We start from the raw sequence: 60817 nt of genomic DNA on the forward strand, positions 1-60817 counted from the left end.
CACTCAGCTGTTTGCCAGGGGAGGATGTCAAGAGTGTCCTTGAAACAGTCCCAGGAAAAGGTCCATACGGAATGGAAGAAGACATTTATGCCAAACTGCAGCAGACAGTGGGTGGGCAATGGACCGGAAACCAGAGTGCAACACGGAAACTGGTGATTCCCTCATTGAATGTGGTGTGACCGCTTTCTGAAAAGTGTTTTGGATAAAATAAATGGGCGTATTCTTTGTGAACCAGCAGCTCTGACAATTGGGGAACATCTGGATGTAGAAATAAAGAATACTTTATTTGTATTAAAAGTTTTCATGCATTTGAAATTCTATTTTCAAAACATCATACCAGGAGTTGGAGTGATAGCACAGTGGGGAGGAGGGCGATTGCACGTGGTCAACCTGGGTTCGATCCCTGGCACCCCATACGGTTATCAAGCCCCTCCAGAGGTGATCCCTGAGCACAGAGCCAAGAGCAAGTTCTGAGTATTGCTGGGTGTGGCCCCAATACAAAGCAAAATTACCCCCTCCCCTTCCAAAAAAAAAAAAACCCTGCTAAAATATGCAAATTCAGTTGAGTGATAGGATACAAAATAAATCTTCAAATATAAACTGTGTTTTTCTTTACAAGGAGTAATCCAGCTGAGAGAAATAATGGAAACATTCCTATTTGCAATTGCACTGAAATGGAAAAAAAAATCAGGAACTCATTTAACCAAAATATAGCTAAAACAAACTGAACATGGGTTGGAACAATAGTGTAATGGGAGAAGGCACTTGCCCTGCACACTGTGGACCAGATTTGATCCCCAGCATCCCGTAGGGTTCCTCGAGTCCCACCAGGAGTGATCCTTGAGCACAGAGCCAGGAGTCAGCACTGAGCATGGCTGGGTGTGGCCCCCAAACAAAACAAACAAAAACACAACAACAACAGAACAAAAAAGGAAAAGAAAAGAGAAGAAAATAAATGCTCATGAGTAGGGGAATTTACTATTAACACCTCTGTAAATCATGGGATGGTAAAATCAATACCCATCCTGTGTGTTTAGAAAGTGTGTGGGTGTTCTCCATGTGCGTTTGGTGGCCAAGCACTGCTTCCCCATCCTGGTGGCCACCAACAGTCAAATGAAGAGAGGGAACAGGGCCACCAAGCTGATTGGTGATCAGTCTCTGTTTATTCTAATCTCCCCATTCACCTAATCCAGTCTTTCTGCAGGTCTCATTCTTTTCCCCTGCCCCTCATTCCTATCTCCTATGGTTCCTTCGTGCTCAGTCTCTCCCACAGCTCTCACAGCCTTGGAGATCAATCACTGAGGGTTGGGGGTAGCTATTACACTCAGGTGAAGTAGCACACTCAACATATTGAAAGTCCTTCCTTGGGTGGGGGAAGAAGCTCTTCTTAGATAAAGATCTCATCCTGCTTGGGAGAACCACTGAAGGACAGAATTTCATTTAAGGGCATACTTCTCCTTTCCTTAGTCCATAAACAATCATTTAAAATTTACTTCTTAAAAAACAAAACAAAACCATATAAACTTAGGGGCCAGAGTGATGGTTATAGCAGATAGGGCGTGTGCCTTGTATGAAGCCAACCCGGGTTCGATCCCTGACATCCTATATGGTCTCTCAAGCACCGCCTTGAGTGATTCCTGAGTGCAGGGCCAGGAGCAACCCCTTAGCATCGCAAGGTGTGACCCAAAAAGCCAAAAAAAAATTACTTCTTAATAATCTTTCTAGTCATTTTGTATGGACACAGTAAGAGATAATTAAGTTTATAGGGTGGTTCTCCTGGGGACATCTCACTATAGATCCCAGACTACAGTCCTCAGGTCAGGTTAGTCCTTCCTGATCCCAGTAGGGTTCTTGTCCAGTCACTTCTCTTTGGGTCATGACAGAGTTTGTCCATGACCATGCTCTTAACTTCTTTTGTTTTATGGTGCTTGGCTTGTCCTGTTTTGATGCCAGGATGATTTAAAACTTACGATGGGTCCATCCAATCCCTTTGTTGTGACCCTGCTTTAGGGGTGCTAGGAATTTAGGGCAACTGAGGCTTAAATCGAGTAAATATGACAGATGCCCAGGAGAAAATATTATTCAGAGTCAGTTAACTACGAAGTTACAAAAGCATAGACTTCTTGTGTCTATACAAAAAGGACATTGCTCTAAAGTAAACTTTGGCCCGAGAACAGATGACTGGTTAAGGAAACTTTGGTATATCTACACAATGGAGTACTATATAGCTGTTAGAAAAAATGAAGTCATAAAATTTATATACAAGTGGTACTACATGGAAAATATCATGCTAAGTGAAATGAGCCAGAAAGAGAGGAATAGACATAGAAAGATTGCATTCATCTGGGTAACATAAAGTAACAAAATAAGAGACTAACACCTAAGAACAGCTGTGATAAATACCAGGAGGTTCCCTCCAAGGCTTCGAGGCCAGTCACACACTCTAGGGGTAAAGGCAGCTCAGATAGAGAAGGGAGCACCAAATAAAGGGTGCTGGGAAGATCCGCCCAGGATGGGAGATGCATGCTGAAAGTGGACTATAGACCGAACATGATTGCCACCCAATGCCTCTTCTGCAAACCACAGCACCCAAAAGGAGAGAGAGAACAAAAGGGAGTGCCCTGCCACAGAGGCAGGGTGGGATGGGGGGATGGGGGGCGGGAGGGATACTGGGATTGGTGGGGGTGGAGAATGGGCACTGGTGGTGGGATGGGTACTTGATCATTGTATAACTGAAACCCAAGCACAAAAACTTGTAAGTCTACAACTGTACCTCATGGTGTTTCACTAAAAAAAAAAAAAAAAAAAAGAATCACCAGGAGATAAACTTACAAACTTAAAAAAAAAGTAAACTTTGCAGGGTTGGAGCCATAGCACAGTGGGTAGGGAGTTTTGCCTTGCACGCGGCCGACCTGGGTTCAATTCCCATCATCCCAAATGGTCCCCAAGCACCGTCAGAAGTAATTCTGAGTGCAGAGCCAGGAGTAACCCCATGAGCATCGCCAGGTGTGACCCAAAAAAGATAAAAAAAATAAAGTAAACTTTGCAAAGGACATAAAGGAAAGAGAAAAGCAATATTTCACTTACAAATATAAAGTCCAGAGATCTCTGAAGAATCTGACTTTAAGCATCTGAAGGCTATGTGAGAACGATGCATTGATTTTCTCTTATTTCCTCTGTATCCCTGTTTCACTGATAAGAATGTACATAGATTGTAGCCCACCTTTAGTGGATAAAAGAGAGAACCTCTCAGCAAATGGGGCTCCAAGTCTCTTTCTCGTCTCTGACTTGGGGGCATCAGTACTGAGCTTCTAATAAACTCCCCATCCTATCATGAGCTGTTCATTTACAGCTAGTGTCAATGCAATGTAAGTCACTGATCCTGATAAGGGGAAATGAGTGATTAACAGATAGGGGAAGCAGAGCACAAAGGAGAAGTTAAAGATGAGTGGGAGTGCCTCAGGAGCACTGTGATGGGTGTAACTCAATAAACCTAAGCTCCCTGCAGCGAGGGAGAAAGGATGGAGGAGAAAGATGAACCAATGTTATCCTACGCCATCCCAGCAAAATCTCCACAACACAGATAGAGAAAAAAGAAATCCTCAAATCGCTTTTGCTCAGCTGCATTCTGTTTAGAGATTAGTGCAAATGCTGAGAAAGCAGCGCCTGTCAGCCAGGTTGGCGGGGATCGAACCCCGGGCACTCAACGTACGCGAGGCAAAAAGCCCAGTTGGTGAGTTCTGACGCTCAGCACCTGATTTTAAGGAGTCTGCACCTAGGTGAGTTTGCGCACCACCTGCTGGCCAGGAATGGGAAGTGCAGCCGCCAGCACTTAACGATTTCCTCTCCTGGCTTTTCTATGAAATGCAGTCCAGTTTAGAGATTCAAATGCAAAGGGACACGATTTTGGGGGGAAAAAAAGTGTTTATTCGCTTTTTCAGCATGTCTGATTTGGGGGGGGTCGTAAACTCTAAATAGTAATGGTGCATCTTTTATCGAAACAATGAATCTAGTCCAAGTAGATAGAGTGTTAACTAGAACTCATCTGCCTCACAGGAATTGGGAGGGGTGGGAGGTGGGGGTCTATTGGGGTTCGCGGTTAAAAATAAGTATTGGTAAAGGGAAATGTGTTTGATATTTACATGACTGAGACCTAAACCTGAAAGCTCTGTAACTTTTCCCATAGTGATTCAATAAATAAATAAATTATTAAAAAAAAGTGTTTATTTTCTATCTTCTGACCTTGGTGGAGGGTGTGGTTCGATAGTGTAGGCTTGAAGCTTAAATACGGTGATGTTGCAAAAATAAAAAATATAGACGAAATTTGAGTTGGAGAGATAGTATTCTAGGGAAGGTATTGGCCTTGCGTGTGGCTGATCTAGGTTTGATTCCCGGTACCCCATATGGTCTCCCAGGTATGCCCGGAGTGCTCCTTGAGTACAGGGATAACACCTGAGTTACCTCAGGAGTAACACCTGAGCATTGCCAGGTGTGGCGCCTGCAACAAACAAAAAAATAGAGGAAAATGAGCTGGAAAGTCATAGGAATAAAATGAACACAACACAACTTTTTTACAAATTAACGTCCAAGTCCATACAGATCTGTACACAATCCAGAAATAAGTCACTGTCACTGTCCTCCCGTTGTTCATCGATTTTCTCGAGTGGGCCCAGTAACGTCTCCATTGGAGACTTTGTTGTTACTGTGTTTGGCATATCAAATATGTCATGGGGAGCTTGCCAGGCTTTGCCGTGCAGGCGAGATACTCTCGGTAGCTTGCCGGGCTCTCCGAGAGGGTTGGAGGAATTGAATTCGGGTGGGCCATGTTGGCTGCGTGCAAGGCAAACGCCCTACCCGCTGTGCTATCGCTCCAGCCCTCCAGAAACAAGTACAAAATAAAAAAAAAAAGTAGAGATGAAAACTTAGAAAAAAGTAGAAAAATTATCACAACTTTGAATTTTTTTTTATGATTTTTTTTGGGGGGGACTACCAAGTGCCAGGAGCACAGAGCCAGGAATGGACCCTATGCACTGCTGGGTGTGGCCCAGAACCTCTCTCCAGCAATAAAATAAAGCAACCAGAGGCACTTGCTGGGCAAATAAGTGTGGTGTGGTAGGCTGGGAGGTGGGTGAGACCCAGGGTCTCTTCTCCAGAGAGATGTGAGGGCAATAGGGAGACATAACATGTTCTTTAGGGAGGTCAGGACCACCAGGGGCCAGAGAGATAGTACAGTGGGTAGGGTTTTTGTCTTGAACACGGATGACCCAGATTTGATCCCCAGCATCCCATATGGTTCCCCTGAGAACCATCAGGAACAATTCCTGGGTGCAGAACCAGGAGTAACCCCTGAACATCACTGGGTGTGACCTGCTTCAAAAAAAATGATCCAAATCCCCCCAAACCAGAATATTCTAGAAACATATATTTTTATCTATGCATTTGTCATTTTATTTATTGTAGTAGATTGATATCAGTAAATGATTGTCATTTAATACCTTGGTTTAGTGTTTGATTCCTTATTCAATTTTGCTTCTAATAATGGTTTTGAAGGGCTTGAGCGATAGTAGAGTGGGTAGGGCCTTTGCCTTGCATGTGGCCAACTCAAGTTTGATCCCAGAACTCTATATGGTCCCTGAGCACTTCCAGGAGTAGTTCCTGAGTGCAAAGCTAGGAGTAACCCCTGAGCATTTCTGGGTATGACCCCCCCCAAAAAAGAATAATTTTGAAGCTACACTTAAAAAAACAACAACCCTGGTTTTATTATCAAATATTAGGATTATATATAAATAATATAATATATATTTGCCACACCCAGCAGAGCTCAGGGGTTACTCCTGACTCTGCACTCAGAAATTACCCCTGGCAGTGCTTGGATAATCCTATGGGATGCTGGGGAATGAATCTGGGTCAGTCATGTGCAAGGCAAATGCCCTCCCCATTGTACTAGCTCTCTGGTTCCCATGTTGGGGTCGGGAGTTCCCTAGCCCTGGGAGGCATGGAGAGACCAGACAGACAACATTCCTGCAGGAATTCAAGCGGGGTTATATTCAGACCAGCATGCTGGGGCTCCACAGCCTACCCAAGAACGGGCAGAGGCTGGGAGCCTCGAACTCAGAAACAGGTCATCTTTTATACAGTTTGAAAACAAAGACCACATATTTTGCACATATTTTGCACATATTTTGCCAATACGTGTTTTGCTGGGTTCTTTGTGGTTTTTCTTGGAGTATCTCGACCTGAACATCTTGACCCGGTCACATAGTTTCAGTTTCCAGGATGGTCAAAACACTCTATCTATCTTTAAATAAAGTAAAAGTAGCGGCCCTCCCGTTGATCATCGATTTGCTCGAGCGGGTCCAGTAACGTCTCCATTGGAGACTTTGTTGTTACTGTGTTTGGCATATCGAATACGTCACGGGGAGCTTGCCAGGCTCTGCCGTGCGGGCGAGATACTCCGGGGCTGGAGCGATAGCACAGCGGTAGGGCGTTTGCCTTGTACGCAGCCAACATGGCCGACCCGAGTTCGATTCCTCTGCCCTTCTCGGAGAGCCCGGCAAGCTACCGAGAGTATCTCGCCCTATCTTTAAATAGTTATGTCTTATTCTAGCCCATACCTTACACATCTACTGGGTTCAATCCAATTTTGTAACCCCAAGGCTGCTGAACTGTTTACAGAAAGCAATTTTGCAAGTTAATTCAAGCAAGCAAGGATTTTAACTCCTTCCTAACCTTCCTAGCTCCTTTCACCAAGGATTTTTATAAATTTTTATCTTAGATTTGATTCTATATTGGTGCACAGTTAGTCAGCAGACATCTATGTAGGTTATACTACAGTGAACACAGACTATAAAGAGATTTCTCTCTTGAATCATCCTTGATCACGACAAGGACTAGAGTACATTGGAATGAGCGTGTGCCACAGGGTTCGACCCGATGAAGAGGGATTATCAGGATAAGAAGATGGAAACAGGGACCAGAGCTGGGTGGGTGTTTGCCTTGCAGGCGGCCAACCAGGGTTTGTTCTCTGGCATCCCATATGGTTCTCCGAGCACTGTCAGGAGTGATCCCTGAGTGCAGAACTAGGAGTAAGCTGAGTATCACAAATAAAACAAAACCAAAACCAAACTAAAAAAGAAGAATTTTCATGGCATGTTCGGGATTCAAAGATCACCTCATACAGTCTTGTGAGCCCTGCCAGGAGTGACCCCTGAGAGCAGAAACAGGAATAATCCCTGAGTACCCCTGGGTGTGGCCCCAAAACCAAAACCAAAAATTCAGTGATTATGAAAGATGGTTACTCATGGAATACAAATAACCAAGGCAAAGAAAGTGGGAACAGCAAATACCAACTAATCTAATTTAGTGAAAACTCTGTGCTATGGCTTCGGCCCCTGAGATTTGCTATTTTCATCTTAAAAAAAAAAAAACTAAGATCAGAGATGTGATAATGTGGCAAGAGATTTAGAGACTTGGAAGGGAGACAAATACACCAAGCAGGAAAAGGAAACAAGATTGCATCATTAGATTTGCAACCTGGTCTGTTGGGAACAGACAATGGCCAAGAAAATCCTGCCTGTTGCCCAGACCAGAGTCCCACAGGGAAATCAGGTGCTTTAAGGTTGGAAAGAGGAAAGCATCTCCTGTGCCGATGCAAGGAGCTTTAAATGTTTCCGTCTGATTGTTGGGACCTTGTCCTGGAAGAGACACAATTTCCTTTCTTGTTTGAAAATGCTGATTCTGCCTGGGGAAATGAGGTTCCATTTGCTGTCCAGGGAGGAGTTCTGAATTCTACGGAGACCCTCGACTCCAGGTTCCCATCCAGGTGAGTGTGGTAGACCAGTTGTCTCTGAGGTAGACCAGTTGACTCTAAGGTAGACCCTTTGAGAGACTGGAAGCTCAGTACCTGGAATTGTGGTCACTCAGAGTCAGTGCAACTCAACCCAGAGGGAAGGAATCACTCTGAGTTTTTCTGAGTTGTTTGTTCAACGGGCTGGAGCTATAGCACAGAGGTAGGGCATTTGCCTGGCTAGCGGCCAACATGGCCGACCCGAGTTCGATTCCTCCGCCCCTCTCGGAGAGCCCGGCAAGCTCTCAAGAGTATCTCGCCCACACAGCAAAGCCTGGCAAGCTACTCGTGATGTATTTGATATGCCAAACACAGTGACAAGTGTCACTATGGAGAAGTTACTGGACCTGCTCGAGCAAATCGATGAACAAAGGGAGGACAGTGACAGTGACAGTTTGTTTAACGAGTGTATTTATTTTAGCAGCTACATAAAAGCTCACAGGACCACTGTGGTACCCACACGTTTGTTGCTCTTTCATGCTCACGATCATTACACGGCTCTTATAGCAAAACTGAGGTAGTCAGGTCTAAGTTGTGATCTAAGTGGAGAGGTTTTGTCTAACAGGAGCACGGGACAATTAATTTCCAAAGATATTTCTGACTGTCTCCATGGAGAGAGAGTACATGCGACCATGCACATTTCATCACCCTACACTGCTTGGTCCTGACCCTGCCACATAGGATTTTGTTTCAGAATGTCAATGATTTCAAGACTGAGAATTACTGAGATGCCACAAATTATATTTTGGGACTTGTAGTCATCACTCCAGAGCCCGCATAGCAGAGCCTGGCAAGCTCCCCGTGATGTATTCGATATGCCAAGCACAGTAACAACAAAGTCTCCAATGGAGACGTTACTGGGCCCTCTCGAGCAAATCGATGAACAACGGGAGGACCGTAACCGTGATTTAGTCATCACTGCTGTGATCAGGGCTTACTCCGGGTCTGAGCTCAAGGATCACTCCTGGTGGGGCTTGAGGTGTGGGTGGGTTCCCTGTGGTGGTGTGTTAGGGATTGAACACAGTTCAGCTGCCTGTGAAGCAAGCACCCTCCCCCTGTATTACTTTTCTGGTCCAAGAAAAAAAATATTTTGGTCATACTTATGACTTTTCTTGGTTATTTCCCAACACTTGCAGCATTTTGCTTTTCTGCCCCCCTCAAGAAAGAGTACTCCCTTTGCTGTATGTACTTTGGAAAGTTCTTCAGATTAACAACAGGGTTCTTTTTTTCCCCTCCTAGCCTGATATTTGTGAATGGTGTTGCTTGCTTTCCTAACTGGCATTCTCTTTCAGCTTAAAGTAAAGTAAAGGCCCTCCCGTTGATCATCGATTTGCTCGAGCGGGCCCAGTAACATCTCCATTGGAGACTTTGTTGTTACTGTGTCTGGCATATCGAATACTCTCGGTAGCTTACCGGGCTCTCCGAGAGGGGTGGAGGAATCGAACTCGGGTCGGCCATGTTGGCTGCATGCAAGGCAAACGCCCTACCGCTGTGCTATCGCTTCAGCTTGGTGCACACAATTCATCACTATTATGACTTGCCTTCCATTGTCTGCTCACATATTTTTCCATTTCTCCAGTCACCAGATTTTAAATGTTTCTGTAGATGTCCATTTCCTTATGGAGTTTGGAGGATATATATATAATATAAATAATAACATATATAATTATGTTTTATATTTTTATTTATTATATATTATAGTCATACACTATTGAATCACCATGAGATATACAGTTACAAAGTTGTTTATGGTTGAGTTTCAGTCATACAATGTTCTAACATCCATTCCTTCCCCAGTGCACTTTGCTCACCATCAATACCCCCGGTTTCCCTCCTGCCCAGCACCCCCTTCCTGCAACCCCCACTCTGTCCTGACAGCCTGCCTCTATGGCAGACATTTCTTCTTCTTCTCTTTCTCTCTTATTTTCCTTTCAGGCACTGTGGTTTGCAATAATGTTACTGGGAGGGGATCATGCATATCACTTTCCTTCCTTTCAGCATTCAGTTCCTGTTCAGAGAGATCCTTTCCAACTCTCATTGTCATAGTGGTCCCTTCTCTCTCCTAACCTCACTCCCCCTCTCCTTTGGTGGCAAGTTTATGCTTCCTACCATGGATCATGCTTCCTCTCGGCCCTTGTTTCCTACTGTCTTTGGGTATTATTCATATCACTTTTTAAAATCTTGCAAATGAGTGCAGTTATTCTATTTTTCTCTTTTCCTCGGACTGATTTCACTCAGCATGATATTCTCCATGTCCATTCATTTTTGAAGGTAAAATTTCTGGTTTATTGAACTGTTTAACTCTCTTCATCCCTCCAAGTTTCTCTCTATATTTAAGAAGTTTTTACCACTAGCCCATTTCCTGGGTCTTTCTCTTGTCATTCATCTAAAATGTGGTGATTTCTCTTAAGCAGAGGGCACAATTCCTCTGATTGTAGCATGTTTAAGGAGTGTAAAAATTTCAATTCTTTTTTTGGTTACACCTGGCATTGCACAAGAGTCACTCCTGGCTCATGCACTTCGGAATTACCCCTGGTGGTGCTCAGGGGACCGTATGGGGTGCTGGGAATTGAACCTGGGTCGGCTGCATGCAAGGCAAACACCCTAACTGCTGTGCTATCACTCCAGACCCTACACTATTCCTTTTTTTCATGAGGTGCAGTTGTAGACTTACAAACTCTCATGCTTGGGTTTCAGTTATACAATGATTGAGTACCCATCCCTTCACCAGTGCTCATTCTCTACCACCATGATCCCAGTAGCCCCCCATCTCCCATCCCACCCATCCCACCCTTCCTCTGTGGCAGGACATTCCCGTTTGCTCTCTCTTTCCTTTAGGGTGTTGTGGTTTGCAATAGAGGTATTGAGTGGCCATCGTGTTCAGTCTGTAATCTACTTTCAGCACACAGACGCATCCTGAGCTAATCCTCCAAACACCCTTTACTTGGCCTACATTATTCCTTCTAATTTTTTTAAATTTAATTTTTAATTGAGGGAGTGTAAAATTCCATATTTTTTAGCTAAATAGCATTTACACTATTCCCTTTAATTTTTCTATTTAATTTTTAATCGAATCACAGTGAGTTACACAGTTACAAAGTTATTCATTATTGGTTTCAGTCATATAATGTTCCACAACCTGTCCTTTTACCAGTGTACTTTTCCTACCATCAATGACCCCAGTTTCCCTCCCCCAACCAGGCTGCCTCTATGGAAAACATGTTCCTTCTTTCTCTCTCCCTCCTTTTGAGCATTATGGTTTGTTATACAGGTACTGAGAGGTAATCGTGTTTGCTCCTTTATCTGCTTCCAGCACACAGATCTTATCCAGGGCGATCATTTACAACTATAATTGTCAGTGGTCCCTTCTCTATCCCAGCTGCCTTCTCCCTCAGCACTGAGGCAGGCTTCCAAATGTGGACCAATAAATTGTTGTATCTCATGATGGAGACATTACATCCTTGTATGAGAGATTAGTAAGATGTCATTACAGGTGAAGCCTCTGTGTTCATCTTGTTAATCAAGATTGGTTGCCTTCTCCCATTTGATGTGTAACTACTGGTTTGTTGGGGAACAGATTTTCCCCAAGGTACCTGGACAGGTTGGGCACCAGGTTGAGGCAGGCATGGGGCGAAGGGTGATGGGTGCGAGGAGAAATACCCTCCGGGAGCAGCTGATGGCTATTCACTTTATTGCCAAATACATACATTTTTATAGATGTTCTTGTCTTACAGGAAGGTCCAATCACATAAAGTTCAGCATTATTGGTCTATCACCTTTCCTCTTCTGCTTTGCAATCTCATTCAAGGCTAGATGCTATGGTTAGGATGACGCGCTAAGCCTACGTGACAGTTTCTGTGTCTTTGGCACATGTGACTAGGAGGTTGAGTGAGGCTCAGGGCTGAACACTGTGTGCTGACACCCTGTTCTCGCCAACTTTTGCCCGATACTCCTTCCTCTGGAGTCTCGCTTCAGGACCGCTTTGCAAGGTCAGGTCTTATCTGCGCCAGTGCCCGTTGCCAGGCTCCACACTGGCTTATCAATGTTGTTTCATTGAAGACCCAACAACGTTCTTGACTAGAGCTTGCAGCTTCTGTGGCACTGTTTCCACTTATCATGATGTTCCAGAATAGCGTTATGCCACTTGTGCCAAACTTGTGTGCAATTTTTTTTGGGTCACACCTGATGATGCACAGGGGTTACTCCTGGCTCTGCACTCAGGAATTACTCCTGGTGGTGCTTGGGGGACCATATGGGATGCTGGGAATTGAACCCGGGCTGGCCGCGTGCAAGGCAAATGCCTTCCCCGCTATGCTATTGCTCCAGCCCCCTTGTGTGCAAATTAATCTATGCCGTCACCCTTCCTGCCAGCTGTCTCCGCACATGGAACCAGGGAATGCCACAAGAGTTTCACAATATCATTTGCTGGGATTTTCCGTGGAGCCGGAGCTGCAGCCCCTCATCTCTGGACTTTTCCTGTCCATGTATCTGATCAACGTGTTTGGGAACCTGCTCCTCATCCTGGCCGTCAGCTCGGACCCCCACCTCCACACGCCCATGTACTTCTTCCTGGCCAACCTGTCCTTTGTGGACATCTGTATCACCTCCACCATCATCCCCAAGATGCTACAGAATATTCAGACACACAGCAAGGCCATCAGCTATGAGGGCTGCATCATGCAGATTTACTTCTTCATACTTTTCGGAGGCCTGGACATCTTCCTCCTGACGGTCATGGCCTATGACCGCTACGTGGCCATCTGCCACCCCCTGCACTACACGGTCATCATGAACCCCCGACTGTGTGGGCTGCTGGTCCTGGTGTGCTGGGTCATCAGTGCCCTGCAGTCTCTGTTACAAAGCTTAATGTTGTTACGTCTGTCCTTTGGTGCCGATGTGGAAATCCCTCACTTCTTCTGTGAGCTCCATCAAATCCTCCAGCTTGCCTGTTCTGATACTTTCCTTAATACCTTGGTCATGTATTTGGCAGCTGTCCCACTGGGTGCCGGGTCCTTTGCTTGTATCATTTACTCCTACTCAAAGATCGTTTCATCCGTGCAGAGAATCTCCTCAGCTCAGGGGAAGTACAAAGCGTTTTCCACCTGCGTGTCTCACCTCTCCGTGGTCTCTGTGTTTTATTCGACGCTCCTAGGCGTGTACCTGAGCTCAGCCGTGACCCAGAGATCTCACTCCAGTGCCGTCGCCTCGGTGATGTACACAGTGGTCACTCCCATGCTGAACCCCTTCATCTACAGCCTCAGGAACAAGGACATCAAGAGGGCTGTGGTGGAGTTATTTTTCAAGAAATCTATAAAAGGCTCAATTGTCCTGGGGTTGAAAAAATGCCCTAATCGTGTTATTGAGAACCTCAAAGCATGACGTTTTATTAATTTGACCACTTACATGGATGAATTAAGCACATCTGTAATTGTGCTAGAAATGATACCAACTGTGTAGAAATGATACCAACACTCTACTTTTGAAAGTCTATATTATTATTATTATTTTAATTAAACAGACATAGGTTTAATTTTTGGGTCTCTCACCTACTACTTCTATGTCTCTATATAATTTTCTACATAAACATCCTTCTTTTTAAAAATTTTTTTATTAGTGAGACATCATGAGGTACAGTTGTAGACTTACAAATCTTTGTGCTTGGGTTTCAATTATATAATGATCAAATACCCATCCCTCCATCAGTGCCCATTTCCCACCATCACGGATCCCAGTATCCCTCCCACTCCCCATCTCCCCCATTCCACCCTGCCTCTGTGGCAGGGCATTCCCTTTTGTTCTCTCTCTCTTATTAGTTGTTGTGGATAAACATCCTTCTTAAAAATTTTATTTATTTATGTATTTATTTACTTCTTTATTGAATCACTGTGAGATAGACCCTTACAAAACTGTTAATGATTGGATTTCAGTCATACAGTGTTCCAACACCCATCCCTCCACCAGTGAACATTTCGCAGTACCAGTGTCCTCAGGTTCCTTTCCATCACCCCCCACCCCCAACCCCCTGCCTGCCTCTATAGCAGGCACTTTTCTTCTCTCTCTCCCTCTGTCTCTCTCTGTCCCTCTTTCTCTGTCTCTCTGTCTCTGTCTCTCTGTCTCTGTCTCTCTCTCTCTCTTTCTCTGTCTCTCTCTCTCTCTCTCTCCTGAAAGTCTATATTCTTGTCGAGTCTTCAGAAATCTGGCATGAAGTTGACACAGCTCAATGGACATCCAATTTTTATTTGGTTTGAATTTGGATTTTGTTTCAGTTAAGAAAGGGAGGTTCCCATAGCTTAGAGGCCAGCCGGGAATTCTAGGGGAAAGGGCAGCTCAGATAGAGAAGGGAGCACCAAATAAAGGGTGTTTGGAGGATCCTCCCAGGAGGGGAGATGCATGTTGAAAGTAGACTATGGACTGAACATGTTTGCCACTCAAAGCCTCTTTTGCGGACCACGACACCCCAAAGGAGAGAGAGAACACAGGGAATTGCCCTGCCACAGAGGCAGGGTGAGATGGGAGGGATGGGGGTGGGAGGGATATTATCCATGGTGGTGGAAAATGGGCACTGGTGGAGGGATGGGTATTTGATCATTGTATCGAAACCCAAGCACAAAAAATTGTAAATCTACAACTGTACCTCATGGTGTTTCACTAAAAATAATAAAAAAAAAAGAAAAAAAAAGAAAGGGAGATTCAACTGGGTGTTTGCCCAAATGTCTGAGTTGCCTAAATAAGAAATCAAATGGATTTTTTTTTGTTTATTGCAAAGATTTTCAAGGCAAGGATATAACTATGTTAACTGAATTCTTTTGACTATAAAGGTAAAAAAATCATTGGACTTTAAGGCTTAATACTCAGGACCTTCCTTAATGTGGACTACATAAAGCCAAGGCAGCAAACTAATTCTGGTTTCTTGAGGGGAAGGGGGAAGGAATCTGAAGATTGGGTGCAAAGTCATAATGAGTGACATCAGACTTATGGGATAGGTTTAGATTGACGTATACACACAGAGGTGTGAAGCACTTGTGACAATCCATGTATAGTAAACTAACAGGAAATCAGTAAACTTTGCTTTTCCCCTTTTTTCTTTTGTGGGATGGGTCACACCAGGTTATGCTTAAGGGTTATTCCTGGCTCTGCACTCAGATTACTCCTGGCTGTGCTCAGGGACCATATGGGATGCCGGGGATTGAACCCAGGTTGGCTGCATGCAAGGCAAACACCCCACCCGCTGTACTATCACTCTGGCCTGAAATCAGTAAATTTGATTAAAAATCAATGGAGAAATAAATAGCAGTACTCCTATGTTTAAAAAAAGAATCAATGGAGAGACTACTGTGAGCAGTATAACTGATACCCCTATTAATCAAAAACTCACCTCCTTCCTAATACGTAAAAATGCTCAATGGAAAATAGTACAGTTGATGAAAATGGCTTTCATTTCTTGGGTCAAAGAATGCAGCAAAAAGAATAAAAACTTACAAAAACCACAAATGCAGCCATTATGGAGGTGCCTTTTCATAGAGAACAAAACAAAAGCAGAACTTGTGTAGATGTATTACAACAGAGAGCGAACAAATAAAGCAAATAAACATTTAACTTTAAGGGCAATGCAGAAGTGCAAGGTAAAGTCCCTCACACACTACTTAGATTTATCAACTACAATTTCTTCATGTGACCATCTAGAGTTGAAACAGGATTTAAAAAAAAATTTATTAGTGAAACACCATGAGGTACAACAGCTGTAGACTTACAAATTTTTGTGCTTGGGTTTCAGTTATACAATGATCGAGTACCCATCCCTCCACCAGTGCCCACTCTCCACCACCACTGATCCCAGTATCCCTCCCACCCCCCAACCCCCCATCCTACCCTGCCTCTGTGGCAGGGCATTCCCTTTTGTTCGCTCTCTCCTTTTGGGTGTTGTGGTTTTCAAAAGAGGCATTGAGTGGCATTCATATTCGGTGTATAGTCTACTTTCAGCATGCATCTCCCATCCTGGGAGGATCCTCCCAACACCCTTTACTTGGTGCTCCCTTCTCTATCTGAGCTGCCTTTCTCCTAGCGTGTGCAGCTGGCCTCCAAGCCATGGAGTAAACCTCCTGGTACCTATCTCGGCTATACTTGGGTGTTAGTCTCCTATTTTGTTACTTTATGTTACCCAGATGAATGAAATCTTTCTATGTCTGTCCCTTTCTTTTTGACTCATTTCACTGAGCATGATACTTTCCATGTAGTACCACTTGTATGTAAATTTCATGACTTCATCTTTTCTAACAGCTACATAGTACTCCATTGTGTAGATGTACCAAAGTTTCTTTAACCAGTCATCTGTTCTTGGGCATTCAGGTTTCTTCCAGTTTCTGGCTATTGTAAAGAGTGCTGCAATGAACAAACAAGTGCAGATGTCACTTCGACTATACATTTTTGCCTCTCTGGGATATATTCCCAGGAGAAACAGGATTTGTTGAGGGGACTGCTCCCTGGATATTTTTTTTTTCGATGAATTTTCTTTTATTAGTGAAACACCATGAGGTACAGTTGTAGGCTTACAAGTTGTGCTTGGGTTTCAGTTATACAATGATCGAGTACCCATCCCACCACCAGTGCCCATTCTCCACCCCCACCATTACCAGTATCCCTCCCACCCCCCATCCCCCATCCCACCCTGCCTCTGTGGCAGGGCACTCCCTTTTGTTCTATCTCTGGTTTGGGTGCTGTGGTCTGCAGAAGAGACATTGGGTGAGGCCGTGAAACAGTCCAGACTCTTCACTGAAGTGACGCCTGACATTGATTCGTTTTTTATCTCCTCTGCCCCTCTTGGAGAGCCCAGCAAGCTACCGAGAGCATCTCACTCGCTCAGCAAAACCTGGCAAGCTACCTGTGACATATTCAATATGCCAAACACAGTAATAAGTCTCACAATTTGTTATGAGATGTTACTGGTTCCCGCTCAAGCAAATTGATGAACAACGGGAGGACAGTGCTACAGTGCTACATTATTTTGATATCTTATTATTACCCTTTTTTTTGGAAACAGAAAAATTTATTGAAAAGTAGAAGGGAAAGGAAGAGATACTCCTCAGCCAGGGAGGAACTTAGTATAAGATTAAGTTGACATTATTTTACTATTTTATTATTTTTTAAATTTTATTTATTTTTTATTTAATTTATTTATTTTATTTTTTACTTCAAGAATCTAGCTTTATTTTTATTTCATATTTTTTATTTTTATTTCAAGCATCTAGAGTTCCTACACCACCAGTGTGACCTTCCCTCCACCAATATCTCCAGTTTCTCTCCCAATCCCAATCTATCCCCTTAGGCAGATAACAAATTTACTTTATATTGCTTATTCCAATAAAACTTTGAGAAACGACAAATAGAGTGATCAGAAAATAAATCAGTAAGAGCCAGTTTGTGATTATTATATGATTTTTTTTTTAGCCATGCCTAATGATGGTCGGGGATCATTCCTGATGGGACCATATGGGATGTTTGGGTTTGAATCCAGATCTCTGCCTTCCCCTCTGCCCTGTCGTTCCAGGCCCATATTTTACATTTTAAAGTTAATGAAATTTATTATTTGCTCCCAACCTCCAAACAGTCTCTCAAAATTCCTTTCAATATGATGCAAAAATGAGTCTGTGTTCTTATATATGTATGTGTGCATGTTTATTTAAAATTTAAGATCATAGTGAGAAACAGATATACATGCTTGCCAAAATAGGTCAACATTTTTAATTTAACTTAGATACATGTGTTTATAACTATTTTGCCAATGACTAAGAAAGGTACTGGGGACACTGCGTTGAAAAGCAGAATCCTGATGAAGAGAATAAAAGTCAATAACCAGCAATAAACCCACATAAATGATAGTCTCTATTACTCAGGAAGTACATGAAAAGAGAATGAAATACAGAGGCATCACCTACACAAAGGGACAAACAGTTATCAGGTAGTTTCAATAATAAAATAGAATTGATGCTCAGATCTTTATGTTTCCTTTTGGGTCACACCCGGCGATGCTCAGGGGTTCCTCCTACCTCTGCAATCAGGAATTACTCCTGGCGGTGATTAGGGGACCATATGGTATGCCGGGGATCAAACCTGGTTTGGCTGCATGCAAGGCAAACGCCCTACCCGCTGTGCTATCACTCCTGCCCCAATGCTTAGATCATGGAGCATAATTATTTCATATATATGAGTGATACAACTCATATTAATTCTTAAATTTTTCATTATTGCTAATGCATTGTTTTTACATTATACAATTCTTACATCATAATTCTTACGTTATAAGAGTGGCAATTCTTATAGGAAAACAAAATAGGATTAAAAATATACATCACTTCACTGGTGGAGGGATGGGTACTCGATCATTGTATAACTGAAACCCAAGCACAAAAATTTGTAAGTCTACAACTGTATCTCATGGTGTTTCACTAATAAAAATTTAAAAAATATATACATCACTTGAGAAACAATATTCCAAACCTCCCTGTTTGCTTATGGGTTAATGAGAATCCTTCAGTGTTTCTGAGCCATGACCAAAAATCATTTTGGAAAAGAAGAGAAAAAAAAGCAATGGGAAAAAGCAGTGGCTATTATAGAACTTAATAAAAGGATGAAGAACATAAATTAAATAGAGAATTTAAAGATCAAAAAATGAGGAATCCCTGGATATAAATAAAAGGGACAGTTCTACTTCATTTTTTAGGAATTTTTGTTTTGCTTTGGGTCACACCTGGTGATGCTCAGGACTGACTCCTGGCTCTGTGCTCAGGGATCACTTCTGGCAGAGTTTGGGGACCCTATGGGATGCGGGGGTCAAACCTGGTTCCAGGATGTGCAAGGCAAGCGCCCTCCCGCTGTGCCATCTCTCTGGCTCCCAGTTATACTTCTTTTTGATCAAATAATCACAATTTCTGACTCTGAGGTTTTGTGGGGTTTTTTTTTTGGGCTTTTTGGGTCACACCCGGCGATGCAGAGGGGTTACTCCTGGTTCATGACCTCAGGAATTACTCCTGGCAGTGCTCGGGTAACCATATGGGATGCTGGGAATCGAACCCGGGTTAGCCGCATGCAAGGCAAACGCCCTACCTGCTAGGCTATTGTTCCAGCCCCTGACTCTGAGGTTTTGAACACAGAATTTATGGACATTTCTTCAGTCTTCGAACAATCGCTCCTTGTTGAAAGTCCTTCAGAAAGTATGCCACGAGAGCCCTCTTAATGTCTTTGTTCCTGAGGCTGTAGATGAAGGGGTTCAGCATGGGGGTGACCACCGTGTACATCACTGAGGCGACAGCACTGGAGCGCGCGCTGTGGGGAAGAGCTGAGCTCAGGTACACCCCGAGGACAGTGCAGTAAAACAAGGAGACCACGGAGAGGTGAGAGGCGCAGGTGGAGAAGGCTTTATACTTCCCCTGCACGGAGGACATTCTCCGGATGGAGGATACGATCTTAGAGTAGGAATAAAGGGTGCCAGCAAAAGGCCCAGCGCCCAGGAGCACAGCGATGGAATACATCACCACGGTATTAATGAAGGTGTCAGAGCAGGCAAGTTGCAGAATCTGATTGAGCTCACAAAAGAATCGAGGGATTTCCCAATCTGTACAGAAGGAGAGTCGTAATACCATGAGACTTTCTAACAAGGAATTCAGGATGCTTATGATCCAGCACACTAGGACCAGCTGTCCACAGAGCCGGGGGTTCATGATGACCGGGTAGTGCAGGGGGTGGCAGATGGCCACAAAGCGGTCATAGGCCATCACCGTCAGGAGAAAGATATCCAGGACTGCAAAGAGAACATACAAACCAATCTGCAGAATGCATCCTTCAAAGGTGATGACTTTGCTGTGTGTCTGGATGTTCAGTAGCATCTTGGGGACGGTGGTGGAGACAAAGCAGATGTCCACAAAGGACAGGTTGGCCAGGAAGAAGTACATGGGCGTGTGGAGGTGGGGGTCTGAGCTGACCGCCAGGATGAGAAGCAGGTTCCCCAGCATGGTGATCAGATACATCGACAGAAACACCCCAAAGATGAGGGGCTGCAGCGCTGGTTCATCTGACAATCCCAGCAGCAGAAACTGTAAAACTTCTGTAGTGTTTGCCAGTTCCATGGATAGAGATAACTACTGGAAAAAAAAAAGAAACGGACAATTTTCACACTAACTGGCAATACTCTCAGGTTATATATAGGACCATACCTGGCGATGCTCAGGGTTTACTCCTGGCTTTGCTCTTTAATCACTTCAGGTGATGCTCAGGGGGAATCGAATCAGGGTCTACCACATGCAAGGCAGGAGCCTAACCTGTTGTATTATCACATCTGCCTCTATTCCCATATTTGAAAGAATGTAGTTTATTATGTTCAGTTAGGAGATAATTTTGTATTTCCTCTGTTTTATTCCTCTTTTGATCTTCCTGATGCCACCTTCAAATTGTTTTTTTTCTTTCTTTTCTTTTTAGCCAATAGTCATTTTCAATATCTCCTGTAGGATAGATACATACATTGAATACTGACCATGTTTTTTCTTTTTCCTTTTTGGTTCAAACCTGGAGATGCTCAGGGGTTGCTCCTAGCTCTGAACTCAGGAATTACTCCTTGTGGTGCTCAGGGGACCCTATGGGATGCCAGGGATCGAACCTGTGTTGGCCATGTACAAAGCAAATGCCCTACCTGCTGTGCTATCGCTCCAGCCCATGATGGCCATTCTTTTCCCACCTATGTGGGATGATGGAGTCCAAAAGTCACTACATTCCCCATGATGGAGAAAAAAATAGAGAAGAATGCAATAATAAACTGTAAAATTATGTTATAACAGGTCTATGGAGGAAAGGCAAGCAGGAATAAGAGAGAATAAACAGGGTATTGTGTTTTACTTAAGCAGCGTGTCCAATGCAGGCTGTTTGATTAGAGATCTGAACTGAGAGAGGAAAGAAGACACAGGACGTGGAGGGGAGTGGGTGTCTGTGTTAACAACAGCCAGTCAGAGCCCCAAGGGAGGGGCTTGCTTCAAAGGCTCACAATGAATCCAGTGATTCTTGCTGAAGTTGAACTTTTCTTTTTTAATTAAATCACCGTGAGATACAGTTACAAGCTTTCATGTTTGAGATTCAGTCATACAATGATCCAACACCCATCCCTCCACCAGTGCACATTTTCCACCACCAATGTTCCCAGTATCCCTTCCTCTTCCCAGCCCTCCCCGTCTCTATAGCAGACAGTTTCCCTCATACTCTCTCTCTACTTTTGGGCACTATGGTTTGCAGTCTAGATACTGAAAGCCTTACGTTTGGTCCTATATCTGCTTTCAGCACACATTTTCCATCTCAACGATTCCTCCGGCTATCACTTAGTGATCCCTACTCTATCCCAACTGCCTCCTCCCCAAGCTCATGAGGCAGGCAGTTGAATGTTTTTGAAGGCAGGGATTGATAGATGCAATAGAGCTGGGGATGGCTGAAAAGGAGAGAGAGGAGAAAAGAGGACAGAGTACTGAGTACAAGACACTAACAATGTAATACGTTTGGGACTTTGCATTGATCTATGTTAATATATGATTTCATGCTATTTTGTATAACAAGAGAGATTTCATAGCATTTTTTTGATTGCTAGATCAGTATGAAGATACATGATCTTCTTGCCATGAGCATGGTCATCTGTTGACCTCTCCAATGAAGTAAACTTGAGAATCAAAATTAAATTGCATTAATTAAATTTAATTAAATTAAATAAAAGGGGGGACAGAGAAAGAGATGAAATGGATCAGTATAAAGATGGTACCCAAAAGAATGAATTAAAAAAAATGACAACATTGAAACTTTCCTGGCAAACCCCCCCGTTCAATTGTTGTAAATTTGCCGTGTGTGTGTGTGTGTGTGTGTGTGTGTGTGGTGGGTTGGGGGAGTTCTGTGAAGGGCAGTTAGGATAGAGAAGGGATCAGAATGACAATGATAGTTAGAAATGATCACTCTGAACAAGAAATGAGTGTTGGTTTTTTTTTTTCTTTTTGGGTCACATCCAGCGATGCTCAGGGGTTACTCCTGGCTCTACACTCAGGAATTACTCCTGGCAGTGCATGGGGATTGAACCCAGGTCGGCCACATGCAAGGCAAATGCCCTACCTGCTGGACTATCGCTCCGGTTCCAAGAACCGAGTATTGTAAGTAGGTAAAAGGATATACATGATAACCTTTCAGTAACTGTATTGCAAACAATAATGCCCAAAAGAAAAGAAAGAGAAGAGAGAGAGAGAAGAGAAAGAGAGAGAGAGAGAAGTGCCTGCCACAAAAGGGGGGCAGGAGGGAAATTGGGAATATATGGTAGAAAATATACACTGGTGAAGGGAAAGTGTTGGAACATTATATGACTGAAATCCAATAAGGAACAAATAAACAATTTTGTAACTGTGTATCTTACTGTGATTCAATTAAAAAAAACTCTTGAAAAGTCAACTGAGAAACCTTTATCTATAGAAATAATTTGAATTATGATAACGGCAGAGAGCAGGTAAATTTTGGACAGATGCACAAATAAGAAAGTGACCAGCTACATATACTTAGCTGAAACTGAGCAACAGTAAGAAAACAAGCAATGTCATTCTAGAAAAAAAACATAAAGAGCTGAGTTGGTTATACAAAACTTTACAAACTACTAAAAGGGTCATTCTCCATATAAAAAAATTTATTTTTAAGTCTTATTATTTACTTATTTAATTTTATTTTTGCTTTTTCGGTCACATCCAGTGATGCTCAGGTGTTCTCCTGGCTCTGCACTCAGGAATTACTCCTGGCGGTGCTCGGGAGACCGTATGGGATGCTGGGGATCTTACCTGGGTAGGCCACATGCAAGGCAAACACCCTATTCACTGTCACTCCAGCCCCTAACTTTATTTACGATGGGAGTCGGGTGAAGGTCTCACAGAGTCATCCTCATCCCAGGAGTGTCTGAGGAGGTCGAGACTGGGGGGCTGTTATCATGGATGGGTGAGGGACTCAGCACCCCAATAGCACCCAGGGATGACCCCCCCCAGAGCCAGAGATGGTCGGAACAGGGTCAAGGGGGGCCAGGCTGGGGGTGTACTGAGAACTCTCACACATTCACAAGCTAAATAACACTGACCCCTTTGTTTGGGGGGGTTCATGTGAAATGCTCCCCCACCCCAGGTTGCTGTACTGTTCCCCCAGTACCTGCTGTACTGTTACTCCAGCCTCCAGTTTTTTTTTTTATGTAGAGAGTGAAATATAAGAAAGAATGGAAAGCCAACTAAAGGAAGAAATAGGTATTGCAAAAATTATCTTCCAGGGACTGGCGAGCTAGTTCAGGGATTAAGGTAATTACCTCTCTGGGCTCAATCCTTGGCACCTCATCTGGTTTCCTGAGCAGAAGTGATCCCTGAGTGGAGAATAAGAACCAGGAGTGATCCTGGCAGACCCAGAGCACAGAATTAGGAGTAAGCCCTGTTCACTGCTGGGTGCTTCCCCAAAGCCAAGATACAGTCTTCTTGCCTTTAAAGGATTCTGAGTCTCAGCAGAAGGCAACAAAGATTCTGGGACAGATTTCCCCTCTGAAACAACACGCTGGGCACTGGGCAGGGGACAGAACTTTTACAGCCTTTGCTCACCATCTGTGTAACGAAGTGCTCAGAAATGTTGAAATTGGGTCAGAGCAGGGAGGGTGTTTGCTTTGCACGTGACCGACTTGGATTCGATCCCATAAAGTCCTCTAACCCTCCAAGAATGATCCCTGAAATTTTGCTCCATGGCTTGGAGGCCAGCCACACATGCTAGGGGAAAAGGGAGCTCAGATAGAGAAGGGAGCACCAAATAAAGGTTGTTGGGAGGATTCTCCCAGAATGGGAGAAGCATGCTGAAAGTAGACTATGGACCAAACATGATTGCCACTCAATGCCTCTTTTGAAAACCACAACACCCAAAAGGAGAGAGAGAACAGAGGGGAATGCCCTGCCACAGAGGCAGGGTGGGATGGAGGGGATGAGGGTGGGAGGGATACTGGGATCCGTGGTGGTGGGAAATGGGCACTGGTGGAGGGATGGGTATTTGATCATTGTATAATTGAAACCCAAGCACAAAATTTGTAAGTCTACAACTGTACCTCATGGTGTCTCGCTAATAAAAAAAATTAAAAAAAAAGATCCCTGAGTACAGAGCCAGGAGTAAGCCCTGAGCATAACTGGGTGGATCCCCTAAATCCTATTCCCCCAAAAAAGAATGTTCATGGAATTTGATCAGTGTTCATATGAGACAAAATAAAATCATCCCAGGACAGCCACAGTTGGAACTGGACAATCTCAATCAGCATATCTTATTTTTTGGGGGAGAGGAGGTCCTGCTCTACAGTTCTCAGGACTTACTCCTGCATCTGCACTCAGGGATCACTCCTGGTGGGGCGGATGGGTTGCCGAGGATAGAACCTAGGTTGACTGTGTGCAAGGCAAGTGCCTCCCCACTGTATTGTTGCTCCAACCCCTCAACCTGCATTTCTTTTATTTATTATTTATTTGCTTTTTGGGCCACACCCAGCGATGCTCAGGGGTTACTCCTGGCTCTGCATTCAGAAACCACTCCTGGCAGTGCTTGAGGGACCCTATGAAATGCCCAGAATCGAACCCAGATCCGCTGTGTGCAAGGCAAACGCCCTACCTGCTGTACTATCACTCCGGTCCCACTTTTTTTTTGGGGGGGAGGCCACACTCGGCGATGCTCAGAGCTGACTCCTGGCTCAGGAATCACTCCTGGTGGTGCTCAGGGGACCCAATGGGATGCCAGGGATTGAACCTGGGCCGGCCAATGCCTTACCTGCTGTGCTATCCCTCTGGCACCTCAACTCGCACTTCTAACATTGTTAGAAGAAAAACGCCATGATCCGAAAGAGCATTAAGTGTGTGAGAAGCACGGCCACACCGTGATGTGAACGTGGCCACGGAACTCAAACGGATTAGCTGCTCAGACAACAAGCAAAGCCAACAGCGAAGGTTGCCTCTGGGCTGAGTCTGCTTGGCGCCTGGGGAACACAGGCAGATGCTCTTGGCTTCTGTTCTGTCTTCAGCAGGGTGCGTTAGGGATAGTGGGAACCCCCTGGGGTGGGAAATGGGAGCTGAGGGTCAGCAGAGGGAAGGTAGAATTCCTCCCAGGAAGCTGGGTGAGGGAGACTCTACAGCTGTTTCCAGATCAAACCACAGAGGCAGAATCAGCATCTCAAACTCCGCAGGCAGGCATGCCTCTCCTTCAGTCCCAAGTCCCCACACACAGATGCTGCCAACGAAGACATTTAAGGCTCCTTGCATCTGCCCGGGAGACAATTTCCTCTTGTTACTCTTTCCTTGAAATGTGCCATATCCCTGAAGGACATTGCTCTGGGCAGCAGGCAAGATTTTCCTCTTCATTATCTGCACTCAGGAGGTTAAAAGTCTAGTGATCAAGTGTTTCCATACCTCCCCTCTAGGTTATTATTAATTATTTTGAAAGTCTAAAAATAAGTGAACCTATCTGGATGATGTACTTCTTATTCATCAGGACCTTGATGAATTTGTGGAAAGGACCCAACGATTTTCCCTCAAGTTCTGTTTTCTGAGTGAGGAGAAGAGAGTTATTTTATTTTCAAAAATTTATTATTTTTTAAAGGCTTTTTTTTACTGACTCACAGTGATATAGACTCTTACAAAGCTTTCATGATTACGTTTCATTCACACAGTGTTCCAACACCCATCCCTCCACCAGTGCACATTTCCCATCACCAGTATCCTCAGTTCTGTTGCCGTGCGGGCGAGATACTCTCGGTAGCTTGCCGTGTTCTCCGAGAAGGGTGGAGGAATCGAACCCAGGTCATCATCCCCCACCCCTCACTCTCATTCTGCCTCTATTGCAGGTGCGTTTCCTCTCTCTCCCTCTTCCTCCCTCTCTATCTCTCTTAACTTAAATTTAATGAAAGAACCATGATTTCCAAATTTATTGAGAGTTGGATTCTAGGCATATAATATTTCGACACCAATTCCGCCATCAGTGTCAACTTTCCTTCTGGTTGAGTTTCTGCTTTGGAAATAATGGCTGTGCCATCTCCCATATCACCAGTAGCACTGAGGCTCCTGCCTCTGTACCCAATCCTTCCCCTTCTCTTCTTTTTCCTCCCCCCCTTGATGTCTTTTTTTAAATTTTTTTGGCTCTTTGGGTCACACCTGGAAATGCTCAGGAGTTACTCCTGACTCTGCACTAAGGAATTATTACTGGCAGTGATTAGACGACCATATGGGATGACGGGGATCGAACCCACGTGCAAGGCAAATGCCCTACCCACTGCACTATTGTATCACCCCTCCCTCCTTGATTTCTTTCCATATGTGTCTTTCTCTTCCCTATATCCTGGGTCCAGGGTGATACAGATATTTTCCCTTTTCTATACTACATTTCCTATCCAGTTATTTTATACACCACAGATAAATGAGATCATCCTGTGTTAGTCTTTCTTCTTTTTTTCATTTACTTCTTCACTCAGTACTGTATTCTTCTAGTTCCAACCAGATTGCAGAAAATCGCACGATTTTATCATTCCTTGCAGCGACATAACATTCCACTGTGTCTATATACCAAATCCTCATCATCCATTCATCTGTCATTGGAAACTTAGGTGAATTCTGTATATTAGCTATTTACGAAGTGCAACAATGAATGCTTGTGTACTGTGTCCTTTTGAATAAATGTTTTTATGTCCTGGGGGGCTGTAGCAATTGCACAGCCATAGGACGTTTGCCTTGTGCACTGCTGGCCTGGCTGACCTGGGTTCGATTTCTCCACCCTTCTCGGAGAGCGCGGCAAGCTACCGAGAGTATCTCGCCCGCACGGCAAAGCCTGAAGAACTACCTGTGACATATTTGATATGCCAAACAGAGTAACAACAAGTCTCACAATGGAGATGTCACTGGGCCTGCTTGAGCAAATCGATGAGCAATGGGAGGACAGTGACAGTGACAGTCTTGAGGGGGAAGATACCAAAAGTGTAATTGCTGGGTCATTTGGCAGTTCAGTTCTAAGTACACTTTATACTGTTTTCATCACATCCTGCCAACACAAACTGTTCCCACTCTTTTCTTTCCCAAAGGAAAAATTCAAGATTTTTATCTATTTATTATTTATTTTGAATTCCACAGTCTTATTTTATTTTTTCCCATTTTAAAATTTTATTTTCATAAAGTTCTTCACAATAATGGATTACATCCAATATTGGATTACATCCAGTATTTCAACCACCAATATTCCCATCACCATTACACCTTCCCACCCCCATCCCACTCTTTTTGATATGTGTCATTTTCACATATGTGTGAAATGGTATCTCATTGTCGTGTTGATTTGGATTATTCTAATGATAAATGATGCTGAGAACTTTTTTTATGTGTCTGCTGACCATACACTTCTCTTCCTCTGAGAAGTATCTATTCATTTCTGTTTCCCATTTTCGATGGGCGTTTTGGATTTTTTAAAAGATCTTTGTGAATACTTTAAGTATCCAGCATATCAATTCTATATCTGATGTGTTGAATACAAATATTTTTTTTCCCCATTCAGTTAGCTGTCTTTTAGTTTGAGCTTGTGTTTCTTTTGCTATGCAGAAACTCTTTAATTTTATGGGTCCCATTTGTTACTTTTTGATCTTGTGGCATTTGCCAGATTGTTGAAGATGCCTTTGAGGTCCAAATCTGGGAGCATTCTGCTTATATTTTCCTCAATGTACTTTATAGTCTCTGATTGATGATCGAATCTCAAGGTCTCTGATTCACTCTGAGTTGACTTTTGTGGCAGGTGTGAGATATGGCCCTAACTCTAATGTCTTAATCGTGGTTTTTGGTTATCCAATTTTTCCCAACGCCATTTGTTAAAGAGGTTATCTTTATTCCAATTCATACTCTCAGCACCTTTATAAAAAATTGATTGTCTATAAATATGGAGTTTTGTCCTTCGATATTTGATCCATTGATTAGAAACCCCTGCCCCACGCCTGGCTGTCCTCACCGGGGCCCCTTGGAGGGGGTAGGGTTGAGTTTCTTCCCCCCCCGCCCACCGCCCCAAGCAGAGCCCCAGCAGCTGAGGACCTCTGGAGCCAGCCACAGCCATGCTGGACCACTCTCCACACGTCTGGACGGGCCTCATGCATGAAAGAACTGGCAGAGGAACCCAGGCATGCGGGTCCTGGGGTTGAGGTCTCCAAACCTACTCAGATTGGGACTGGGCCTTCTCCACCCAGACCCCTCATCTTCCAGTAGGTAGGCGTCGCACCCACCAGCTGCCGACAGCGCCAGGTTGGTCCCATCAATGGTCAAGATGCAGAGACTATATAAAACCTAGCTCCTGGAAGTGCGTGGCCGCAAATGTGGCCACGCGTCATCTTATTATCTTTCCTTTGGAGAACCTGGCAGGCTACAAAAAGTATCCTGCCCGCACAGCAGAGACTGGCAAACTTCCCGTGTCATACTCAATATGCCAAATACCAGTAACAATGATGGGTCACTCCTCCTAATCCTGAAAGAGCATTGAAATGGCTCTTTTAAAATCCCAGGGCTAGGTAGAAGGAGACGTTACTGGTGCCTGCTCGAGACAATCGACGAACAACAGGATGATTGTGATTGTGATTAGAGACCCTATCTTTATTCCAGTACCAATGCATTGATCCAGTACTATTTATTGATCACTATAGCCTTATTGTACAGTTCTAAATTAGGCAATGAGATACCTCCCAATTTCTTATTTTTTTTCAGTGTGTCTTTTGGTGTCAGTGTCTTTTCTGACTCCATAAAAACTTTATTACTGATTTTTCTAGGTCCTTAAAGGATGTTGACTGCATTTAGATGGGCAATGCCTTATTCTCTGTGGTCATTTAGGTAGATGGTCATTTTAACAAAATTTATTCTTTAGATACATGAACAATGCATATTTTTCATTCCCTAAAGTCTTCTCCCACCTCTTTTGTTATACTGACCTCCAGGTGTCTGATGGTTTTGGACACTATTTTTTAAAAAATTTTTATTAGTGAAACACCATGAGGTACAGTTTCAGACTTATAAATTTTTGTGCTTGGGTTTCAGTTATATAATGATCGAATATCCATCCCTCCACCACTGCCCCTTCTCCACCACCACCAGTCCCAGTATCCCTCCCACTCCCCATCCTCCCATCCCACTCTACCTCTGTGGCAGGTCATTCCCTTTTGTTATCTCTCTCCTTTTGGGTGCTGTGGTTTGCAAAAGAGACACTGAGTGGCAATCTTGTTCGGTCTATAGTCTACTCTCATCACGCATTTCCCATTCTGAGAGGAACCTCCCAATACCCTTTATTTGGTGCTCCCTTCTCTATCTGAGCTGCCTTTTCCCCTAGCGTGTGCGGCTTGGACACTATTTTATTTTATTTATTTATTTATTATTTTTTTATTAGTGAAACACCATGAGGTACAGTTATAGACTTATACATTTTTGTGCTTGGGTATCAGTTATACAATGATCAAGCACCCATCCCTCCACCAGTGCCCATCCTCCACCACCACGGGTCCCAGCATCCCTCCCACCCCCCCAACCCCCCCGTCCCACCCTGCCTCTGTGGCAGGGCATTCCCCCTTGTTCTCTCTCTCTTCTTTTGGGTACTGTGTTTTACAAGAGAGGCATTGAGTGGCAATCATGTTTGGTCTATAGACTACTATCAGCATGGTTCTCCCACCCTGGGAGGATCTTCCCAACACCCTTTATTTGGTGCTCTCTTCTCTATCTGAGCTTCCTTTTCACCTAGCACGTGTGGCTGGCCTTCAAGTCATGGAGCAAAATTCCTGGTACTAATCTCAGCCATTCCTGGGTGTTAGTCTCCCATTTTGTTGCTTTATGTTCCCCAGATGAATGCAATCTTTCTGTGTCTATCCCTCTCTTTCTGACTCATTTCGCTTAACATGATACTTTCCATGTAGTATCATTCGTATGTAAATTTCATAACTTCATCTTTTTTAACAGCTACATAGTACTCCATTGTGTAAATGTACCAAAGTTTTGGATACTATTTTAAGGGGGATAAAGCTTTAGACCTGTAAGGAGAAAGGAATTCTTTTAGGATTAATCCTTAGACACTACAGAGCTTGGTGTAGCCATAAAGATTAGAAATTTCACGCTTTTTTTTTGGTCACTTAATCACTTAACTTCCCGTTAGTCGTCGATTTGCTCGAGCGGGCGCCAGTAACGTCTCCATTTGTCCCTGTCGCGTGCTAGTGTAGCCCAATGGCATCTCTTCGCTCCGGGAACATGGAGGGCCTCAAACCGATCGTTCATGACCTTGACAAAGAAGTCTGACCATCTGGTAGGTGGGCGGCCACGCGGTCTCTTGACATCCCGTGGAATCCAATCAGTAACAGCTCTAGTCCAACGGTCGTCTTTAAATCTCATTACGTGACCAGCCCATCTGATTTTTGACACCTTGGCAAATGAGACAGCGTCCCTGATCCTTGATCGTCGACGGATGTCAGAACTCCGGATTCGTTCTCTCATTTGAGTGAAACGTGATATTCCAAGCATAGCTCTTTCTATTCTTCTTTGGGAGACCTGAATGGCGTTCTCATCTTGTTTGCGTAGGGCCCAGGTCTCTGAGGCATATGTTAATGCAGGAAGAACAGTGGAATCAAAGAGATGTGCCCGGAGCCGGAGGTTCTTCGTCCTCTTAGCTATTTCTTCGACGTTCTTGAAGGCGTTCCAAGCCGCTCTCTTCCTCCTGCACAGCTCGGGTGCCAGGTCATTTGTCATGTTGACCTCTCGACCTAGGTACACATAGCTGTTGCATTCGGAGATGGTCGTTCCATTGAGAGCGAATGGGGCGTCAGGAACAAGGCTGTTTCTCATAAACATTGCCTTCGTAAGATTCAGCTGTAGTCCTACCTTTCCACACTCACGGTCAAAGTCGGCCAGCATTTGTGCCGCTTGGCTGATGTTTGGTGTTATTAAAACAATGTCATCAGCAAAGCGGAGGTGGTGTAGTTGCCGACCATCTATCTTCACTCCCATTCCTTCCCATTCCAGTCATCGCATGATGTTCTCGAGGGTGGCACTGAAGAGTTTTGGTGAAATGGTATCACCCTGCCGCACCCCTCTCTTGACATCAACGATCACTTCTTTGTAGAATGGTGAGATCCTGGTAGTGAATCCGCAATACAGCTCACGGAGGATCCTGATGTATTGGGCTTGAATGCCCTGATTGGCTAGGGCTTCAATGACCGCTTCCGTCTCAACAGAATCAAAGACCTTCTTTAAATCAATGAACGTTAAGCAGAGCGGCATCTTGAACTCCCGAGAAACCTCAATGAGTTTGGTTATCGTGTGGATATGGTCGATGGTGCTGAATCCTTTGCGGAACCCTGCTTGCTCACATGGTTGTCCTTCATCTAGTGTTCTGCCAATCCTATTCAGGATGACTCGAGTGAACAACTTGTAGATGACAGACAATAGGCAGATCGGGCGATGGTTGCCAATGTCATGGATGTCTCCCTTCTTGAACAGTAGTACGGTCCTGCTGGTTTTCCATTGAGATGGAACCTTGCATTCAGACAGGTAGCGAGTGAAGAGCCGAGCCAGTGTATTGATGAGTACTGACGGCAGGTTCTTCAGGTGTTCAGGTCTGACCTTGTCTGGGCCGGGTGCTGTTTGCTTCTTTACTGACGAAATGGCGTGTCGGATTTCGGAAGGGAGAACGTTGGGAACGACATACCCATCCTGTGGAATTTGGTATGTCGGCAAGTGGACATGGCTATTGAAGAGATTTGAGTAGAAGTCATGGATAATCTTCTCCATTGCCGTTCTGGAGGATGTGATGGATCCATCAGGACGTCGGAGGGCAGTCATCTTGGTCTTATAGTTGGCGAAGGACAGGCGGGCGTTACGAATACTTTTCCCGGCTTCTGCCACATCTACCAGTACTTCTGCTCTTCTCTCTTTGAGGTCTTCCTTGATCGCATCTCTGCACTGCTTTGCAAGCTCGGACGTTAGCTTGCGGTTGCCTGAGGCATGCGCCAAACCACGCTGGCGAATTAGCTCAAGAGTTTTCGAAGATAGGCGACTTTTTGTGGCTATCTCTCTCTTGGCGTTCCTCGCACATTCATGGAGGTGCTGAACCAGTCGATCGTATTCCTCGTCAATGTTGTCAACAATGGCATCTTCCCATGTTGCCGCAATAGTACCAAAGAGTTCCCAGTTGGTGGTCGTTCTGGGAGTTCTCTTTTTGAACTTTGCAGCCCTTTCTCCCCGCTCTGTGAAGTAGAATTTTGCACGAAGGAGACGGTGGTCCGATCCCGTTCGAAATTTTGGGACAACAGCGACATCAGTCAGGCAAAACCGTCGATTGAATATGATGTGGTCTATTTCGTTGTGGAATCGTCCACCGGGAGACTCCCATGTCCATCGTTTAGATTCTGCCTTCTGGAACTGTGAGTTACCATGAATGGTCTTGGTCGACATGATGAACTCAGACAGTCTCTCACCCTGTTCGTTCCATTCTAGGCCATGGGTTCCGATGTGAAGTTCTTCAGCTGATCTTCTCGGTCCTATCTTGGCATTAAAATCACCCACAATGATCTTGTAGAAGGTGTGGTCTTCTTTATAGAACTTCTCTAGCTCCATGTAGAACTTCTCGATTTCTCTTTCATCATAATGAGATGTTGGTGCGTAGACAACGAAGATAGAAACTGCAGGCAGTGAGCCACATCTATTCAAATGTAAACGTCCGATTCGGGTTGTTAGGCATTCAAATGAATCAATGCTCTTGGCTAAGTTTGTGTTGACAAGGACACCGACGCCTCCAACACCTCTTTTATCGCATGTTCCGAGGAACAATTCTTCTCCAGTGTCGAAAACTGGACACGAAGACACGAATCTCACCATGCCGTTTTCGACACTTTTTTTTTGGTATGAGAAGAAAATGGTAGAATTTAATGCATATATATATATACATATATATATATGCCTCTCGGAGAGCCTGGCAAACTACCAAAAGTATCCTGCCCACACAAACAGAGCCTGGCAAGCTCCCTGTTTTGATATGCCAAAACCAGCAACTATAACAGGTCTCATACCTCTGACCCTGAAAAAGCCTCCAGTCGTTGGGAAAGATGAGTAAGGAGAGGCTACTAAAATCTCAGGGCCGGGATGTTATTGGCAACCGCTCGAGTAAATCGATGAACAACTCGATGACAGTGATACAGTGATACAGTGATCCTTCAAGACCCATTTCTGCAATGTGGAGTGGAATTCACTCTCTCCTAACCCTATTGAATGGACATGTGTACAAAGGGAATGAGGTGTACCCTAGAAGGTGTTCTTTTCAAGTACGTACATGTATGTATATGTATGTATTTGTATACTTATCATGCATAAAAATCTTTAAATTATAACTAGCAAATATATTACAAGGAAGCATCCAAAGAGGCAGGCTGGGGCGGGGGGAGGGGAGGACAGGTGGGGAGGATGTAACGTCATTGGGGACGTTGGTGATGGGAAATATACACTGGTGAAGGGATGGGTATTGGAACATTGTATGACTAAAATCCAATCATGAAAATCTTTATGTGGTTCTGTAACTGTGTATCTCATGGTGATTCAATGAAAAAGAAAAAAAAAAGAAATAGACAAAAACGTCCATGAGTGACTTAGATGTCAGTGGTGGTTCAAGTCTCCATGGCAACAGAGAGATTCATGGAGCTGGAGTCAGCACTGGATTTGGCTGACTTCTAATGGAATCTTTTGGGATGTGAGAATCATTAAGAAACTTTTCATTTCCGTCCAGACTCGGGTCCCTCAGGAAATGCACGTGTTTAGGTGGAAGTAACGCCAGGGAAATGTGCCTTGTTACACACTTGAGCTATAAACATTGCAACTGGAAGTCCCTTGGCTTAGCCAACATTGAGGATGCGGCCGTTTTTGTACCCTAGCCTTGACTCAGAGTCTGATGATCTGGCTCAGGAACTCGTCTTTTCTTCTGTCCTTTCAGGAAACTTCTTTCCTTCAACAACCATAGGGGAAGGACAGGTTTCCACCCAGAGAATCCCCATTCAAGTGAGCTGAGGGCTGATAGGGACCACGGGAAAGCTTCGGAGATGGGGGAAAATGTGACTTATTTCAGTCTGCCTGGGAGCCAAATGAGACTGATCCTGATGCAAGAGATTTCTGTGTCTATGTAATTATTAAAATAAATATTTCTAATGGCTTGCATTTAAGTAGGTAGAATACTCATTTATTACATGGCTGCCTCCCTATTTTATTAAGAAGGTATTTTCATAATTTTTATGTCTAGGATTTTTCTTACATACATAATTAGTGAGCGATAGCACAGGCTGGAGCGATAGCACAGCGGTAGGGCGCGTGCCTTGCACGCAGCCAACATGGCCGACCCGAGTTCGATTCCTCCGCCCCTCTCGGAGAGCCTGGCAAGCTACCGAGACATATTCGATATGCCAAACACAGTAACAACAAAGTCTCCAATGGAGACGTTACTGGGCCCGCTCAGAGCAAATCGATGATCAATGGGAGGGCCTTTACTTTACATAATTAGTATTACAGAGTCCCGTTGGTGTGAGTAAATTATTATTTTTCCATGCTTCTTCAAGAATGTAGGATAGACTTTCAGTTTTATTCAATTTATTGATTCCATGCAATTAACCTGGTTTTTATAATTTTTTGGTCTTTTTTTTGGCTTTTTGGGTCACACCTGGATATGCACAGGGCTTACTCCTGGCTTTGCACTCAGGAATTGCTCCTGGCGGTGCTTGGGGGACCATATGGGATGCTGGGAATCGAACCTGGGTCGGATGCATGCAAGGCAAACGCCCTACCTGCTGTACTATTGCTCCAGCCCCCATAATTATTTTTTTAAAAAGGTTTTGGACCACACTCGATGGTGCTCAGGGGTTATTCCTGGCGCTGCCATCTTGCATTGCTGGGGACCAAACCCTGTTCATCTGCGTGCAAGGCAAGTGCCCTCCCTGCTGTGCTATCACTCCAGTCCCTGACCAATATGCTTCCTACCACAAAGCTCAATGTTAATCGCTGGCATCTCAGAGCATAGGGCTGCCTGGGTGGAGAGTGAGTCCCAATTCATAATTTCCACCACCAGGTTTGACTCTTTCTGACCTTGCTTTCCGCATCACTTTCTTACTGCCTTTTTGATGGTTCCTACCACAGAGCAATGTCTGATAATTGAGAGGCTTTAAAAGTATTTCTGCTTCTTTCAAGGACAGAACAGGCTTCCCAACATGTGGCATTGACGATGGCACTCACTGATGATGCATGTGACTGTCTCCTGCTAGATTAAAAAAGGTATGTTTCCTCTCAGTTTACTCATTTTCAATAATGAATTAGCACTGTAGCGCTGTCTTCCCGTCGTTCATCGATTTGCTCGGGCGGGCACCAGTAACGTCTCCATTGTGAGACTTGTTGTTACTGTGTTTGGCATATTGAATATGCCACAGGGAGCTTGCAGGTTCTGCTGTGTGGGTGGGATACTCTCGATAGCTTGCTGGGCTCTCTGAGAGGAATGGGGGAATCAAACCCAGGTTGACCGCATGCAAGGCAAATGTCCGGTGTGTTATAGCTCCAGTCCAATGAATTAGCATCTCATTTAAAGTGATTGTTCTTTGTCTGATCAGTTTGTTTTACACCCAGGGATACATAAGGAGTGTAAGGTAATATTTTCTGATATAAAACTGATTTTTCCTCTCTCAGATAAAGCCCTTTGTACTGTTATAGGCCTATTTACAATTTCCCATTTACATTTTCTTATTCTCTTCACTCATGAAATTTTATATTTGTAGGTTTTATCTATTTCATATAAACTCTAAACTACGTTACACAGAATTCAAAAGACTTACTTTTAGTACAAGGAAGACATAATATTCATCACAATAAGATCCCAGCTCAAAATAAAATTTCATGGAATATATTTTAGATGCCAGAATTTTAAAAAAATTATGTTAATGAGATAGAACAGGGATCTACTCTAGTGTATAAAATGATTTGAATTTCATTTACGTGGGCTAAAATCACATAGTAATCAATCCCCACAAACTGACTACTATTGATCTATTTTCTGATAATTCCATTTGCCATTTCTTTAAGTTTTTGGAACAAGAAATCTGAAATACATCTGTTAGATGCCTTCCAAGTGGGTAGGCCATGGTATACAAAGGAACCTGGCAACATTGGTGGAGAGAAGGGGACATTGGTGATGGGATTGGGTTGGAACATTGTATGCCTGAAACAATTCTATTATCAATATATTAGTGAATCACAGTGTCTTAATACAAAAATATTTAATTGTGGGTGTCATTCAGTCAACATCCACAATAATGAACACACTAATGCTTGTTTTTTTTTTTGACCTGCTGGCAGCACCATATCCCCATTCTGTGGTAGTTTTTTTTAAAAATTTTTTTATTAGTGAAACACCATGAGGTACAGTTATAGACTTATACATTTTTGTGCTTGGGTTTCGGTTATACAATGATCAAGTACCCATCCCTCTACCAGTGCCCATCCTCCACCACCACGGGTCCCAGCATCCCTCCCACCCCCCCATCCCCCCTGTCCCACCCTGCCTCTGTGGCAGGGCATTCCCCCTTATTCTCTCTCTCTTCTTTTGGGTACTGTGTTTTGCAAGAGAGGCATTGAGTGGCAATCGTGTTTGGTCTATAGACTACTTTTAGCATGCTTCTCCCACCCTGGGAGGGTCCTCGCAACACCTTTTATTTGGTGCTCTCTTCTCTATGTGAGCTTCCTTTTCACCTAGCACGTGTGGCTGGCCTTCAAGTCATGGAGCAAAATTCCTGGTACTAATCTGAGCCATTCCTGGGTGTTAGTCTCCCTTTTTGTTGCTTTATGTTCCCCAGATGAATGCAATCTTTCTGTGTCTATCCTGCTCTTTCTGACTCATTTCACTTAACATGATACTTTCCATGTAGTATACTTTTGATGTATAATTACCATTTTAAAATTTGCTCAGTTCCTTCTCAGAGAATCATCTGGTGAATTGTCTTTCTCAGCTCCCTCTACTTTCCCTTAATAGCTATATTCTCCACATTTGTGAGTGAGTTTCTTATTAAAAAATATCCAAGTTAAACATTTGGGAAGGGCCAGTGGTAGCATGGGGGTTGCCTAGGAGGGCACAGGTCCACAGAGAATTGAAAAGCCATTTGCAACTATTGTAAAATTAGCTTTGCTTTCTCTTTCTTTCATGGTAGTTGTTTCCATCACATGGAGGCAGGGAATAACACCATTTTGGAATTTCTTCTCATGGGATTATCAGAGGAGCCGGAGCTGCAGCCCCTCATCTTTGGGCTCTTCCTGTCCATGTACCTGATCACCGTGCTGGGGAACCTGATCATCATCCTGGCCGTCAGCTCAGACCCCCACCTCCACACGCCCATGTACTTCTTTCTGTCCAACCTGTCCTTTGTGGACATCTGCTTCACCTCCACCACCGTCCCCAAGTAGCTGGTGAACATCCAGACACACAGCAAAGCCATCACCTATGCAGGATGCATCACTCAGATGTATTTTTTCATACTTTTTTTCGCACTTGATAACTGTTTTCTCATTGTGATGGCCTATGACCGTTATGTGGCCATCTGCCACCCCTTGCACTACACAGTCATCATGAACCCTCGACTCTGTGGGATCTCAGTCCTGGTCACCTGGATCGCGAGTTTCCTGTATTCCTTATTACAAACCCTAATGGTGTGGCGATTTTCCTTCTGCCCGGATTTGGAAATCCCCCATTTTTTCTGCGAACTCAGCCAGGTGATTCAACTGGCCTGTTCTGACACTTTCCTTAATGATATTATGATCTATTTTGGAGCTGGGTTATTGGGCGGTGGTTCCTTCACTGGGATCCTTTACTCTTACTCTAAGATCGTTTCCTCTATACGGAGAATCTCCTCAGCTCAGGGCAAGTATAAAGCGTTTTCTACCTGTGCGTCTCACCTCTCCGTGGTCTGCTTATTTTATTGTAGTGGGATTGGGGTGTACCTGAGCTCATCTGGTAACCAGAACTCACACCCTAGTGCCACAGCCTCGGTGATGTACATGGTGGTTGCCCCCATGCTGAACCCCTTCATCTACAGTCTCAGGAACAAAGACATCAAGAGTGCTCTGAGAAAGTTCTTTGTGGTGGCTACTCCCTAGAGACCAACATTTTGGGGCCAAAGAATTGCCTCTCTCTCTTCCTCATTTGCTCATTATCATCAGATTATGGAGGTCAAATTTCCTCCTTGATTTTTTTTTCTAAAGTTGAAATTTATTGAAATTCCACTGCTCTGTAAGTTGGAGAAACTCACTTTATTAAGCTTCCATTCTCACTGTTTTATTGATAGTTTTTTTCTTCTTTGTCAACTTTTCTACAGCTCCCATGCTTTGTCCAAACTTGGCTCCTGACTGTTTCGATGGTGTTATTCATTTTTGGGGATTTGCCAGAATGATGTTTTTCTCCCACACGTGGCATATATCATGTTGTTAATTTGTGCATGGCATATATTATGCAAACTCCCAACTTATAAATGATGCAAATTGAACTCACTTATCATCGTGTGCTATATTTTATATATATGGACACACATACTGTTTCGCTGCCCATTTCTGGCATTGTTCGGTATCCCTGGAAAAGTTGCCAATTATCCTTGGGTTTAAATCATCTCTGTTTAGGAGCTTGCATCTCTGTTGAAAAACTGGAAGCATCATGGAAGCAGTCTAGTCTAGGTTAATATTGGGAAGATTTCTACCATCCTTCAAGATCAGCTTCTGTGGAAGATGACAGAGCTTACAAAAGGACTGTTCCACAGTTGGAAGTTTGCCTCAAGTAGTGGCAGGAGAGGGCAGTTAGGATAGAGAAATACCAATATGATAGTGATAGTGGGAAATGATCACCCTGGTTAAGAAGAACTGGGTACTGAAAGTAGGCAAAGAAATAAATATAATCAACTTCAAGTACCTGTAATGCAAACCACAATGCCCAAAAGGGGAGAGAGAGGGAGAGAGAGAGACAGAGACAGAGAGACAGAGACAGAGAGAGACAGAGAGAGACACAGAGAGAGGAGAAAGACAGAGACAGAGATAGACAGATACAGAGAGACACAGAGAAACAGAGAGAGAAGAGAGAGAAAGAGAAAGAGACACAGAGACAAAGAGATACAGAGGCACAGAGACATAGACACAGAGAGACAGAGAGACAGGAGAGAGAGACAGAGAGAGAGAGAAAAGAGAAGTGTGTACCATAGAGGAAGCCTGTGTGTTTGGGGGTGCTTGTGGTGGTGGGAGGGAAACTGGGATATTGGTCATTGGTGATGGGAACTGTACACTGGTGAAGGGAAGGGTGTTGGATCACTGTATGACTGAAACCCTATCATAAACAGCTTTGTAACTGTGTATTTCATGATGAGCAACTCAATTAAAAAAGAAAGAGCTTATATCATTCCAATACTATTGAATGGCGTATAGGAAAATGTAATTCATATAAGGGGTTGATATCAAATGACAGCGCATGAGGGATTTAAGGGTTTCTTTGGGGGGGGTTGTTTTTGGGCCACACCTGGTGGTGCTCAAGGCTTGTTCCTGACACTGTGCTCAAGGATTACCCTTGGCGGGCTAAGGGGACTAAATGGGATTCCAGGAATCAAACCTGAGCTGGCCATGTGCAAGGCAAATGTCCTCCCTACTGTACTATTTCTCTGGCCCTAGATGTTCCTTGTATAACTAACAAATATTTATCAGGAGGTGGCAGATATCAGCTTTTTGCCTGAGTAGATAAAATATTCCTTATTATTTAGCAAACATATCTAGGTACCAGGGAATGCTGTGACCGAGATTAATGTTAATGATGGAATGGTCCCTCCCTTGTTGAAGAGGAGAGGAATTAGCTTGTGCGTCTCCAGCATATGTCTAAGATTGAAAATCCACAAGAAGGGCTGGAGCGATAGCACAGTGGGTTGGGCATTTGTCTTGCATGTGGCTGACCCGGGTTTCATTCCCAGCATCCCATATGGTCCCCTGAGCACCACCAGGAGTAATTCCTGAGTGCAGAGCCAGGAGTAACCCCTGTGCATCGCTGGGTGTGACCCAAAAAGCAAATTAAAAAAAAAGAAAATCCACAGGGTCTAAATGGGTTTCTGAGACTTTCACTGGTGGTGGTGGTGGTGGTGGTGGTGGTGGTGTGTGTGTGTGTGCGTGCACACATGTTTTCAGCAGCTTATGCACCAGAGAATTCATGGAGAAGGAGGAATCAACGCTGGGTTCAGCTGACTTCTAATGGAATCTTTTGGGATGTGAGAATCATTAAGAAAAGTTCCATTTCTGTCCAGACCCGTGTCCCTCAGGAGATGCACGTGCTTGGAGATTGGTGTAATGCCAGGGAAATATGCCTCGTTATACACTTAAGCTATAAACATTGCAACTGGCGGTCCCTTGGCTTAACCAACATTAAGGTGTGGGGGTTGACCGTTTCTGTTCCCTAGCCTTGGCTGAGAATCTGATGATCTGACTCAGGAACTCATCCTTCCTTTTGACTTGTCAGGAAGTTTATTTCCTTCATCAGTCAGAGGGGGAAGGACTGAAGTTTCCACCCAGAGAATTCCCATTCAAGTGAGTTGAGAACCAGTCGGTTCGGAGATGGGGGAAAATGTGACTTACTTTTGCCTATCTGGGAGCCAAACAAGCTTGACCCCAATGCTTGAGATTTCTGTGTCTATGCGACTATTAAAATCATTTATCACAGGTGCATTTGTTATGTGAAAGTGAGTAGACTCTGTTCCACTAAGGGTCCTGTTGACGATGAAATAGTAAGTTGGCTGGAAAAGGCTGAGGGAACAAGAGGGACATAAAGGAGTTCTGGGAAAATTAGAACCATGGGGAGGAATTTGCATTTTTGTGGAAAGTAGGAAATTAGATCATTATGGGAAGGCTAATGCAGAGCGAAGTGAGATTTTTCTAGGATTTGAAGATGAGGTGTACTTGAAGGTTTGTTGTTAAGGTCAATCTTTAACAATCCCTGTTGTTAAGGGCAGGGTGATATAAAATAAAAAAAATTGGACAGAGGTGAGATCCTTATAATATGATTCATGAATCACTCACTGCACAGCTCATTCTCTCACTTCACTATGGACGTTGGAAAAGTAATTTCTATTTAAGAGGTCAATGAAGAATGCTGATGTGTTTCTCTTTTCAATTATTTTACTATGAATATAGTTTTAAATTTTCTTTCAAACGGTTGATGCAGATTCATGACTCAATTTGTATACTGGAGTCTGTTATATTATTATGGATTTAATGAATTTCTTTATGTTTTGCTTTTGGGGCCACACCTGGTGATGCTCTTGAATTGCTCCTGCCTCTGCTCTCAGGAATGATTCCTGGTGGTGGGCAGGGAACCATATGGGGTGTCGGGGATTGAACCCATGTCGGCCGTGTGCAAGGCAAGTGCTCTCTCTGCTGTACTATCCCTCTGACCCTTATTATCAATTTTATCTGCATGTTTTAGAATAAACATTTTTTTCAACTCATTTCTTTTTGAATTTGCCATTTACTTGTTGATATATAAATTGGAATAATTGTTGGGTCTGCTTATATCTATTACTTAACCACTCTCTTTTTTTTGGGGGATGCCCACATACATTGATGTCAGGGGCTAATCCTGGCTCTGCATTCAGGAAATACTCCTGGTGGTGTTGGGGGGCTGTGTGGGATGCCAGGAATGGAACCCGGGTCTGGGTCAGCCTTGAGCAATGCTAATTCCCTTCCTGATTCACGCTCTCTCTAGTCCCAGTTACCCATTAACTTGTAAATAGAAAATTATTCTGAATACTTATTGGTCATTGATTCTTTAGACCTACAGGCATCTTTTGTATCTGCCTAGAGCACTCATTGATCTCAGGTCATGGCAGCTGTTATTTTGCATTTCACTGATAACGACTTTTGGCTTTTCCCCCCTCATTTTTTGAACCTTTAAGAAGTGCTCAGAGGTCTAGGGGCCTCTCCTCATGGAAGTTCAATGCTAGGAACCAAAACTGAGGCACTGCACAGTCCCTGTGATGCTGGGCCTTGCCCAGACCACTAGAGACTGGTCTAGGGCTTCATCCAATGATGCTCAGGGCTCTTCTTGTTGCATCTTACTCGAGGAAGCAGATGATGCTGGGCATAAAACTTGGGTCTGCATTCTGTGAGGCGTGTGCCTAAGCTGCTCTGCTAGTTCTCAGATCCACAAAAATATTTAGAATGATTTTCATTTAAATCGGTAGAAAACTTATTTTTCATACTGCGTGTCCCTATCTTATTAAACAGATATTTTCATAATTTTCATGTCCAGCATTTTGCTCACCTAGTAAGGGATGACAGACTCCTGTTGGTTTGTAAATGGTAAATGATTCATTTTTCTAACCTTTTATTTTAAAAAAAAATCTAGTCTTAGATCTTAAATTTTATTTAACTTATTCAATTTCACCCAGTTAGCCTGGTTTTATTCTTTTTTTTTGTCTTTCATTTTTTACTTGATGAAATTTGATTTTCTTCTCTTCACTTTCTATGCTAAAATGCACATGAATGAAATGAAACTGAAGAAAGGAAGTGAGGGGAAAGCTCATGTGTTTTTCATTCCAACAGAGAAAACCTAATGATGAGAACAACTAAAAGGAGGTGCTGGAGTTCTGTCTGTTTTTTATTTTCTTGGCCACACCTGGCAACGCTTACTCTTAGCGTTGTGCTCAGGGATCACTCCTGATGGATCTTGGGGTGCCAGGGAATGAACCAGGGTTGGCCACATGCAAGGCAAACTCTCGTACTATCCCTCCAGCCCCAGAAGTGTCATAACTTTTTTTTAAGTAGATTTTTTAAATGATATTTTAATTTTTATTTTATTATTTTGTTTCCTTTTTGGGTCACACCTGGCAATGCTCAGGGGTTACTCCTGGCTCTGCACTCAGGAATCACTCCTGGTGGTGCTCGGGGGACCATATGGGATGCTGGGAATTGAACCCAGGTCGGCTGCGTGCAAGGCAACCGCCCTACTCGCTGTGCTATCACTCCAGCCCCAGAAGTGTCATAACTTTGAGGATGTACAGGGAACAACCAATACTGAGTCAACTAGGGTGGGAGCCTGAGGGAAGAGGAAAGTCAGCTGATGCTGAAGTGTCCAGATGGGTGAGGAAAGGGCAGTGATGCTGGGGGCCTTTGCAGTTGCACCCAACGCCTAAGGAGATTCTGTGTAGATGTTAAAAGCAGAGTTTTCTTCCTTCGGGGTGGCCAACACAGAGTTTCCACAGAACAGAGGCAGGAGGCTGAGCTTGCATCTGCTTTGTCCGGGTCTCCTGCTCTGACCTCATCCGCCGCCTTGCTTCAGAGAGCATCAGTGGCCTCTCTAGCCCAAGCCTCGACTCTCTCCCTGATCATCTGTGGGATTATCTCTCTCCCAATACTCTGACCCAAATTATCTTTAAATTTTAATAAATTAAAAAGAAAATCAATGAGGATTATTCCACAGTTTAGAAGCCGATTTTGCATGCTGGGGGAAAAGGCTGCTCAGAGAGAGAAGGGAACACCAAGTAAAGGGTGCTAGGAGGCCCCGCTCGGGATGGGAGATGTGGGCTGAAAGTAGACTCTCAACTGAACATAATGGCCACGCAATACCTCTACTGCAAACTGCAACACCCAAAAGGATAGAGAGAGCAAGAGGGAATGCCCTGCCACAGAGGCAGGGTGGGGTGGAGGGGACAGGGCGGGGGTGGTCGGAGGGATGCTGGGATCATTGGTGGTGGAAAATGGGCACTACTCGACCATTGTATGACTGAAACGCAAGCATGAAAGTTTGTAAGTCTGCAACTATACCTCATGGTGATTCACTAATACAAAATGAAGAAAAAAATTGAATCACAGTGAGATACCCAGTTACAAAGTTGTTCATGACTGGGTTTCAGTCATATAATGTTCCAACATCCATCCCTTCACCAGTGTACATCTCCCACCACCAATGTCCCCAGTTTCCCTCCACCTGCCTCTATGGCAGGCACTTCTTTCTCTCTCTCATCAGGTATATCCCTTTACCTACCATAATTATTTTTTAAAAAGCTTTTAGGCCACACTTGATGGTGCTTAGGGGTTACTCCTGGCATGGCCATCCTGCATTGCCAGGGATCAAGCCCTAGTCATCCGTGGGCAAGGCAAGTGCCCTCCCTATTGTGCTGTCACTCCAGCCCCTGACCAATATGCTTTCCTACCACAAAGCTCACCGTTAATCGCCAGCATCTCAGAGCACAGGGCTGCCCGGGCAGAGAGTGAGTCCATATTCATGATTTCCACCACCAGGTTTTTTTTTTCTTTTTGGGTCACATCTGGCGATACACTGGGGTAATTCCTGGCTCTGCACTCAGGAATTACTCCTGGCAGTGCTCAGGGGATCCCATGGGATGCTGGGAATCGAACCCAAGTTGGCCGAGTGCAAGACAAATGCCCTACCTGCTGTGCTATCACTCCAACCTCGACCACCACCAGATTTGACTCTTTCGAACCTTGCTCTCAACATCACTTTCTTGCTGCCTTCTTGATCACTTATCGCACAGGGCAATGTCTGATGATTGAGAAGCTTTGAAAGTATTTCTGCTTCTTTCAAGGACAAAACAAACTTCCCCACATGTGGCATTGATGATGGCGCATCTGATTGTCTCCTGCTAGATTAATAAAGAAAGGTACGTTTCCTCTCAGTTTATTAATTTTCAATAATGAATTAGCATCTCATTTAAAGTGACGGTTCTTTGTCTGATCTGCTTGCTTTACACCCAGAGGTTTTTATTAGTATAGTTTGCATATTAATGCAAATCTGTGAGCAGTATAATGTAATAATATCTGATATCAAGCCAATTTTCCCTTAGGACAAAACCCTTTATACTTTTATAGGCCTATTCACATTTTTCCATTTATATTTCTTATTTACTTCACTCTTATGAAATTTCACACTTGGAGGTTTTACCTGTTTCATACAAACTGCAAAATAGTAGCAGAATTCAAAATAATTATCTTTATTAAGCAAAGGCATAATCACTGTCACTGTCCTCCTGTTGTTCATCGATTTGCTCAAGCGGGCCCAGTAAAATCTCCATTTTGAGACTTCTTGTTACTGTGTTTGGCATATTGAATATGTCACGGGGAGCTTGCCAGGCTTTGCCGTGAGGGCCAGATACTCTCGGTAGCTTGCCGGGCTCTCCAAGAGGGGCAGAGGAATCGAACTCAGGTCGACCGTGTTGGCTGCGTGCAAGGCAAACACCCTACCCACTGTGCTATCGCACAAGCCCAAGGGAAGGCATAATATTCACCACAATAAGAGCCACGCTCAAAAAAAAAATTTAACACTATATATTTTAGATACCAGAGTTGAAAACTTATATATGTAAATGAGAGTAGGCAATGCGCTATTATTATACCAAATAATTCGAATTTTTTAATTTTCATAGGCTAAAATCATATAGCAATCAATCACCACAATTAACTTCTAGTGTTCTATTTTCTGATAATTCTATTTGCCATTCTTTAAATTTTGTTGAAGAAAGAAATCTGAAATACATCTGTTATATGTCTGCCAAGGGGGCACACTGCGGGGAGAGGAGTCTCAGGAGTTTGGTGGAGGCAATGGGATATTGGTGATGGGACTGGGGTTAGAACATTTTATGCCTGAAACAACTCTATTATGAATGACTTTGTAAATCATAGAGTCTTAATAAAGAAAATATTTTATTTTATTTAATTTATATTTTTTGGCTTTTTGGGTCACACCCGGTGATACACAGGAGATACTCCTGGCTCTGCACTCTGGAATTACTCCTAGTGGTGCTCGGGGGACCCTACGGGATGCTGGGAATTGAACCCAGGCTGGCCGCGTGCGTGCAAGGCAAACATCCCACCTGCTGTACTACTGCTCCAGTCCCAGAAAAATATTTTAAATCATGGGTGAAGTGCAGGTAATACTCAATAATGGGCACACTTATGCTTTTGATGAACAATTACCATTTTAAAATTTGCTTAGCTCCTTCTCAGCGAGCCAGCGAATTTTCTTTCTCAGCTCCCTCTACTTTCACTGGTGGCCACTTAATACATATTCTCCAAGATTGTGAGAGAATTTTTTATTAAAAATATTAAGGTAAGGTTGCGAGGGGCCAGTGGTGGTGTGGCGATACCCCTGGAGGGGACAGGTCCAGAGAGAAAAACCATTAAAAAACCATTCGCAACTATTGTAAAATTAGCTTTGCTATGTTTTTCTTTCATGGTAGTTGTCTCCATCACATGGAAACAGGAAATAACACCATTTTGGAATTTCTTCTCATGGGATTATCAGAGGAGCCGGAGCTGCAGCCCCTCATCTTTGGGGTGTTCCTGTCCATGTACCTGATCACCGTGCTGGGGAACCTGCTCATCATCCTGGCCGTCAGCTCAGACCCCCGCCTCCACACACCCATGTACTTCTTCCTGTCCAACCTGTCCTTTGTGGACATCTGCTTCACCTCCACCACCGTCCCCAAGATGCTGCAGAACATCCAGACACACAGCAAGGCCATCAGCTACGCAGGATGCATCACTCAGATGTATTTTTTCATACTTTTTTTCGCACTCGATAACTGTTTTCTCATTGTGATGGCCTATGACCGCTATGTGGCCATCTGCCACCCCTTGCACTACACGGTCATCATGAACCCTCGACTCTGTGGGATCTCAGTCCTGGTCTCCTGGATCACAAGTTTCCTGTATTCCTTATTACAAACCCTAATGGTGTGGCGACTTTCCTTCTGCCCGGATTTGGAAATCCCCCATTTTTTCTGCGAACTCAGCCAGTTGATCCAACTGGCCTGTTCTGACACTTTCCTTAATGACATTGTGATCTATTTTGGAGCTGGGTTGTTGGGCGGTGGTTCCTTTGCTGGGATCCTTTACTCTTACTCTAAGATCGTTTCCTCTATACGGAGAATCTCCTCAGCTCAGGGCAAGTATAAAGCATTTTCTACCTGTTCATCCCATCTTTCTGTGGTCTGCTTATTTTATTGTACTGGGATTGGGGTGTACCTGAGCTCATCTGGTAACCAGAACTCACACCCTAGTGCCACCGCCTCAGTGATGTACACGGTGGTCACCCCCATGCTGAACCCCTTTATCTACAGTCTCAGGAACAAAGACATCAAGAGTGCTCTGAGAAAGTTCTTTGTGGTGGCTACTCCATAGAGAACCAACAGTTTTGGGTCATAGAAGTGCCTCTCTTTCTTCCTCACTTGCTCATCTATGATCAGAATGTCTAGGCTGAACTATCTCCTCAATTCATTTCCTGAAATTTAAATTCATTGAAATTCTACTGCTCTGTAAATTTGAGTAACTCACCTTTTAAAGCCTTTGTTCTCTCTGCTTTATTGATAGTCTTTCTTTTAGGTCAACTTTTCTACAGCTCCCATCTTTCTCCAAAGTCGGCTTATAAATATTGTGATATTTTCTTTCATTTCATGGAGCAGCCTGGACTTGTAAAAATTATTTCCCCCCCAACACATGGCATGTATTATATTGTTTAAGTACATGTGACATATATCATGCAAAGCCCCCAACTTATATATAATATAGACTTGAACTCACTTGTGATAGTTGACTTATTTTATATAAATATACACAGATATAGTTTTGCTGCTATTGTTCTGGCATTGTTCAGTATCGCTGGAAAATTTGCCAATTATCCTTGGGTTTATGAGCCTGCAAATTCTTTTGGAAAACTGGAAGCATGCTGGGAGAATTCCAGTCTAGTTTTATTCATTAGTTAGATTACAATATTGGGTAGATCAGTACCATCCTTCAAGACAAGCTTTCATGACAGAAAACAGTGCTTATATCATTACTTTACCATTGAATAACATATATGGAAATATAATTCGTAGAAGGTGCTATTTTCAGGTGATCGAGCATGAAAGACTTAAGTGCACCCTTTTTTCTTTTGGTTTTTGGGTCACATCCAGTGGTTCTTGGGGATTTCTCTTGGCTGTGTGCTCAGAGATCACTCCAGATGGGTTCAGGGGACTCTATAGGTGCTGGGGATAGAACCTGTTAAGCCACGTGCAAGAAAAATGACCTACATGCTGTACTATCTCTCTAGACATAAACATACATTTTTTAATTTTTAAATTAATTTTTAAATTAAAAACACTGTGGTTTACAAAGTTGTTCATTATACAGTTGTTTCAAGCATTTAGTGTTCCAACACCACCACTATGGTTGTCCCTTCACCAATAATCCATTTTCCCTCCCAATACCAGCCTGTCCCCTTTGGCACATAACAAATTTACTTTATATTGCTCAAGTATAACATTTAAGTTTAAGAACTAGCAAATAGGGGCTGGGGCCATAGTACAGTGGGTAGGACATTTGCCTTGCATGCAGCCGACCCAGGTTCGATTCCCAGCATCCCATGTGGTCCCCTGAGCAATGCCAGGAGTAATTCCTGAGTGCAAAGCCAGGAGTAACCCCTGTGCATCGCTGATGTGATCCAAAAAGAAAAAAAAAACCAAAAACCAACAAACCAACAAACAAACAAACAAAAAATCCCACCAAAATACAGGAAGATATGAAAGAAATAGTGGAACGGACAGCCAATAAAATACAGAAGGAAATGAGAGAAGAAATAAGAAAACTACAAGCAGAAGTGTCACAAGTAAAAAAACTCATTAAATGCAATAAAAAAAAACTCAGTGAGTACCCTCAACAGTAGAGTGACAATAGCCAAAGACAGAATTATTGAGCTTAAAGATGAGCTGCAGAAAACATCCAGGCAACAACAAAAGATGGAAAAATGTCTCAAAATAGCACAAGGGTGGTTAAGAAAGATATAAGGGATGCATTCAAGATGAACAACTTAAGAATCTTGGATTCCCAGAGGGACAGGGTGGCGACCCCAATGGGGTAGTAACAGTTAAAGACATCATTGCTAAAAAGTTTGCAGATGTGAATAATGCAGGCATCCAGGCCTAAGAAGCTCAAATGGTATCAGTCAAAAAAGACCTTAATAAAAAAGACTTTAAGACATATCATAATCAGAATGACAAATATCACAGACAGAGACACCATCTGCCAGCAGCAAGATCAAAGAAGGAAATCACATACAAAGGTGTATCCCTTAGATTTACAGCAGACTTAGCAAACATAACCCTCCAAAGACTGGTGGAATGTAGTGAAAAAAACTCAATGAAATGAACACCTCACCAAGAATACTTTAACCGGCTAGACTCAATCAGTTTTGAAATAACGGTACACAACTTTATGGATAAACAACAGCTCAGGAACTTCATAGACTCAAAATCAACCTTAGAAGAAGGACTGTAAATCTACAACTGTACCTCATGGTGTTTCACTAATAAAAAAAAATTTAAAAAAAGATAAAAAAAAAGAAGAAGGACTGAAGGGGCTACCGTAAGACAAGACAAACCCCACAAACACAACAACTTCTACAGAAAGATGGCACAAGATCCCATGATAATAATCTTTCTTAATAATCTCTCTCAATGTCAATTGTGTAGACGCGCTAATTAAGAGACACAGAGATTCAAAATGGGTTAAAGAACTGAATCCAACATTCTGTTGCCTACCAGAAACACATTTGAACAGTCAGAGCAAACATAGATTCAAAATTAAAGGCTGGAAAACAATCCTTCAAGCAAACAATTCCTTCAAAAAAGCTGGGGTGGCCACACTAGAATCCAACAACATAGATTTCAGGCTGAAAATGGGACAGTGAAGCTCATTTCTTATTTTTTAAAAAAATTTTTATTAGTGAAACATCATGAGGTACAGTTGTAGACTTCGGTTTCTATTATACAATAATCAAATACCCATCCCTCCACCAGTGCCCATTTTCCACCACCACGGATCCCAGTATCCCTCCCACCCCCATCCCGCCATCCCACCCTGCCTCTGAGGCAGGGCATTCCCTTTTGTTCTCTCACTCTCCTTTTGGATGTTGTGGTTTGCAAAAGAGGCATTGAGTGGCAATCATGTTTGGTCTATAGTCTACTTTCAGCATGCATCTCCCACACTGGAAGGATCCTCCAAACACCCTTTATTTGGTGTCCCCTTCTCTTTCTGAGCTGCCCTTCCCCCTAGAATGCCCAGCTGGCCTCTAAGCCATGGAGTAATCCTCCTGGTACTGATCTCGGTTATCTTGGGTATTAATCTCCTATTTTGTTACTTTATGTTACCCAGATGAATGCAATCTTTTTATGTCTGTCCCTCTCTTTCTGACTCATTTCGCTTAGCATGATATTTTCCATGTACTGCCACTTGTATGCCACTTGTAAATTTCATGACTTCATCTTTTCTAACAGCTACATAGTACTCCATTGTGTAGATGTACCAAAGTTTCTTTAACCAGTCATCTGTACTTGGGCACTCAGGTTTTTTTCAGATTCTGGCTATTGTAAAGAGTGCTGCAGAAGCTCATTTCTTAATTACCAAGGGATCTGTACACCGAGAAGTAATTACACTCCTAAATATATATTCACCCAATAAGGGGGCTGCAAAATACTTAAAATAACTGCTAATAGACTTCAAGGAGGACATTGGTAACAATATAATTGTAGTCGGAGACTTCAACACTGCCATGTCACCTCTTGATAGGTGAATGAGACTAAAAATCAGCAAGGAAGTAATGGCTCTGAAGGAAGAAGTGAAAGAGAGAGGGCTGGTAGATATATACAGGGCTTTTCATCCCTTAAAAGGCAAATACACATTTTTTTTCAATGCACATGGAACATTTTCCAACATAGACCAGGTGCTGGGCCACAAAACATACTTTAATAAAATCAAGAAGGTAGAAACTGTATCAACTGTCTTTTCAGATCATGTTGCATTGAAAATAGAAGTTAATCACATACAGAAATTGAGAATCAAATCAAACATCTGGAAATTAAACAGTTCATTGCTGAACAACCAGTGGGTTAGAGAGGAAATAAAAGAAAAAAAGTCAAAAGTTTCCTGGAAACAAATGAGATTGAGGACACCAGCTACAGAACTTGAGGGACACGGCTAAAGCATTATTAAGAGGAAAGTTTATAGCTCTGCAAGCTTTTATCATGAAGAAAGAATGGGCCCACAATAATAACTTGACATCACAGCTTGAGATCTTAGGAAGTGACCAACAAAAGAAGCCCAAACCCACATCCACAAGAACAAAAGCAACAGGTGCTGGCGCGGATGTGGCGAGAAAGGGACCCTCCTTCACTGCTGGTGGGAATGCAGGCTGGTCCAACCCTTTTGGAAAACAGTATGGACGATTCTCAAAAAATTAGAATTCGATCTCCCATTTGACCCAGCTATAGCACTCCTGGGAATATATCCCAGAGAGGCAAAAAGGTATAGTCGAAGTGACATCTGCAATTGTTTGTTCATTGCAGCACTCTTTACAATAGCCAGAATCTGGAAAAAACCTGAGTGCCCGAGAACAGATGACTGGTTAAAGAAACTTTGGTACATTTACACAATGGAGTACTATGTAGCTGTTAGAAAAGATGAAGTTATGAAATTTACATACAAGTGGTACTACATGGAAAGTATCATGTTAAGCGAAATGAGTCAGAAAGAGCGGGATAGACACAGAAAGATTGTATTCATCTGGGGAACATAAAGCAACAAAACGGGAGACTAACACCCAGGAAGGGCTCAGATTAGTACCAGGAATTTTGCTCCATGACTTGAAGGCCAGCCACATGTGCTAGGTGAGAAGGAAGCTCAGATAGAGAAGAGAGCACCAAATAAAGGGTGTTGTGAAGACCCTCCCAGGGTGGGAGAGACATGCTAAAAGTGGTCTATAGACCAAACATGACTGCCACTCAATGCCTCTCTGGCAAAACACAGTACCCAAAAGAAGAGAGAGAGAACAGGGGGGAATGCCCTGCCACAGCGGCAGGGTGGGAAGGGGGGGGATGGGGGGGTGGGAGGGATGCTAGGACCCGTGGTGGGGGAGGATGGGCACTGGTGGAGGGATGGGTACTTGATCATTGTATAACTGAAACCCAAGCACAAAAATTTATAAGCCTATAAGTGTACTTCATTGTGTTTCACTAATAAAAAAATGATAAAAAAAAAGAAAAAAATAAGCCTTAGAGCAGAAATCAACCAGATTTCCCCCCCAAAAAATCCAAAAGATCAATGAAACCAAGAGCTGGTTATTTGAAAAAACAAACAAGATCGATAAACCGATCACAGAAAGCAAGACTCACACAGAAAGAAAGAACCCTAATAAACTGAATCATAAATGAAAAGGGGGACATCACAACAGAAACCATAGAAATTCAAAAGATCATCAGAGATTACGTTGAGAATCTGTATGCCATGAAACAAGAGAATCTAGAAGAAATGGTTAAATTCCTGGAGTCCCATAATCTTCCAAGGCTGAACCCAGAAGATTTGGAAGTGAAGTCTTCCAAACTTTTAAAGAGGACCTATTACCAGTCCTTTTCAAACTTTTCCAGAAAATTGAAGAAACAGACACACTCCAAAACATTTTCTATGAGCCACATATCACCCTAATAACAAAAGCAGAGACGCCACAAAAAAGGAAAATCATCCCTGATGAACACAGATGCAAAGATATTCAACAAAATGCTGGCAAATAGAATCCAATGACTATAAAAAAAAGATCATACACCATAACCAATTGGAATTCATCCCAAGGACACAAGGATGCTTTAACATTTGCAAGTCAATCAACATGATTCATCATATCAATAAAAGAAAAGATAAAAACCATATGATCATATCAATAGATGCAGAGAAAGCATTTTACAAGACCCAGAACCCGTTTATGATGAAAACTCTCAACAAAAATGGGAGTTGATGGAACTTTCCTCAATATAGTCAAAGCCATCTACCATCAATCACAGCAAACAGTATTCTCAATGGGGAATAGGTAAGACATATGTAAACTTCCCCTTACACTTTATATAAATGCTGTGATTACAAAGTTGTTTATGGTTATTTGTTACAGGTATTCAATATCCCAACACCAATCCCACCACCATTACACCTTTCCTCTAAGATCAGGGATAAGACAAGGTTGCCCACTCTCATCATTGTCTCCAATTTTTCCAACCACCTTGTAAGCCTGCCCTATAGAAGGTCCTCAATAATTTATTTTACATTGCTTGCTGTCAATAATTTGCTATCATAATGATCAAAAATTTGTTCCTTAGAAGAAAGTTAATGAAAATTGTTATATATCATCATGAAGCCATTAGAACCTTGTATAAGAGATTACTAAAATGATACAGGTTAAACCTTTGGTGTTTATGCTTTGTTAACTGATATTGGTTGCCTTTTATAAATGTATCTTTAATAACTAGCAAATTTTTATACAGAGGTGTCAGATGCCTGCCTTTAGCCTGAATAGGTAAAAAAAATCATAACTACATCTAGGTGCCAAGGAATGTTTTAACTAAGATTATTATTAAAGGGGCAATGATTTTCCCTTGTTGAAGAGAGGAATTAGGTTGTGTGTCTCCAGCATAAGTTCAAGTTTGAAGATCCAGGAAATCTAAATGGGTTTCTGAGACTTTCACTCTGTGTGTGTGTGTGTGTGTGTGTGTGCTCGTGCATGCACGCATGCGTTCGGAAGCTGGTGCATCAGAGAAGTTCATGGAGAAATCAACGCTGGGTTCATCTGACTTCTAATCTAGTCTTTTGGGAGGTGAGAATCATTAAGAAAATTTCCTTTCTGTCCAGACTGCACCCCTCTGGGAAATCATGTGTTTAGAGGTTTGAGTAAAATGAGTTTTGCCTCATTAGACAACTTTTGGAGCTCTAAACATTACAAGTGAAAATGCCTGATGTTTGTCCAACTATCTACAGATGGGACCCAGTTGTTTTTGCTGCATAGGTCCGACTCAGATACTGATGCACAATTCCTCCTTCTGGGCTTGTCAGCAAGCAAATTTCCTTGGTCACCCAGACCAGGAGAAATTGAGACTTCCACCCAGAGATTTTCCTTCTAAGTGAGTCTGAGATCCAGTAGCTAGAACAGGATCAGTTTGGAGAAGATGATTCCCGGGAATATCTACTTCACATTGTCTTAGAGCCAAACCAGCTTGACCAAGACACAAGAGGTTTCTGATTTATTTGTTTATTCATAAAGCTATCTATCATGAATGCATTTCTTATGTGAAAGAAAGAAATCTCTTTGGAATATTCTGTCTTTAGGATCCCACTGATGAGGATGTGCTGGGGTTGAAATCTGGTTGGATAAGGCCGAGAAAGAAATTTGAGACATAAAAACGTTCTGGGGAAAATCCAAAGGGCTGGGTAAAAATTTGCAATTTTAGGAAGAAAGAGAAAATAGAGTATTATGTGTGGCAATGTATGCAGTGGTGAGGAGCTTAAATATTGCAAGATGTGGTGTGTTTTTCTGAGCTTTTCTTATTAAGATGATCAGTGGAGGAAGATTAACATCTTGCAAAGCAGTTCATGAATCCAACACCTCACTATAATTTCTCTCATTTGGATAATGGCATGGAAAAGTGCATTTCATTTAATAGTCAATGGAGAATGCTAACTTGTCTTTTCAATTATTTTACTCCTGGCGAGACTGTATATAGTTTAGGATTTGTAAGATGTGTCACCAGTGTCTGGTGTTTGAGTATGTACTTCCAAACAAAAACTGAAGATTTCCCAGCATTCTTTTTAGTTTTCATTAGCATCTTTTATGTATGGATGGATAAATCAGATGAATTTGTAAATATTTATCTTTTGTGTGTTTAATTCTCAGTATGTTTAATTCCCAGTATGGTCTCATTACCTTACTTTTGAAATATAGAGTTTTTTTTATTTGGTATCCTTATTAGTCACTAATTCCTTTTACCGCTGATGTTCTTTTTGCTTTTTCTGTATTTCCTGATTGTTATTGCTTGCATCTGTGGTTACATGTATTTAAAAGGACATTTATTTCATATCATGAAAGATCTTACATTTGATTTCACTAATCACACCCATTTTTCATAAGCATTCAAAAACATTTATCTTCAAATAGCTAGAAAATTTACTTTTGATATTGTTGCTACCATGGCTTATAAAAATATCTGAATATTTTTATGTCCATTTCTTGGCTCTTTTAATTGTGAATTATGGGCTGATGTTGATTTGAGACAATAATTACTTCCTATCCTTTTTTCTTTTTAAAAAATAAGCTGGTCTTAGATTTTAATTTAATTTTATTTGGTGATTTTATTGGAATCCACTCTTGTTAACCTCTGTCAACTTTTTTCTGCCATTTAAATTTTATGTAGTTTTCTTTTCTTGACCCTTTTCTTATACAAATGTGTGCATGAATGAAATAAAAAATGAACCAAAGGAGTGAGGCAGTTGTCCTCAGGGAGGAAGGTCTGGTGTGATGAAATCCACGTCTGGGATGTTCTCAGCTGAGAAAGCGCCATGTCATTGAGGAACAGGCAAGAATTTATAGAGTATATTTGGTGCTGCTTTGTACCAACTGTTCTAAGGAATAGGACAGTTTGTGCTCTCTATGTGTCATAACGTCACAACCAAAGCAAACACCCTCCCTTCTGTACTATCTCTTCAGCCACGATTTCTATATATTCTTTAGTTTTTAAAAATTATTTATTTGTTTTATTGAATCACCATGAGATACACGGTTAGAAAGTTGTTCATGGTTGGGTTACAGTCATATGATGTTCCAATGACGGATGGAAGTGGGGAGTTCGATGAAACTTTGAATCACCACAGGAAAAGGACCACGGAGAAAGATGAGGCATGGGTAGTCACCTCTGTTATGGGGCTGGATTAAAACAAAGTGGTCAGTAGGCACTGAGCAGGTCCATCCACTGAACAGAGATCATGGACTCTAATGCCAGGTGATGGGGTGGGTGGAGCAGCAAAGCTGGAGTCAGCGAGTGGCCCTACTCTGGTCACTTCAACGCTTTTCTTTTTTTATGGCTTTTTGGGTTACACCTGGTGATGCTCAGGAGTTACTCCTAGCTCTGCACTTGGGAATTAGTCATGGCGTTGCTCAGAGGACCCTATGGGATGCCGGGGATCAAACCGGGGTTGGCCGTGCACAAGGCAAACGCTCTCCCTGTTGTACTATCACTCTGGCTCCACTTCAATACTTCTTGTTGGCTGCCTCTTCTCTCTGCATCCTGGGTCTTCTCTTGGCTATTCACTCACCTTGTATTTCTTCAGTAGCAGGGATCAGTACTTGCGAAATTATTCTTTCCTGGAGTGGATTTCAGAGTGTTGACTGCATTCCTAATCGATCAAGTATACACACAAACTTAGTAATATGTCAGAGTCCACATACACACACATACACACACACACACACACACATGAATAAGGAGACTTCACAAAACTATTTGGCATGCACCATTTTTTTGAGGGTCACCTCTGGCAATGCTAAGGGGTTATGCCTGGCCTTGTGCTCAGGAATCACTCTTGAAAGTGCTCAGGACAATATGGGATACTGGGGATCGATCCCTGGTCAACCACATGCAAGGCAAGTACCCGACCTTCTGTACAATCTATTCAGCTATGGTTTGCTTATATTCTCAACCCATCAGAGCTTTAGTTTTTAAAAATTATTTATTTATTTGTTTTATTGAATCACCATGAGATATACAGTTAGGAAGTTGTTTATGGTTGGGTTACAGTCATACAATGTTCCAATGTTCCAACACCTGTCCCTTTACCAGGCACTTTTTAAAAAATTATTTTATTTTATTTTACTTTTTGCTTTTTGGGTCGCACCCAGCAATGCTCAGGGGTTATTTCTGGCTCTGCACTCAGGACTCACTCCTGGAAGTGCTTGGGGGACCATATGGGATGTGGGGATGTGGGGAATTGAACTCAGGTCAACCACATGCAAGGCAAATGCCCTGTCTGCTGTACTATGGCTCCGCCTCCCACGAGGCACTCTTCTTCTTCTTCCTCTTCTTCTTCTTCTTCTTCTTCTTCTTCTTCTTCTTCTTCTTCTTCTTCTTCTTCTTCTTCTTCTTCTTCTTCTTCTCCTTCTCCTTCTCCTTCTTCTCCTCCTCCTCCCCCTCCCCCTCCCCCTCCTCCTCCTCCCGCTCCCCCTCCCCCTCCTCCTCCTCCCCCTCCCCCTCCCCCTCCTCCTCCTCTTCCTCCTCCTCCTCCTCTTCTTCCTCCTCCTCTTCTTCTTCTTCTTCTTCTTCTTCTTCTTCTTCTTCTTCTTCTTCTTCTTCTTCTTCTTCTTCTTCTTCTCTCTCCCTCTTCCTCCCCCCTCTCTTTCCCTCTTTTTCTCCCTCTCTCTTTCCCTCTCTCCCCATCTCTTTCTCCCTCCCCTCTCTCTTTCTTTTTATCTCTCTTCTCCTCTTCCCTTCTCTTTGTCCCTCAATCAGAGCATTAGGCGCTTTCTTTCTCAGCTTCCTATACATTCTTTGACATTCCATCATTTCTCAGCATACCTCCCCAGTGTCTCTTGTTAAAATCATCAAATACCTGTGAATCTTGTAAAACATTGATTCAAATTTCAAATTCTTTTGTAAATGATAACGCTTTTGAAAATTGCCATGCTATTTTTTCTTTCTTTCCTGGTAGTCCTCTCCATCACATGGAACCAGGGAACGATACACACATTTTAGAATTTCTTCTAATGGGACTGTCAGAGGAATCAGAACTGCAGACCCTCATCTTTGTGCTTTTTCTGTCCATGTACCTGATCACCGTGCTGGGGAACCTGCTCATCATCCTGGCCGTCAGCTCAGACCCCCACCTCCACACGCCCATGTACTTCTTCCTGTCCAACCTGTCCTTTGTGGACATCTGCTTCACCTCCACCACTGTCCCCAAGATGCTGGTGAACATCCAGACACACAGCAAGGCCATCAGCTATGAGGGCTGCCTCACCCAGATGTACTTTTTCATCCTTTTTGTAGAATTGGATGACTGTCTCCTGACCGTGATGGCCTATGACCGTTACGTGGCCATCTGCCACCCTCTACACTACACGGTCATCATGAACCCGAGGCTCTGTGGATACCTGGTTCTGGTGTCCTGGATCATTAGTTCCCTGCATTCCTTGTCACACAGCTTGTTGGTGTTGCGTCTGTCCTTCTGTACGAATGTGGAAATCCCCCACTTTTTTTGTGAGCTCAAGCAGGTGGTCCAGCTGGCTTGTTCTGACACCTTTCTTAATGACATGATGATCTACGTTGGATCAGGACTCATGGGTGGGGGTCCATTTGCTGGCATCCTTTACTCTTACACTAAGATTGTCTCCTCCATCCAAAGGATCTCCTCAGCTCAGGGCAAGTACAAAGCTTTTTCCACCTGCGCATCTCACCTCTCTGTGGTCTCCTTGTTTTATTGCACAAGCATTGGGGTGTACCTGAGCTCTGCCTTCACCCAGAACTCGCACTCTGTGGCCATTGCCTCGGTGATGTACACGGTGGTTACCCCCATGCTGAACCCCTTCATCTACAGTCTCAGGAACAAAGACATCAAGAGGGCTCTGAAACGACTCTTGGGGATGAGTCAATAACTTGAGAGACAATATTTTGTTAGTCATTTGTGACAGCAGGACCAAGAAGCTCAGATTTGACTTGCTAATACTTGATCAGAATGTGGATGTTGAATTTGCCTCCTTTATGACATTCTTTACTGTACATCTGAGGATTTCAACTTACTAAGCATTTTCTCTGTTTGGTGGATGGCCATTAATTTCCATTTTTCTTTATTTCTATACTACCCAGGCTTTCCAAACCTTGACTCAGGAATGTGTGAGTGTGTGTGTATGTGTGTGCGTGTGTGTGTGTGTGTGTTTAACTCAGAAATAGTTCTAATTTTTTACTCAGAAGTATTTAAAAATTTTCTGTTCTTGTCATGAAGCAGCTTGGATTTGTAAATATTTTCTCATCACTTGGATTTGTAAACATGTTTGTTTATTTTTTTCCTCTCAGATGGATAACATAATGCCAAGTCATTTTCTTGGTTTTCCTGAAGGAATCATTGTGAGTTGTGTTACTGATATGAAAGAGAGTACAGCTTAAGACCTTTAACTTCCGTATTTAAGAAATAAGAAAGAGAAATGTACTTTAAATTAATATTATTTCAATCACTTTGATTAAATTAATTATTATTTAATGTATTTGAATTAATATTCTTTAATATACTTCCTTTACCAAAATTCCACATTTAGGAAATATAAGAAAACAAAAGCTGTCACTTTGAGTGACATTCCTCATTATTCTTACTACTGTTTTTGCTCTTTCTGAGAAAAAAGATGTGATGATTGACCACTTTATTGCTAGCAATACTAGTGGCTTACATGTTGGAGGTACTCACCTAACCTGTATGTCATTTTGGGGACACTCTTAGAATTTGAACCTGACCAGAATCTATATTTGATAATTCTGCCCAATTCTGTTCCACTGGCTCATAATTGAAAAATGCATCTCAGAAATAAACATGAGGGAATTTAAAAGTGTTCCAAGTGTATTGCCTTGTCCTGGAAGGTCATGCAATATCCAAGCATATCCAATATCATGCAATATCATGTGGGAAAGCCATAGGTGAAAGGAGAAAGGAGAGGGAGAGTTTGCCTGGGCAGTTGCTCCCTCTCAGTATGAAGGGTGATTGGAAAGGTTCTATCTACGTCTGGCAGATTTTGCATGTTACTGGAAGATTTCAAGTATGAGAGCAGAAGAAAGCTTCGAGGAGTGAAAAGCAGTGACAATTATATGTTTTTTTTTTTAAATCCAGAAATCTTAAAAAACATAGGAACTTTCTGGATCAGAAGAGGCCTGGGTACTTGTCTAGTTGCTGTGCCACACAGCTGGTGTTTTGCTGATTCGAAGGGATGTTTTGAATCCTGAACAGCTTTGTAAACCACGGTGTTGAAATAAAGTATATGTGGGGGAAACCCCCAAAACCAAAATAAATGTTTTGAGAATGATATCTTGGGGGGGGGAACATAATTCCACCTACCTGTGTTGCACTTAAAGATTTCGTGTAAGCACATAAGCTATAAATGTTTGCATTTTATAACTACAATCTTTTTTTTATTATTCAGTGTTTAGTATGCCAATCCGAGTTATGGCTAAGAATTGAATAAGGTAAAGGTAAAGGCCCTCCCGTTGATCGTCGATTTGCTCGAGCGGGCCCAGTAACGTCTCCATTGGAGACCTTGTTGTTACTGTGTCTGGCATATGGAATACTCTCGGTAACTTGCCGGGCTCTCCGATATGCCAGACACAGTAACAACAAAGTCTCCAATGGAGACGTTACTGGGCCTGCTCGAGCAAGAATTGAATATTAAATATATATCTTCCAGGAAAAAGTACATGGAGAAGCATATTGATGTAGTGTGACATAATCGGATCATAAAGATAGGAATAAAATGAGAAGAAATATTGCAAACTGACATTGTCTAACTCCTCAAAATACTTATGTTTCATGCCACAGTTATATATATGAGCAATGGAAGATTGGTTTCCAAATAAGGAATTTAATTCATTGTGGTGAAGTCTGGTAAATTAATTTTTTTTGTTTTATGACTAAATTGTCTTCCTGTTTCTGCTTAAAACATGTAGAAATACCTTCATAGGTGACTTTATATTTTACCTGTACTAATATTTGTCATAAATGCTATGAAGGGACAGTTGCCATTCATTCCGTATCTCCTTCACAGTCAGGATTCTCTGGCATCTTCCTGATCGAGATGCTATACACACAGTTTGAATTCCTTTCCTGTCGTGTTACTTAGGCCACCACTTTTCCAAGACATCATCCACGTTCTTTCAACCTCTCCTAGTTTCCTGTCACACAGACTCTCAATGAGGTCATTTATTAATATAGTGATCTCAAATCTGCTTGGATACCTGGATGATCACAAATGGATTCCTTAAATATATGCCAAATTTTAATTATTTATTATTAA

At 42.9% G+C, this 60817-nt stretch overlaps 4 protein-coding genes and 1 pseudogene across 4 annotated transcripts; 4 read left to right on the top strand and 1 right to left on the bottom strand.

Annotated features, from left to right (window-relative positions):
• The first annotated feature begins 12229 nt into the window (after positions 1-12229).
• LOC130022267 (olfactory receptor 7A5-like) lies at positions 12230-13225 on the top strand. Its single transcript, XM_056113017.1, has one exon. It carries the CDS (start codon positions 12230-12232, stop codon positions 13223-13225), a length of 996 nt encoding a protein of 331 aa, XP_055968992.1.
• A 5373-nt stretch (positions 13226-18598) lies between these two features.
• On the bottom strand, positions 18599-19965 carry LOC130022328 (olfactory receptor-like protein OLF4; the record flags this gene model as incomplete). Its single annotated transcript, XM_056113076.1, has 2 exons — positions 19063-19965; positions 18599-18613 (listed from the first exon to the last, which is right to left on the bottom strand). Coding segments are annotated over exons 1-2 (918 nt in total), but the record flags the coding sequence as incomplete, so codon positions are not given.
• Positions 19966-37122: 17157 nt separating this feature from the next.
• LOC130022268 (olfactory receptor 7A10-like) lies at positions 37123-38052 on the top strand (annotated as a pseudogene).
• An 8127-nt stretch (positions 38053-46179) lies between these two features.
• LOC130022270 (olfactory receptor 7A10-like) lies at positions 46180-47109 on the top strand. The gene has a single exon (XM_056113018.1). It carries the CDS (start codon positions 46180-46182, stop codon positions 47107-47109), a length of 930 nt encoding a protein of 309 aa, XP_055968993.1.
• Positions 47110-57490: 10381 nt separating this feature from the next.
• Positions 57491-58420, top strand: LOC130022360 (olfactory receptor 7A17-like). The gene has a single exon (XM_056113106.1). It carries the CDS (start codon positions 57491-57493, stop codon positions 58418-58420), a length of 930 nt encoding a protein of 309 aa, XP_055969081.1.
• Positions 58421-60817: the final 2397 nt, after the last annotated feature.

The sequence above is a fragment of the Sorex fumeus genome, unplaced genomic scaffold, assembly GCF_029834395.1.
Source record: "Sorex fumeus unplaced genomic scaffold, SorFum_2.1 ptg000019l, whole genome shotgun sequence".
Lineage (NCBI taxonomy): Eukaryota > Metazoa > Chordata > Mammalia > Eulipotyphla > Soricidae > Sorex > Sorex fumeus.

Bases quoted from the DNA above. Each gene is read 5' to 3' on its own strand.
- LOC130022267 (XM_056113017.1), top strand. From the start codon at position 12,230: ATGGAACCAGGGAATGCCACAAGAGTTTCACAATATCATTTGCTGGGA.
- LOC130022270 (XM_056113018.1), top strand. From the start codon at position 46,180: ATGGAAACAGGAAATAACACCATTTTGGAATTTCTTCTCATGGGATTA.
- LOC130022360 (XM_056113106.1), top strand. From the start codon at position 57,491: ATGGAACCAGGGAACGATACACACATTTTAGAATTTCTTCTAATGGGA.